Below are 72,089 nucleotides of genomic sequence, written 5' to 3' on the forward strand. Positions count from 1 at the left end.
AGATGGTGGTCAGGGCATCCCACATCTTCTTTACAGTATTGTAGCCTTTGATATAATCAAATTAAGCATAGGTTAGAGTAGAGGCAATCCACAACTTCACCTGATTGTGTTTCATTTTTTTCTTCATATATTCAGTAGTTAAGGCTCCTACTGGATCAACATGTTCCACTTTAATGGTAGATTGTGCATGATCTCCAAGTCCTTCAAGGTATAGCTTCATCAAACTTTTCCATACAAGAAATTTATCTCTTTTGAGCTTGGGTACTTCTCTTTTAGACATCTTGATCTTTGTGCTTCTAATAAATTAAAACTAGGCCTCTTAAGTAGATGGATTTGGTACCAATTATTAGAATTCTTTTATAATAATTGAGAAGGCAGGGGGGGGGGGGGGGGGGGTGGGTGGTGAATTAGTTATTCAAGGTCTAGATGTACAAATAAAAATTTTCTTATCTTAGTGAACCCATAAAACATTAATATTCATGCATATATCCAAATGAATATGTGAATACTTAAAACTTGCAAATTAGTGTCTATTCAAATTTCAAAAATGTAAATCATGAAGCACAACACATTCATCAGCACATTTGACACAATGATTTAACATGAGAACCCAATTTGGGAAAAACCAAGAGTAACATGCTACTCCTTTTTACTCTTCTAAAGTGATGCTCTATGAAAGGCCAACCCTATTAAAGATTACAATAAAAACTATTAAATGTGACCCAGTTAAGGGATTTCAATCACCTTATTAAAAGTGAGCCTTATTAGAAGACTTTAGGCCATTCACTTAGAATGCCACCCTGTTAAAGAATTTTTCAATGATTTTTAGGTGAACCTTAATCCAAAGGATTTACCATAGACTGATACAATTGTTAGAGAGTAATAGTAGAGCTTTGATCTAATCCAACTTACAACTTCACTTGTAGATTACAAATCTCTATTTAGTCCTCAATTCTACTTGGCTTTCATACTTTGCATCTCTAACAACTTATTTACCCTTCAAGCATTCATCTCCTTAAGCCTTCTTGTTTGGTATGCCATTGCAAACACTTCCCTTGGGTCACTTGATTGAAGCAAGACCCTTAATTGCTTCTCCTCCTTAGGTTCTTACACATGACACCAACCTCTTTAACCTTTTTTTTTACTTCATGACCAAACATTTCTATATAAAGAAAATTAGAATATTTTTCCACTCATTATCTATCATCTAAATTAGAGTTTTAGATGAATTAAGTACGATACAATGTATCTACCCCATATCTTGTCTTTTCTAGAAACTTCTCTTAGAATCCATTTGAATTCACCTAAAAATGGTTTATATAAAATCTTGTGCCACCATCTCATCAATCTAATCTTCCTCCTAGTTCACAAGTTCCAAGAAAATAAACTTGTCAGCTTATATTTGATGAATCTTTCATCTTTGTCATAATGTAGTAGCTGGGAATTATCAGACTTCTAATGCTTGACATATACTATGTCACTTGACATCAACTGTAAAATCACTCAGCATCAACTAGATTTTACTAGTGCTTGGCATCAATTGAATTTTACTCAAGATCAACTATCTTTCTTGGAATCTACTTGAATTTTATTTCACTCAGCTCCAACTGACTTTCTGCTTGGCTTGCACTAACTTTGCTCAACATCTACTATCCACTTGGTCAAGCTTGGTAGACAAACTTTATTTAACTTATTCTTCTAAACTTTGTAAGTGTAGCTAACCATTTTGAAACCTTAAGTAGATCATCAATACATCATGTGATCAGTCTGCTTTTGTTACATCTTATTTATCAAAACCTCATCATCAATCAACCAAGTGATAGTACTTGAATCTTATAAAAAATTGTCTTACCAAAAAATAGTATGTTTGAGATTAGTGACAAAATAATGATTGAAACACATAGTCTTCTTCAACAATCTCCCTTTTAATAATACTCTTTTCAAATGATCAGATATCAACATTTTCTCAGTTACCCTTTGATCAACAATAGTCGCTAAATCCATCTCTTCTAATACTTCCTCTATCTTAACCAATTTAGGTGCATCATAGTCATTCAAGAATCTAACCATACTTTCTTTAAATTCTTCATCATCATTAGAAAGAAAAACCTTTTTAGATTTTCTTACTCTCTTAGGACATCTAGGAAAAAACTAACTAAACTCTTTATATGTCCAACAAACAAAAAAATTCATATCTCCTGGCTCTCTTTTCATAAGAAGATCAATACCTTCTTTGATCTCCTTATCTTCTTTGGATTCGGATCTCTCTTTCCTTGTTCTTAAATTCTTTTGTATTAAACAAAAGGATTCTAGATCTAAAAACTTGATTCCCAGTTCTTTACACATTTTTGATTTCTCACAAAGAAGCTCCATCTTTTTGGTATAAAAATTTCCTCTATCAAACTTAGGACTATCATTTCTAAAATAACTCACCATTGATCTCCCAAAAAATTTAAGCTCTCTCTTCAAGGACCTAATTCTCTAATAAAAATTGTTAGAATATATAGTCCACCAATATAACTAAGAGGGTGGGGGGGCAGGGGTGGCGGGTGTATGCACCCTAAAATAGTCACCTAGACTATGGGCCCCCATTATTTAATTTATCAAAATTTATCAAATTTCTTGAATCAATGGTTTGCATTATTTTATTAAATCAATTTAAATCAATTTCCTTGATCAAATTCAATTATTCTATTTTTCTAAGGTTGATCATTTTATCCTAAGTCTTATTTAATTAAAAAAAAATCTCATCTTTTAATTAAATAAAATAAGTCCCCATTTAATTAAAAGAAAACCTCTCTTTTAATTAAATAATTCATCCACATTTAATTAATTAAGAAAAAACCCTTTTTTAATTTAATTAAATATCTCCTATTTAATTAAAAGACCTTGCTCCCTTTTAATTAAATGAAATTCTCACTTAAATATCTCTTTTTGATGAAAAAAGAAATAAAATAAATTTTTTTATTTAATTTCTCTACACTTAAATACACATATTTTTAAGTGGGACTTATCTTTCCACTTTCTTCTCAACCACTCCTCTTTTTTTATTGGTGGATCCTTATTTTCACATGGATCATTATTTCTCCACCCTTGATTAAATCTTTTTCCTCTCAATCTAGATCGTCCAATTTTCTTTATAAGGGAGAGCCCTCTCCTCATTTTGGAGACACCCATTATTATGGTATTGTTATGTTGCAGATTTGGAGAGTGATTTTTGAAGGAGTTTTGAATATTAAAGCTTTTTTGGAGAACTTCTATCTTCTTGTCTCATTCTCTCTTGCATGCATGGCTTCCATCATCATGATCCATACTTTGATTTTCATGTTAGCTTAGATCTTGCATTGATAGATTAGATCTTGCTTTCATAGATTAGATCTGCATTGTTATTTCTTTTCATAGATTAGATTTTATTTCTTGCATTGTTATCATTTAGATTAGTTTATCATTTCTATTTGCATGCATATTAGATCATTGAATCTCTTATTTTGTGGTGTACTTGTATGGGCACAAACTAGGTCAGACTAAGGGCCTCCATTACAAACCCCTGCACTCCAGGAATAGGGAGCTATGAGTCACCATTTGAGACCTCATTTTTGAGAAATATTGAATATAATGACTCATAGAAGTTTTCTCACATTTTAGGCATACATTTTTGGCACCCACCATGGGGCAACCCACCTTTGCTTGCTAGTTTTTAGGCAGATCTATCTATAAACTCAAAGAAACCCTAGATTTAAAAGATTCAATCATATCTTTCAAATGGTTATGTATTTTGATCTGAAATTTGGTTTGAAAGGTGGTGATATATTAAAATTGTGTTGGTCCAATTTTCAAATTTTTTTGAAACATTTTCGATTTTTTATGATTTTTCTTTGATTTTTCATAAAAAATCATTTTTGGGAGTAAATTAGCATATTTTTTAGAAATATTTATATATTAAGAAATATATTTTAATTTTAAATAGAGTTGGTTCTTTGTGTTTTGATTTTAGAGGTCATATTAGGGGTCAATAATTTAATTTGCAAAAACTAGTCTGTTTTGACAAAATGGCTCCCTAGGGCACAAATTAAAAGATCTTTTCAAAATTTAGACATTTTTAGAAAGCTCTCAAATTTTTGGTAGGGGTCACTATTTTGTATTTTGAGTTTTGGATCCGAATTCATATCATATAGTTCCAATCTTTATGACTAGGTCGAAAATCAATTGAAAAAAAGGGCATTTAATGAATAGCTTGCATTTAATTTTTACGATGAGTCAATGCATGATGTGAACTTTCATTTGGGTCACTTACTGATTATTATCACTCTTAAAAAATAGATTTTCAAATATAACCCTAGTTTTGCATGAGTTGACATATATTGCATATCTTGTGTTTGCTTATTTTGTTTGTTACTTTGTTCGTTGCGTGCGAGCGTTCAAGCATAAACAAAAGGTACAACAAAGAAAAGATGCATTGAAAGGATTACTAGGTATTTTGTTCAATCTCTAAAATATTTAGATTTGGAATTAAAATGAACATCTCATGTGTTTGGCTTGAGTGCTTTTACATGCTTTCATAGATTCACACTTCATTTGGTGCTCTAAAATTGAATCTAGATTTGCTTTCATGCATTTGTGTTTCACATATTAATTAGACCCTATGAACACTATTTGAGATATCTTGAGAGACTGAGCTTCATTTGCTTGCTTTACATGCAAAGCTCCTCTTGAAGACAGATCCTCTTGTAGGTAGGGAAAGATATTTGTTATTATCTTACTATTTGACTTGGGTTTTTCCTCAACATCCATTAGTCTTGTCTCTTTTGAGATTGGTGGTTTTTGTTGTTGGATTTTTAAAAAAAATTGGTGAGGTAATTTCAAATTAGTGTGTCAAAGAATCTTGTTTGCTATGTTTGGGTAAGGTAAAGAAGCTAGAGGAGTATGCTCCGTTCTCTTTTGGGCACATCAGAAACTTGGAACCTTTAAATCTAAACCAAGTCCCCATGTGGTACAACTTTTTGAGTCTACCTTGATTAGAGAGGGTTAAACCAAAGTGGACATTCTTTTTATTAGGTGAATCACGTTGATGGTACCTCAAGTGGTAATAGCCATTTTTGATGTGGTAGTAGCAACCGCTATATAAATGTCCTTGTGAGAAAAATCCTCATAGGTGTAGTCTTTTGTTGGGTTGTAAGATCTCCTCAGTATCTTCGATTGATTAAATTCTCAGAATATGTCAAAACTTTGGTGCACCAGGATTAGATTTCACCCACTCTAGATTGCAAAAGCTACATAGTTGAACATGACTAAGAACCATAGTGCTACCAAATTTTCTTTTCTAGGACTATGTCCATGATTGAAAAATATTTTGAGAATATATATCATAGTGGTTCTAGGGATTAGATTGATACTACGACATTATTCTTGCTCATGTGCAAGGTTGCTTTGTCCCTTGCTCATTGTTTGAAGATATTTTCTTGAAATCCTTGGTTGCTATCTTGCGTGCTTGGTTCATGATTAAAAATCTATCGATACATCTAGTTGGACATTTAAAATGAACAAAATCTGAGTTCCTGAGTCAAGAATTTATGATCAAACTACTTTGTTGTCCTATTATTTCTAGTCTCCCTAGGTTGATCATATTTGGATTAGGCTACTTACCCCATTGTTAAAAGCCTTTTTGAACCATAGGTTATTGTGCTTTGACCTCTTGAATTAGTAGTCATTGATTTCACAAGAGACCTTGTTTGGAGTTGGTGAGTTAGAAACTGTCCTTGTTGAGAAAGATATACACTTGGATCCTTTGATATTACACTTGGAGAGTCTTAGTAATCTCTTGTCCATTCACTTTCATAAAAAAATAATTTTAATTATTTATAATTTGAGTAAATCATCCTCCTGGTCCATATGTGCTAGGGTATTCACCCAAAGTTGTGGGCACCTCTGTGGTAGTGTTGGTTTATGCCTATTGCAATATTTTATCTTATCATTTCTTTTTTGGACAAGTTAATACTTTTACTATCCTAGTTTGGTACCAACATTTTTTAGGATTATCCTATCAACTAGTACCTTTTCTTTCATGTTGGTTACAAGTGCTATTACATGTTGCTCAACATTCAAATGAACTCAAATGGTATCAAATTTCACAAAATGACTCTTGGTTTTCTTTCTTTTTCATCTTTCATGTCTTTCTAATCTCCCATTTCCATTCCTCCTCTTCTTCATGTCTTCTTGATTCTTTTCCTCCTATTATCATATAGTCTATCTGTAGACACCTAAATCCTTTAGAAAATAAAGTATTTTTATTTTTTAAAAGACTTTCTAATGACATCATCATTAATTAATTAATTAATTATTTAATTAATTTATTTATTTTATGCCATTAAATCCTTTTATCTTAATTAAAAATATTTAATTAAGGAATCCCTCCCAAAAATGTTTAAATCTTATTTAAACATTATTTCCTTATTTATTAATTATTTAATTAATAAATTGACCAAAAATCTCAAAATAAATAATTAATTTATTTTTTGCCCAAAACTTGGCCAATTTTCTTAAGACCACTAACCTCTTCCAAAATCTTCTAATCCTTCTTTAATTTTGATTAAAGACTAATCTCATCATTTCCTACCACTAATCGCAACTCAAAATATTTAATTAAAATTAAATAATCCTCATGTTTATTAAAAATATTTTAATAAATATCTCCTCAACCCAAACCCTTGAAATAAATAAAACTTTATTTATTTCCTAAAAACCTTATTTATCCTCATCCTAGGAAGTTCTAGACTCTTCTAGAAAGTCTTCATCCTCATCCAAAGCCTAGACTCTTCTAGAAGATGTCAATCCTTATCTTTGACCCTAATCATAATCCCTCCCCCCCAACCTTGTCACATTCTCTAAACATGGGTTAAGACTTGCTAACCCAAGCCAAAGCCAACAAATATCTCCTCCTTCACCCGCCCTTATTAAATGCCATCCACTTGCCCATCTCTAACAAGCCTAATCTAATCTTAACCCAAGCCTAATCCAAGCCTTAATCATTTGCACATTCCTAAGTCAAGCTTAAGACTTTTTTAATCCAACCCAAGTCAAAATATCTCAACTCTCTCACAAATATCCCAACCATAAAACTTTATGAAGCCCACAAAGTCATAAATGACTCTTACAAGCCCATTCATTACTCTTACAAGCCATTATGAGGGTCTTTATGAGCTTTGAGCTTCATTTGTTGACCCCTCATCACCTCTTGCTCTAACCAATGATCCTGTGACATGCGTCACTCCCTGATTGGATGTAAGGAAGCATAATCCATGTGCTCTCCTCTCATTCAATCTAAACCTTCCGTAAGCTTTCTCCCATCCTTGCATCCTAGCCCTTGATCCCTCAAGCCCTTTGCCTATTTAAGTAATCCTCTCCCAAGCCATTTTAACACAATCACCCATAGTAACAAAGTAATGCCATTTTGATCATGAAGTAAAGCCATAATACCATTTTTGAGAAGCCATTTTACATCAAATCCATTCACCCAAGCAGAAATCCATCAAGAACACCATTGAAGCCTTTGGAGAATTGAGCATACATCCTATCTAATTAGACAAAGCTACTCAACAAGAGAGCTTCTCATTGAGAGAGCCTATTAATGGCTCATATTCTCAATTGAGAGCTCATCTTAGTCTATCTTGAAGTTACATCTATTTAGTTTTGTGAATACTTTTGATTTGATATTTAGTGTTCTTTGCATTACTAATCTTTGTATACATTCTGGCACGCCCGGTGGGACCTCGCATGGGTCATGCTTGTTATCATTCGTAGTCAAAATTGCATGTTTTGTACTAACTTTGGCTAATTTTCATGTTTTGGTGATTTACAGGGGCATTTAATTAGGTTTTTCAGGTCCAAGGAAGCAACAAGAAGATGAAGCAAGAGTTCTTTGCAAACATTCTGATGGGATTTAGAGTGTTTTCAGATTTTTCAAGCTTATAGGTGGACAAAGCACTTCGAATTCTTCTTCCTCTTCTTGTCTATATTCTTCTTGTATTTTGTCTACTTCTTCTTCTTCTTCTTCTTGTGGGATCTTGGCCAAAAAAAATTTTAAGGGAGAAAAATCATACACACCTTGTTTTAGTGCTTAAAATGAACCCCCAAATCATACTTAAATCCATTAAAAAACTAAAAGTTTGCAAAAAATCTTTTAACAAACAAAACTAAATCAATCTAATCATTTTCATCCTTGCAACATCAAGGTTTTAGATTCATTCATGCAAAGTTAGGAACACTTCATTTTTGGAAACTTAAAAATAACTTCAAGTTTCCATTTCAAAAGGTTCAAAATCAACACTAAGTGCACACAAAAATCTAAATCAAACTAAAAGCATCAATCAGGGATAAAATTAACTTCATTTGCAAATATTTTAAAGTTCTTTTACAATCTCATGAAAACTAAGAGTCCTAAATGGTTTCCAAAATTGTCCTAAAAGCTTTTTTATTTGTTCCAAAAAAAATGTCTTGTTGCAAAATCTTGAATGTTTCCTAGGTTTTTCATGCATCAAAACAATCTAGGAATATCATTTTTGGGCTTAAAACATGCAAACTAGAACACAAAATTTTGAATAAAAAACAAAGTCCAAAGAGTCATTTTTTTGAGTAAAAAACAATCTTGAATGATCTAAATGAGAAAGTAAATCATCCCTATTCCTTCCTCTTTGAATTTCAGTTCAAACAAACTCAATCTTGAATGATCTAAGGTTAAAACAAAGCACTTCAAAGTTCTTAAAACAACACACAAAATCTCAATCTTGAATGCTCAAAGGAAAGAACTTGAATATTTAAACACTCGTATTTGAATGCATGTTGCTAAAATCACTCTTGAGTGCCATGGATTAAAATCAAGTTTTATTTTATTTTATTGGAATGCATAGCAAATCCAATTTTGAATGCCACAAATCAAATAATCATTATCATACATCACACTTCATCTTTTGTGGCATAAAAAGAATCCACATTTTAGAAACTTTCTAAGTTATAAAAATAAATAAAGACACTTTGAGTGAGTTTTTTGTTGGATTCACCCTCTTTAATCACTCATCATTCTAACTATTAGTTTCAATATCAGCACCATATATGGGGATGGGTCTATCTAAGAAGGTGTTAAATGCTTCACAAAAATCAAATTCCACTCACTTGAGTTTTTATTAGTTTTTCTAAAATAGAAAATTTCTTGAATGCACATTAGTCTCACTAACACTTCATTTGGGCATAAAAATTAAACAAATCTTGATGTGGAGGGCCTCCGGGTGTGTGCTTGAAATTGAGCTTTACACACATCTTTTTTTTGGCTTTAAAACAAACAAACACCAACTCTTGAATGCCTTAAAGAAAATTAATCGATACTTGACATGGAGGGCCTCTGAGCGCAAGGGTTTACTTACTTGTTGACCCTAACTCTCCTTTGTGTATCCATTCTTCGATCACTTCTCTTTTGTTGGCACATTTCAAATTGGAATTGAACCTTTGCATCTTAATCATGTGTGTTTTCAAAAAGTTTAGATCAAAAAATGTAAGTGTCAATTGGAAAAGAACTATGTCTTTTAGCCCAAGATCATCCAAGTTTTCTCTCCCCTTGTCATCTTTCGAGGCCATCTTGGGTGCATAAGATTAGGATCCAAAATCTTGTTTAAGTTTTAGGAGGCCTGCTTAGGGATTTTATCACCCCTTGGGATGACCTCAACTCCAGCATTCTGACGAAGTATAAAGATCGGGAGGTGAATCCAAAGACACCTCTCTTGGGATCAAAATTCTGTCACTCAAGCTAAGTCTCAAGAAACTTTATACCCTTGAGAAGTGAAAGAGGAGAAGTGGGTTACCACTCCTCTCGGCTGTGTGACATCTTTTTGATTTCATCTATAGATTTGGGCCTCACGTACATTGTGTATATCGAGGATTCCCTAGCTAAACCAAATTTTATCCTTGTAGAAAGCTTCCTAGGATGTTGGTGTGTTTGACATGCTTGCTCCAAACTTTTTTCTGTTTGTTTGTTCATAGCTTTTGAATGAATGTTTTCCAACTTTGGTCAAAATCCTAGAAAAGCATAATCTCCCAGCTTAGGGCATACTTAGCATAGTCACTACCTCATCAAAAAATCATCCAACCTCCCCTGTCACAACCGAATTTATCTAGTTCTTTGCTTTAGAACAATCTCAAATCCAAAGTCCATCCAAATCATCCCCCTAGCTAGCTAGCAACCCAATCCAAAATCACCCAAGCCTTTAAGGATTTTTTGTTACTCTACCAGAGTTTTCTATCCAATAAATCTATCCAAATCACTCAATCTCCCCAAGGTTATCCCTTTGATAGAGCTTTGTCTAGGGTAATCTAGCCTTGTCACTTGTCATCCCTCACCACCTTAAGCTAAATGTTGGGATCCACAAGTGGTCAATCTCGTGTCATGCCCATAGGATCATTTGTCTATCCTCAAGTTGACACCAAAAGCCACCAATCTTGCACATAGGAAAGAAAAACTCTCACTTTTTGATAGCACACCCTTGAAGTCTTCTATCCACAGGAAAGCCAAAAATCTCCAGCCAATCCTCCTTAGGTCTATCATGTAGCTTTGACTCTCCCTAGGAAATCTTTTATCAGCCAATCCAAAATTTGCGCTTAATCCAAATCCAACCATGAGCTTCCATGTTCATCCATATGCAAGACCCCATCCCCATCCAACTCATCATCAAAACATGAAATCCCAACCCTATCATGATGAGTTTGGTCACATTGTCCTTTCTCCTGCTACATCCTATTCCAATGATGATGAAAATCTTGTTGACTATGATGGGTATCTTGAGAGCCTTATATGCCTTCTGCCAACCATCCCCCAAAATCCAAGCATTCCTCCAAACTATCTAGTCATGCCATCTCATATCCCAGCTTCTCCTCCATAACCCAATCAACCAAACTTCCAATCTTCCACCCCCATCATGCTAGCTATTCCTATCAATCCACACCTCCACCTCTGACACACGAGTCTCCTAGGAATCTCTTAGAGGAAATACAAGAAAAGTTGCCTACAACAGTCAATAAGCCATGTCATCTAATCCAACCATGTGAAGTAGTCAGTGATGAAGCTTCCCCATCTATAATATCACCTCCATCTTCCATAGCTATCATCCCCATACCATCCATCAAATTGCTTAAAATCCTTCCACTTCTCGCAAGCATCAAAATTCCACCACCTATCAAATCCCTCCAAATCCTATTCACATCACCTCCAATCATTTCTCAAATCTCCCGTAATGACCTTTATGCATCCATCTTCTACTCACCCATCTCCACTACTGAATCTCCCATCTATCCATCCGCTACCTTTGAAGAATCCATCCCTTCACCTCCTATCGCACCATCCACTCCAATCCAATCCTATCAAGATCTTTCCCAAAATCATGTTGACATCCCCCAAAGCATAAATGAAGATATCATCGTACCATGTCTTCCATCCATAGTGCAGTCACCATCCCCTCCATCTCCAAAACCTCAAGCCATACCTCCTCTACTGCAGGATATCTTTTCATCTCATCAGCTAAATCAAGATCCTATCCTACCATCTCCTCTGCTCCATGCTTCCATCTTACCACCTATCCAAGCTATTACACCATCTATAATCTACCCTCTTGGTTCACTTACATTCATCCATGGTGGCCCCCTCTTAGCAGAAGAATTAAGAATAGTATCTCCCCATTGCAGTAAATCTAATAAAGCACTTCTACCAATTTCTACAATCAAAAAGTTTTCTCAGCTTGTTCAAATGCTCAATCGATGGCATTATCAAGGTCAAGGTTTAGGACCACAAGAGCAAGGAATCAGAAAGCCTATTATTGCACAAAAGAATCTAGGATTTCATGGTCTTGGATATGTATCCAAAGGCTTACCATCAAAAAGTGTTGGTACACGCCATCCCCAAACCAAGCCTATCTCCAAGCCCACCATGCCAGCCTCCCATCACTCCTTCAAAAAATCTTATGTCATCCCCCTTCCACCATCTTTGCAACCCAAAACAACCTACCATATCCCCCCTTCATCCGCTAAATCCATTTTGGGTCCCCATGTCCCAAAATCTACCATCCTCCATCCTCCTATTAGCCATCATAAAAATCCTATTCCCTCCATTCCTATGCAAGATCAACAAAGGAACATATCAGGGCACATCATCCATCATCATCCCCTTACACGCTCTTCCATATCCTCTCCATCTCACAAAGCTTCTCGTAACCATTTTCCCAAAGCTTACCATAGCAATGTGAATGCCAACATCAAAATGTATAAAGGTAAAAATCCACATCCTAGGCAATCATATGTCTATTCTAAAAGACAGACTCCGAAAAGGAAAAATCCAATCAAAGAATGCAAAACAATGCAAAAGCCTATGAAAAGAAAATCCAAAACCATGTGGATCCCAAAGAAAAAAGTTGAAACCCAATGCATAATGGCATCCACCATTGCTAATCCCCCATCCAGTGATTCATGTCCCCCATCTCCTAACTCCATCTTGGGTGCCTATATCTCAAAGTGTGCTTCCACAAATCCTCCATCAAGCCCTCATCTACCATCTATCCCCCATATGCTCTTTTCACACCTGTCCCAACATGTGCCAATGTTGATCCTACAGGCATTCCCATCTCATGCTCCTTTCCAGCCTTTCCATCCCTCCATCTCCTACCATCAATCCCATCTAATCCAATCTATTGCATAAATCACACATCTAGTGTACCAATAGCTAGCAACAAAATTGAACATTCCAACAACCAGTGAAAATCCCAAAAAAGTCAAAAATAGCTGAAGAAAACCAAAATCATTCCAGCTAAGTCCAAAGTCAAAAAGTCAAAAAAATAAAGAAAAATAAAGCATCCACTAGTGAAAACTTGGCAATTCAAGTGCCTTGGACAAGTACCATGATGAAAACTTGGCAAACAAGTGTCATGCATAATCTAGCCATCCCCAGTTTAGCCTATCATCCTCATACTTTTGGTCACATCTTGCCATCCAGCTCCATCTTCCAATTTATCCACCTATCTTTCATCCTCTAGCTTTTATCTATCACTATCCACTTATCTTCTACAGCCTCACCCCATCATCCCAGCTATCATCCATCTCCCTAGCACCTTCAGCTTTTCCATCCTAGCTTCAATCCTATCACATCCATCATAAGACCTCCTTCTGCATGTCATCTTCTAACTGGGGGCATTGTATTCCTTGGAGATTTTGTCTTGTCCATCGTTCCTTGTCATTGGTATCTCACTCTAGGCTATCCCCATGCAAATCCAATGTCATCCTCTCATTAGTCATTCACTCTAGCACCATCTATCAGCTTAGCTACCACCAACCTTAGCATTATCTCCATCCTTGGTCGCACATCTATCATCATCATTGGATGCATCCTGCAAAATCCATATCTTCTGCCATCACCTCGTCCTTAGCTTTTGCATCTTGCACCAACTTGAGCCATCCTGCTATCTTATCATTTGGAGCTCCTGTACAGCTTGTAAATAATCTTGTATCCAATGCTTGTATCATAGCTTGTATATCCAATCTTGTCCAAAACAACTTGTACATTTGTACCATATCTTGGTCCATCAGCTTGTACATCCTCTTTAGCTCAGTACCATTGTATGTATCCAGCTTTTGTGTCAGTTCATCCTTGATCAACATCTTTCACACATCGCACAAATCTTAGTTAGCTTTTCCAATGCATCTTTTAGCTAGATCTCCTATCACCATAGTGTTATTTTTCTTAGTTCAGCTTGCCAAGTGCATCACTAATCCAAATCCACTAGCTTAGGTGCTCTCTGACAGATCCTTGTAGGATATAGCTTTCCTCACGTCTTCTCTTGGTCCGTTAGTACCTCGTCCTACCCATCTCATTTGGCAAATGATTCTCTTTTAGATTTTCGCTTTCTTTTGATTTGGAATCTTCCCTTTTGGGTCTTTAAGTATCTTTTCCAAGCAATATTTTTGTTCCCTCCTCAAGGTTGCCACAATCTTCCATATCATGATATGCTATGAATGGGGCACTTTGAGCATATGGTTTTGATCAAGTCTTTCGTTTGTTTCTTTTTTGCTTGTGGGTTACCCAGTGTCAGTTCCACACTATTTCCTTTGGGTTTCATGTGTGATGCTAGGGAAATCCTTGTGTATTTTTTTCAAGACAGTTTGTTAGTCCTCTGGATGGTTGGTGAAAAGGACTTGATGTTCTTGGTACCCTTGGCAATTAACCGATAGTCCTATAGCAAATCCAGTGCTCAACTACATGGTAGTACTTCTCTTTAAAGTATCCCCCTGCTTAAAAAGCTTCAATGGATTCCCTTCATCTCCATTATCCCCCATCCATATCTAGCATATGTCTCTCCTACCCCAACTTATGCATCAGTATCTCTTTGAATCAATCTTCACTTTTAGCTTTAGGGATCCACAATCCTAGTCTTAGGGATCCACTAATCCAATCAATCCACCAAGCCTCATCTTTTAAGATTCACAATCCTAGTCCTAGGGATCTCTGAAACTCATCTTCTGCCAATCCGACTCTTTGAAATCCTATTGCATCAACTTTATAATCCCCTCATCCTTCTCCCTATCTTGGATTCTCTTTTATAGTGCTCCACTCCTTCATCCTCCACCTTCCCTAAAGTCTTAAGCTTACTTCCTCTTGTGCATTTGATTCTCCTTTATCATTCTCCCATAGTGAGAGTTTGAGCTAATTCAGCCCCTTCTCTTTTCCAATCTGAGTCTCCTTGCTTATCCCAGATTCTTGTATTTTTCAAGAAGCCATCAATCCTCATTTTCTCTCCCCACCACCTTCTTGAGGGGGCATCTCTTAGTCTAGTCTCTCCTTCTTATCCAAGACTGGGGCAACTTTGTTGCTAAAACATCTTCCTTGTGCTGTTTATATTCAAACTTCTTTGAAATAGTGTTATCTCAACACTATGCCAAAGAGGGGCAAAATGTAGACACCTAAATCCTTTAGAAAATAAAGTATTTTTATTTTCTGAAAAAGTTTCTGATGACATCATCATTTATTAATTAATTAATTATTTAATTTATTTATTTATTTTTATGCCATTAAATCCCTTTATCTTAATTAAAAATATTTAATTAAGGAATCCCTCCCAAAAATGTTTAAATCTTATTTAAACATTATTTTCTTATTTATTAATTATTTAATTAATAAATTGACAAAAAATTCCAAAATAAATTATTTATTTATTTTTTCCCAAAACTTGGCCGATTTCCTTAAGACCACTAACCTCTTCCAAAATCTTCTAATCCTTCTTTAATTTCGATTAAAGGCTGATCCCATCATTTTCTACCCCTAATCTTAACTCAAAATATTTAATTAAGATTAAATATTAATCCTCATGTTTATTAAAAATATTTTAATAAATATCTCCTCAACCCAAACCCTTGAAATAAATAAAACTTTATTTATTTCCTAGAAACCTTATTTATCCTCATCTTAGGAAGTTCTAGACTCTTTTAGAAAGTCTTCATGCTCATCCAAAGCCTAGACTCTTCTAGAAGATGTCAATCCTTATTTTTGACCCTAATCCTAATCCCCCCCTAACCTTGTCACATTCCCTAAACATGGGTTAAGACTTGCTAACCCAAGCCAAAGCCAACAAATATCTCCTCCTTCACCCACCCTCATTAAATGCCATCCACTTGCCCATCTCTAACAAGCTTAATCTAATCTTAACCCAAGCCTAATCCAAACCTTAATCATTTTCACATTCCTAAGTCAAGCTTAAGACTTTCTTAATCCAACCCAAGTCAAAATATCTCAACTCTCTCACAAATATTTCAACCATAAAACTTTATGAAGCCCACAAAGCCATAAATAATTCTTACAAGCTCATTCATTGCTCTTACAAGACATTATGAGGGTCTTTATGAGCTTCGAGCCTCATTTGTTGACCCCTCAACCCCTCTTTCTCTAACCAATGATCCTGTGACATGTGTCAATCCCTAATTGGTTGTAAGGAAGCACAATCCATGTGCTCTCCTCTCATTCAATCTAAACCTTCCATAAGCTTTCTCCCATCCTTGCATCCTAGCCCTTGAACCCTCAAGCCCTTTGCCTATTTAAGAAATCCTCTCCCAAGCCATTTTAACCCAATCACCCATAGTAACAAAGCAATGCCATTTTGATCATGAAGTAAAGCCATAATGCCATTTTTGCGAAGCCATTTTACATCAAATCCATTCACCCAAGCCAAAATCCATCAAGAACACCATTGAATCCTTTGGAGAATCGAGCATACATCCTATCTAATTAGACAAAGCTACTCAACAAGAAAGCTTCTCATTGAGAGAGCCCATTAATAGCTCATATTCTCATTTGAGAGCTCATCTTAGTCTATCTTTAAGTTACGTTTATTTAGTTTTGTGAATAATTTTGATTTGATATTTAGTGTTCTTTGCATTACTAATCCTCGTATACACTACCTTCTTCTATTCATCCTTTCTCTTCTTTCATGCTTGATTCTTCTTCTTCTAGAACCATGGATCTCGACTATCTTGCTATGGACCCTCACTTGAGAGAAGATGATCTTGAACTTCTTGCTGAATTTGAAAATTGTTGTCGCTCTAATAGATACATGGATGCTAACATTGCAACAAAAATGATTAAAAAAATGGCTAAATCAGACACCTTTGCTAGGATCATGTGCAAGATCAAATCACAATATCCTTCTTCCAAATATTCCTTATCTTCCAAGTATCACTATGATTCTTCTAAATATTATTCAAATTATTCATCTTCTAAGGCTTATCATGATTCTTCTAAATATCTTTCACATTCTTCATCTTCTAAGTCTTATCTTGATTCTTCTAAATATCATTCAAATTCTTCATCTTCTAAGGCTTATCATGATTCTTCTAAATATCATTCAAATTCTTCATCTTCTAAGTCTTATTATGATTCTTCTAAATATCATTCACATTCTTCATCTTCTAAGTCTTATTATGATTCTTCTAAATATCATTCTCATTCTTCATATTCCAAGTCTTATGATGATTCTTCTAAATATCATTCATGTAGGTCTTCACATACCTCTTCTTCATGATATCATTCTTCTTCTACTTCTACCAAGAGTCTTATTCCTCTTATTGAGATAGACCATAATGAACAACATGAAAAGTCTTGTGATATGCCTATCTATAATGACTATAGTGACAATGATTATGATTATGATGACTATTATATTCCTATGCATCATAAAAGTCCTTCCAATCCTATGTTTTTGCTTAAAAGGGATGAGTCACAAAAAGATACTAATGGGAATCCATATGACTCGAATCTTGAAAACAACATTGATATATTTTGTGAACAATGCCTAAATGAAAAATCTACATTTTTTGAAGAAGAGAAAGCATTTTTTTCAGCTGAAATAAAACATCAATGTCATAAGAGTTTCTCTTCTCAAAACCTTCATGCTAAAAATAAAGATTACACTCTTGAGCAAGATCATGTTAATGTTTAACCTTTGTCTCATGATGGTTTTCTTCCATCTTCTACTTCCTCCCCTATCCATACATCCCCTAAAGATTTTAAGTCTCTCAAATCTTCTACCAATCCTTCATCCAATAAAGATCCTAATGCTTTTAATCTAGTTCCCTATAGTTATCCTCAAGGGCTACCTCTTAAAGAAACTCAAGCTAACCTTCACTTGGCTACAAATACTTCCAATAATTCTAAACCTAAAGAGCCTAAGCCTTCATGCACTATAATGCCTACTTCAGCTAGTCCTTCATCATCTATTCCAAAGTCTTCCATACAATTCCAACATGCTTCATTCTTCTTAGGAGTGGTTTCATGTCAAGAGGACTCTAAAAATGATAAAGAATAGTATATAAAGAAAGATCAAGATCAAGAGCTCTCCATGTCATCCAATTATTTTTATGATGTCTCTAATACGTTTCATGGTTCTTTTGATCCCTTACACCCTTTCTCATTTAGTCCACCATGTCTTAAGTCTTCTCGTAAGCAAGATCAAGATACTGCTTGCACCACTGAGCTTATTGACAATAAAAATGACCTTAGTACACTTGCTCCTTCAAAAGATGATACTCCCATTAAGGTTATTAAAAATGATGTTGTTACTTCCAATGTTGAGCCTATTGAAAATCAAGAGAACAATTCTATGCTTATGTTATCCAAAGATCCTTGTCAAGATCAAAATCTTCCATCTTCTTGTTCTACCACACCATGTTCCCTTCCACTTTCTACTCTTCTTAAGTCTACTCAAGCTTCAAGTAATCCTATCAAAGAAGTTGCTCCTATTCAAGATATTCATGATCCTACTGGAAATCCTAATGCTCACTCTAAAGATGCTAATGTCCTTGATTGTCATATAGATGTTAATGAACTTATTGATTACCCTTTTGCATCTTCCACATCCATCCTTGGACCTCCCCCACCAATACTAAATCCTTCACATTTTCTTTCCATCTTGGGTCCTTATGTCCCTTCACTTTCCCCTCTCGACTCTCCTAATTCATCATCCATCTTGGGTCCTTATGTCCCTCCCTCTCCTATCTTTCCTCAAGATCAACATAGATGCATATCCTTGAATCCTTTCCATTCACCCACTCACCTAAATCAGTCATATTATCCTTCTCCTTCCACAAGTCCCAATTCTTTTGAAAGTAACCTAAATGTTCAATACAAGAAAATGAAGCAATTTAAGAATCCACATAAAAAAGAAGACCACCATGTCTCCTCTAATCGACATGGGGGCATAAAATCAAAAGAGATATCTAAGAAAAAAATTATAAGACAAGTATGGGTTCCAAAATCCATCATTGAAGATATTATCTCTAAATCATCAAAAAGAAATGAAAAGAGACCTATGGCTATATGGATTCCAAAGTCTCTCTTGAGAGAGTCTAATGTTGAACAACAATTAAAGTTGATGTTCAAATTTGCAAAGGATTCCACTTCATCTTCTTCCAAAAGAAATCTTCCATTCCATGCCCCTAAACTGCTACCTCTTCTATCCACTCACCATATTCCCTCAGGTATTCCTTCATTCACATTTTCTCCATCATCTCACCACCCTTCAAGGTGTGTGTTGATGTTGATCTTTTTTTTCATTTCCATCTTCCAATCTTACTCACTTTCCATAAAGCTATATCCTCCATTTTTGTCTTCCCTCTTCCTTACCCTATTAGCATCTTTGAGCATATCATTTCAACTCCTTTGCATGTCATGGTTTAAAATTTCAAGGAGCATTATCTCAAAAGCTTGAATTCTTCCAAACAACTTCAAAAAAATTGAAAAAAAAAAAGAAAAAAAAGAAAAAAATTTGAAAATGTGCCTTGGTGAAAATCTGGTAATTAGGCACCTTGGTAGCAAAAGTAAATAGAAATAAATTCATCCTATAGTGAAAACCACTCCCTTATGGCACCTTGGATAAGTACCATGATGAAAACCTAAAAATCAAGCATCGTGTATAGTTCTTCTACATCTTTTATCCATTCCATCTTCTCTTTTTGATCTTGACAATGTTGACCTATACACAAATATTTGGCTATCTTGTGAGTGATCTTATGATTATCTTGTTTTCATTCCTTTCATGTTTAGCCTTCACATCTATTTCCCTCCATTCATTCTAGTCTTTTGCTACCCTTTTCCCATTTACCCCTTTGGTCTTGATCTAATAAAAAAGAGTAAAGTATGATGCTATGAAGCCTCTTAACATGTCTACTCCTTTAGATTACATCTTTCCCACTTTTATATTATTCTTTCATGAACTATCTAATGTTGGCCTTTCATTTCTTGTCCAAATGTTCTTTACATGATAATTTTTCCCTAGCTTGAGTACTCTTGAGGAGCCAGTCCTTGAAGATCACTTTCACTTGCTTCATACACTCCTTCCTTATCCATCATATTTATCAGCTTGTTGCTCCATCATGTCCTCTACCTTGCTAAACATTGAGACTGCATGATGTGATCATGCTTGAGAGTTTGGTCCTTGCTTTTGTTTGGGGGCATTGTATATTATTTGTACATATTTATTAATCTTGAAAAACTAGTAAAAAATGATATATTCCAAAAATTCAAAAAAATGATATATTGTGAAAAATCTAAAAAATTAAAAAATGTCTTGAAAAAAATACAAAAAAATAATATATTCCAAAAATACAAAAAAAAATTAAAAATAAAAAAAAGAAAAAAGAAAAAGAAAAAGTGCCTTGGTGAAAATCTAGAAACAAGTGCCTTGGAAGCAAAAAATACAAAAAAATTTATAAAAAGTCCTGAAAAAAATAAAAATAAAAAAATCCAAGTGGTGAAAACTTGGAAATGGGTGCTACTTGAGGCCTTTGCACCCCTATTTCTTAGCGCATGTCCTCGACACTTAGCCTTTCTCCATCGTGCCTTGTCCTTGTTGCCTTGGTTTGGAATTGGTCTTTGTCTAAGGGGCATAACTATGTTAGCTTTGGTCTCTTGGATGCATTAATCTTTAGGATACCTCACAAACAGTGTTTTTCAACACCACCCCGATTGTATTTTTCAAAACAATCATTGACATCGAGTGTTTTTCAACACTTATTGGTTTAATCTTACCCAGTATCATCATGTGATCTTCCCTTCCTGCAAGCATTTGATCCTTATCCTTAGAGCTCAGTATCAGTTAACACACTTAAATTTTAAACACAACACTTAATGCTTGACTTATGTCATATTTTTTCTGTGTGCTAACTATTATTGATTTTTGTTAAGTGTCCTTGTCTGATAAGTCTCTCCATGATGCATTGCCAGACGAATTGGGGCATGGGACATGTTTTTATTTGTTTTTTGCTTGCAGGTGTGGTCTTGAAACTCTAGAGTATCTCTTGTTGTCCCCTTGAAACAATTAGGAGATTTGAGGCATCATCCTTGATTTTTTTTGCACAACCGTTCTTATGGTCATCCAAGCATCTATGCCTTGATGCAAGCATGTTTTTGTTACATTAAATTGGGTAAGCTAATATCAAAGTCATCTTGACCTTTATGTCTTTGATGCTTATGTTAGAATCTTTCCACATTCCAATCCGATACTAATCACATTCATATCTTCATAGTTGCACTTGTGACTAGTGAAGATTGTGTGATTTTTTGATGTCCGTTAATAATGTCCCAATGATGAAAATAAGTTCTTTTACATTCTCTAATGAATGATGAACACAAAAATCCTATGTTATAGTTGCTCTTTTGCAAGTACACCTTTGCATTTTTATGTAGCTTGCATTATTAGACTTCATGTTAGTTTGCATTTTTAGGCTGCATTATGAGTTTGAGAGGGTTTTCCCTTCATCTTTCTTGTGGAATTTTAATCAATTGTGGTCACATTTTGATCTTTATTTCCTTATCTTCTTTCATGATCTCAATCAAAATTTCTATCATAAATAGTTGATTAATTTTGGAGCATTTTCTTTTCTTCTTTCTATTTCTTTCTATATCTTTCAAACTTCTATCTTCCATTTTATTTTTCCCCACTTCTTTTCTTCTAAATCACCTTTGGGGCATAATATTTCATTCTTGATTATCTACCTTGGTTCTATGATTCTTATATCTTTCATCTTACATCAAGAACCTTATCTTTTGTTTGATCTGATCAAACTTATCAATTTTTTGTTTCTCCTCTATCTCATTTCAATTTTGATCATGAGGGGGCAATAATTATCAAATTCAATCTTTGATTCAGTTTTATCAATTTTATCCTTGACTTTTTCAAGTCAAAATTTATTTGTATTCTTTGTCCTGATGTGTTCCCGATTGAACCACACATCTAGGTTGTTTTGTGATCCCAAATCGACCTCACACTTCAATTTCTTTCTTTGACTACATGTGTTCCCAAATCGATCACACATTAGTCAAAGAGGGGCAAATGTATGCACCCTAAAATGGTCACCTAGACTATGGGCCCCCATTATTTAATTTATCAATTTATCAAATTTTCTGAATCAATGATTTGCAATATTTTATTAAATCAATTTAAATCAATTTTCTTGATCAAATTCAATTATTCTATTTTTTTAAAGTTGATCATTTTATCCTAAGTCTTATTTAATTAAAAGAAAACCTCTCTTTTAATTAAATAATTCATCCAAATTTAATTAATTAAGAGAAAAACCCCTCTTTTAATTTAATTAAATATCTCCTATTTAATTAAAAGACCTTGCTCCCTTTTAATTAAATGAAAGTCTCACTTAAATATCTCTTTTTGATGAAAAATGAAATAAAATAAATTCTTTTATTCAATTTCTCTACACTTAAATGGACATATTTCCAAGTGGGACTTATCTTTCCACTTTCTTCTCAACCACTCCTCTTTTCTCATTGGTGGATCCTTATTTCATATGGATCATTATCTCTCCACCATTGATTAAATATTTTTCCTCTCAATCTAGATCATCCAATCTTCTTTATAAGGGAGAGCCCTCTCCTCATTTTGGAGACACCCATTATTATGGTATTGTTATGTTGTAGGTTTGGAGAGTGATTTTTGAAGAAGGAGTTTTGAATATTAAAGCTTTTTTGGAGAACTTCTATCTTCTTGTCTCATTCTCTCTTGCATGCATGGCTTCCATCATCATGATCCATACTTTGATATTAATGTTAGCTTATATCTTGCATTGATAGATTAGATCTTTCTTTCATAGATTATATCTGCATTGTTATTTCTTTTCATAGATTAGATTTCATTTCTTGCATTGTTTCGCATTTTTATCATTTATATTAGTTTTTTATTTCTATTTTCATGCATATTAGATCATTAAATCTCTTGTTTTGTGGTGTACTTGCATGGGCACAAACTAGTTCAGACTGAGGACCTCCATTATAAACTCCTACACTCCATGAATAGGGAGCTATGAGTCGCCATTCAAGACCTCATTTTTGAGAAATCTTAAATATAATGACTCATAGAAGTGTGCCAACATTTTAGGCATACAGGGGGGTGGCAGGCAAATTAGTTATCTAATTAATATTAAAATTATCAAATTTATTAAACATTAACCATATGAGCAATATAATCGGGTAAAAGCACAAACTTGTGTCACCTTTTATAAAGGAGAAGTGATATCAGAATTTAAAGTCTTCAAATTTAATGACATAAAAGTGGCATTTGTGCTTAAAATTTGAAGATGATGTAAACTAATGAAATGTGTAAAATTGGATGAAGTTTATGTTTGTAATTTTTTTGAAAAAAATTGAGTGAAAATTTTATCTATTTTTCAATGTTTAAAGTCTATTTTTTAATTCTTTTAAAATGCTAAAAATATAGAGTTTTTTTCCCATCAAACAAATATATGAAAATGTTCATATTTTGGTTTGATTTTGGAATATGTTAGAGTCAACATTTATACCTAGTGCACCAAAAAAGAAAAATTGAAATTCGGCTAATATTTTATAAGTTATAACTGGTCAAAGTCAAAGTTATCAGAAATTGATAATTTTTTTCTCCTTTCAAACTTTTTCCATCAAACCTACATATTTTTTAAATCAAATTACATATTCTTGAAGAAGACTCTCTCCTCTAGTGCAGCATTTAAAAATAATAATTTTTGAACATGATTTACTATTTTTTTCTTATTTTTGAATAGACATCTTCTTGAATCTTAAAATACCTACTTGTACTATTTTCAAATTATAACATATTATCCATAATGAAAATTTAAAAAAAATTATATAATCATAATCTTGACTCCGAGACCTACAAAACTATATTTTTAGTTTTAAAAAAAATTTAATTTAGTAAGTTAAATTGGCCTTCAAAGTGAGAAGTTTACAAAAGTTATTATTTTTGCTTGTGTGGCTGCCACCTAGGATGCCACATATGTAGTTCCAGCCGAAAGGGTTTTGACCATAACTGTTTCGACCGAAAGGGTTTCGGTCGAAAGGGTTTCGGCCGTAACCCCCTAGTGTATAAAATTATCATCAATCACTTTTTGGCTATTTTTATGATATTTTGAGTGATTTGAAACATGGGGGTTATGGCCAGAACCATTTCGACCGAATGTGTTTCGGTCGTAACTATGCATGCCACATCGACGAGGAAACTTGCCACGTATGTATGATCGAAACTTGTTTGGCCATAACCGTTAGGGCCAAAACTATTTCGACCGTAACCCCTCCAAATATCACAAATGGTGACACAAGTTTGAGCTTTCACCCAATCAGAAAGCACAAAAAGATATTCATGCACAATAACACTAGATATATTAACTAGGGAAACCCTTGATCAAAGGGAAAACCCCAGTGGGGATGGTTGCCACAAGATGATCTACTAATATAAATATTTCTTTTTAGAGGATGGACCCTATCACAAGTCTATAACAAAATTCAATAAAAACTAGTCCCTATTAGGAGACTTTGAATCCCTATTAGGAGATTCCAACCCTATTAAGAGAGTTGGAATATAGTTGAACCCACTTCTCAAATAACTTCAAGGGAAAGGTCAATGAACCCATTGTCCAAACAATCTTTTTATTTTTCCATGTAGAATAATAGAAATGAGTAGTACTACTCCTTCCTCTTCATGTCCTATCAACCAAACTTCTGCTGCTTTTGATCTTCTAACCAGATCACAAATATCACATCTAATAATCCCTTGGGTTGATTACTCAAATTTAGTAAATACTTGGCTCCTTTTTGCACTTTTCACTTCATACAATGATCAATACATCAATTCTCATGTTACAAACAAGGAAAACATCTTTTCTTTATACCATATCTTCAAAATAATTCCTTGATTCAACATTGAGGCTTTCCTAATTTATTATAATAAGATAATTAATTAATTTATAATTATAATAGCACTGTCAGCTCATAGTCTATACAAATTCTCACACACGATACACCAAGACTTGCACATCCCCTAATGTCATCACCTGACTATCACTAGTTACTAACTGACTATGCATCAATAGATTATATCACTGCTAAAAGATATAATGTAAGCATCAGAAACTACTTCTCAGGTATTTTATCTTTGTATTGCTCTCTGTAAATCATGTACAAATTCCAAAAATCTTTGACTTACATCCTATGCATTGAAACTTCACCCCAAGAAACTGTACTAAACATGTCCATGAACTGACATCTCTAGAAAATCAAAACATTTTTCATACAACTAAGATCTTTGTCTTCTACTTTTCCCTTCATAGACTTATTGCTATGTTGACACTAATGACAAACACAGCCATGAATGCAACATGTCAATACTTTCCAATACTTAAGATACTCCCCCAATATAGTATCATCAACATTCATTATGACATCAAAGACATATATTTCAAGTTGACTAATGCAGTTAGGTTCCCTAAGTTTAACATAGAAATATTTATCTCCAGGATAAAACCTAGCTGCGGTTTTGTAGAAATAGACAAGGATGATATGTTGTAGATTCAAAATTTTAAGTAAAACAAGCATGAATGCTCACAACACTTTAGATCAACAAAGTATTCCTAGAAGAAAAAAACAAGTAAAACATACCCAATGCCCCTAATCTTCTAGTCTATAACTATTGGAAATATTATGACAAGCTAAGTTACTGAGAGGGGAGGGGTGAATCAACAAATTATAAAACTTTATAAAACTTTATCCTTGATTAGCAATTAATCCTTTATGTGAATTTTGATCTAACTACATGCATGAGAAACTAAAAACATGAAAGCATATAGAACACTTTAACACAAGATTTGGTGACCCAAAAATCTTCCAAATAGAAAGTAAAATTGGGGTGGGGATGATACCCAGAAGATTTAGTACTATAGTATAAAGTTGGCCTATTAAGGCTTACAATGATCACTTTTGATGATCTACCCTATTAGGAGCAATAAGGACTACTAGGTCTACCTTGCAAAAGGATTTACAAACATACAATAAAGTATTCACTCAGTAAATAGATTTACATAAGACTTTTAGGTCTACCTTATTAAGGGATTTGACTGATTCACCTGTTAGGATGAAGCAATAGTTAATCTTTGATCTTACAAGTTGGTTTGCTAAATGAGATTCCTCTGAGTGTACAAATCACCTTGTTGTGACTAATAAATATTTATTGCTCCTTATACTATTGTAGCCTTTGTATTTCACTCTTTTTCTCTTCTATGATGATTACATTGCTTTTCTCCAATCAACCACAATACAAGTTTACACAAAAAGTGTAGAAAGTCAGGTTCTGAAGATTAATTCAGTGAGGTTCTAATACTTGGCATCCACTATCAATGCTCAAAATCATCATGCACTCAGTAAACATAGAAACTCGATCCATACTAATCACTTCCAAGTATTCTTGGACTCAGTTTGCACTGGTGACTTGATGGATACTACAAAACTTGGAATATAAACTAAATCATTTGATTCACACTACATAGCTCACTTAATGCTATCACTTCAAGTTTGGTATAAACTAAATCTCTTGGTTAACATTGAGTAGCTTGGTTACCACTAGACTCATATCACCTCAACTAGAAACTTAGTAAGAACTGCACAACTCAATTTGTACTAGTAAACTCAAAATACACTAAGATGCTCTGTTGACACTACTGATCATCACCATAGTAGTAATTGCTCGGTGCAAACTGAAATCTGTCCAAAGGACTCAGTAGTAATTGTAGAACTTGGTAACAACTGAAACACTTGGTTAACACTTTTAACTATACAATATGCTTGGTATAAGCTTACAATCTAAATAAGTGTATGTCACTAATAACAAACATGACTAGAATGTCAACAATCTCCCCCTTTGGCATTAGTGACAAAAATACTTATTGGTCAAAATTGAATTTTAAGAATGTTCAAAAACATCTTTAACCATCACCTTATGTCTCCAACTTGGTAGAATATAAAACTTTTCAGATTTTTCAAAATTGGTTTTGAAAAGAATACATTTTTGTACATGGTAATGCTCCCCCATACACAATATATAGTATACTATACATATAATATGCATTCTTTTCTAAAATCTACAATTTTCTATCAATTTTATTTCCCTTTACATCTTATCCAATTTTCTCCCCCTTTTATATCTTCTTATAACTTCTCCCCTTTTTTGACATTAATGCCAAAGATTTATGTTATATGTATTTACATAGTAATGCCAAAATGTGACAAGAAATCTAAATGTACCTTTAGTATAAGTGCTAAATTCTTGTCCTAGTTCTTCTGTAAGACCCTACATGTGTGAAATGCAATCTACACTTCTAGTGACAATTCAATCATGTGGTTTGAAATAGAGAAATTATTGTCATTGATGAGGGTTTTTGAATGGGAAATATGCTTCTACAATGCATCCATATCAGGGAGAATCATATTCTAGATATCTATCAATGTAGATCTAATTCTTGCTTCTTCTCTTAGTAGTTCTGCCTACATATCTATCAAAAATCTAATTTTGTTGAAGTGAGCAAAGCTAGAACACAGGTCAAGCTATAACTGTTGTACATTTGCCTTTAGATCTCCATCAATTTAGTAATTTATCTTTTATTTCTTTTGTGAAAATTGATGTGTCACAATTTACCAAAAAGTAAAGATACATTAATGCAAGAGGTTTCTAGAGAGCCCAAAATAGTAGATAACTCTACTTGATGAATGACAATCTATTGAGTAATAAGTTCTAAAACTTTATTGTCAAAATTTTTCTTGGCATTCTGCAATAGTTTATCCTATCCATCCAAATCTTCATTGTATTTCTGGACTACCTCTACCAATTGATACAAAATTGGTTGAGAAGTATCAACCTCTATAGCTAGAGCCTCTGTTAGAATGTTCTTTGCATCCTCAACGATCTTGAACTCCTTGTTTCTTTCTTCTCTTAGCCTTTTTTGTTTGGCTTTCTATTGAATAAGTTCACCAAAAATTTGCATCTGATCTAGAGTTAGATTTTGGATGTCCTATTTTGGAATGAGAATCTCCTCATCAAGATCTATATCCTCCTCTTTTTCTTTGAATTTGTCTAAAAATTTTGTGCTTAGTTGACGCTTGATCTCAATTGTCCTTACACTTATTGCACGTGTACTAGGAATGGAAAAAATTGTTGAAATAGTAGGACTTGCTACAAAAAATGGATACTACACTCATTGAAATACTAGTGGTAGGAATACCTATTGTAGCCAAAATTGATTTAGAGGGTATAAATTATAGCTTAGCAGATGAAGTGATAGGCACTTTAGTCAATGATGTGTTGAGCTGGACTAGTGCAAAGATTGATTGAATGCTTGTGTTGGTCACAATTAATCCTACTCAGATTGTCTCTATACTTGATGTTATCATTTTTTTTCTTGGAGAATGAGGAAGTGAGGCTATAACCACTAGAACAATCTTGAGTAGGTTGGTTTCCTCAATATCTTGTCTATCTTCCTTGGTAGCCTCTTGCTCCTATTCCTCTTCATCATCTACATTATTAAAATGAGTTACTTCTTCATCATCTTTCTATTCATCTTTTTCTTCATGATCATCTTCATCTTTATTACTTACACTTACAAAAAAGTTGCTTGGTTTGTGAAGAAGATAGACATTCTTCCATGTATTTGTGGCATTCTTTACAACATGCTCTATTTCATTCAACAAAATAAGACAAGTATTGAATCTTAAAGTTAACTTTTCTTCATTTTTCATTAAAGATTCTTTCACCTCCTTAAGGTTTTTTTATAAATATCTTTTGTAGTTTACATTGCTTGTTCCCATCTTGGCTTGATTTTGATAATCAATGCATCAGGAATCTACTAAGTAAGTTGGTCAGGTGAGTATTTCCACTTACCCATCTTGGATATTAGTAAATCTTGAATCTACTTCTACTCATTAGTAGTTTTAGTTTCATATTTTAGTGCTTTGAAGTTTTTAATTCTAGAACTTGATTCTAATTCTTTCATTCTTTCTTCAAATGTGGGTGGAGACCTCTTAAAAATTATGTCCCCTCCTTCTTTATCTACTTTCTTCTTGGAGGACCCCCTGGTGAATATGGAAGTGGATTTTTTGGTAAGCTTGGTAATGATTACCTTTCCCTTCTTCTTTTGTGGCTCCTCTTCCTCTGATTTTTCTTCATCCTTACCATTTCCTTTAGTTAACAAGAGAGTAGAACTAGTTTTTAGTTTTGCAATCCTCTTCTTGCCCTTGTTAACTACCCGAGAGAGATCATCATAGGTTCCAAAGTAAGTAGCCTTAGGGTCAATTGGCTTATTTATCAATGCCTCAATTATTTCTTTTGTTTCATCAATATTAACCTCATATCCTAGAGGTTTCCACCATGCAATTCTAGGCCTAACCACCTAAATATATACCTTCTCACTATTTACCATATAAAAAAATCATCTTTATAATCCTTAACTCATTTCCTAGGGATTTAGAATCTATTATTCATTTTCTCCTTAAATGCATCAAAATAATTGTCCATGATACTTGTATAATTCTCCCCCATTTCAGCAATGTATTCATTAATCTGATAGAGTACTAGCACATCTTTCCTCCAAACAATAATAACTTTTGATGGAAAGAATTTTTGAACATAGAAAACAAACATGTCAATAGTGAGCCCAACTTACATGGATTGTTCTTTGATGTCCTAAAGCTCTCCATGTTTTTGTTAAACTGATTCAATAGTAACTTAGCAAGGTCAATAGAAAGGTTATTCTTGACTACCTTGTAAGCCAAGTCCACAACTTCACATGACACACTATTCAACCTTCTAGAGTTGCATGTCTTATGTGCAATGATGTGAATGCAAAACTTTAGTTCCATGTTGCTCACACTACTTATTTTCATTCCCCTTCCATACCACTCGGCAAGGGTTTTCTTCTCTAGTTCAACTCAACTTAGGGTTTTCGTTGTTTTGGCTTTTGATAACATGGGGAGACTAGCGATCCTATGGATCATCTTCTTTGTGATCAAAATTGGTTACTCCAACCATAAATAACCATTATGCACATGACTAAGGATGTATCTATCCATTTTATTTAAAATTCTTATGGCATATGAGGAATATGTGTTAAGCCTTTAGCTTCTAGATGTTGTCGTTCTAGTTTCAACACACCATTAACATATAGTTTTTTTAGGGTTTCATCCATCTCTAATGTACCAATATCCTGAATTGCACATTCAAAATGAGAGTGGATATCATTAATCAATAGTACCTTATGAGGGATTTGAGACTGAGCTCCACTCAGATCTATGATTTCTACTATTGTAGGAGCTAACTTGAAATTTGGTGCCTTCCATTCTACACCATAAATCAACAAGTCTAAACCTCTTTTCACTTTGTTGTTGGTAGCTGACATCTTCACTTGATAGGGTTTGAGAGAATTCAAAAAATTTTGGTAGCAATTCACTTGAATACTTTTGATGATCACTCTGTGCAAATAGCTCAAAAATTCATGGTGAGAAATGACTTTGATTACATTCCTTTTATCAAATTTTGACATAAATTCTTGGTATGAATGTTAGATCAAATTGACAAACTATCATCCACTTCACTAGCATTAAATACTTGGTGGATTCTTTGATGACTTAGTAACCACATAAGACTTAGTCACTCCTGACTTTGTGTGGTAGAGTCTATAACTTGACCTCACTCAGTAAGGAAGGTAACTCAGTAATAACAAGTACTTCTTACTCGGTGATCCTTTTGCATCTTAAATGTTGATATGGTTCTTTTTTCCTATCAACTAAAACTGATCTATATGTCTTCTTTAGTAGCCTAGTTCCAGTCTTCTTTTGAGAAATCAAGTGGAAATAGTTGAGTCACCCAATTCTTGAGTGACTTGATCATCATTGTTCAAACTTGGATTCTCGATAGACTTTGGGACCCCTTGTTGTCTCATTTATTTTTTGATGTTATCAACTTTTGCCTTCTTTTCATCTTCTATTCTTCCACTATTCATATAGTTCTTAGCGAGATGACCAAGTTCTATACAAATGAAACATCTTTTGGTAGTATCTCTTTTCCTCATGTGATGCTTTACATAATTCATTCTAATGTGTCCAAATTCTCCATAGTAATGACATCCATACCAAGTTTTATAGTCCCAACCAAATATAGCTTTTACAATTTGTTCTATTGGATTCAATATTTTGGTTTTTCATTCTGATGACTTATGCCCATACTTCTTACATTTGTGACATTTTCCTTCAAATTTTGGTTTTTTCTTACATTCATTTACTCTATGACCATGATGATTACAATTGTAGCCTTTTCTATTGAATTTTTCTTTCCCATTGCTCCAACATTTGTTTGAAGTATGACCTATCTTACCACAATGATTGAAAGTAGGCTTTTGATTCCATCAAACAACTTGCTTGGATGATTCACCTTCTTCTATGTATCCAATTCTTGCTTTTTTCCTTTTTGTCTGTAATGACATTGCCCATTCAACTGATTCATGTCTGCTTGGGATTTCATCATTATTTCATTGGTTTTTCTTTCAATGTTTAGATCATTCTACAATCTTTAATTCTCTGATCTTAGGTTCATGATTTCTTCATTTTCATTGGTGAGTTGATCAATGAAGTCTGCTTGCTGAAGGGATAGGTGTTGAATTTCATTGTTCTTTCCTTTTATCTCTTCTCTTATCTTGTTTTTCTCATCCATGACTTTACACAATCTTACTGATTGAATTTCTTGCTCTCTTCTTAGTTTTCTTACTTTTCTATTCTTTTCCAATAGTTCTTTGACTACTTCATAAACTTCATTTGAACTGCTTGAATAGATGTCTTCAATTCTTTCTTCAATGTAGAGTGAATCATTCATCTAGATTGCAAGGTATTTTCTTCTTTTCAGGGATTGAGAGAGTTGCTCTTTTACTTTCTTGAGTTGTCCAATGGCCAATTCCAAATCTAGCCTCTCATTGTCAATAGCCTTGTCAAATCTAAATACCTCCATTCCCTTTGATCTTTGCTTGGGCTTGTTAAACTTTATTCTAAGAACCATAGTGCTCTAATACCAATTGTTGGAAATATTATGATAGGCTAAGTTACTGAGAGGGGAGGGGTGAATCAGTAGCTTATAAAACTTTATAAAAATGTATCCTTAATTAGAAATTAATCCTTTATGTGAATTTTTATCTAACTACATGCATGAGAAACTAAAAACATGAAAGCAAACACAACACTTTAACACAAGATTTGGTGACCTAAAAACCTTCCAAATAGAAAGTAAAACTAGGGTGGGGATGATACCCACAAGCTTTAGTACTTCAATATAAAGTTGGCCTTCTAAGGTTTACAATGATCACTTTTGATGATCTACCTTATTAGGAACAATAAGGACTACTAGGTCCACCTTGCAAAAGGATTTACAAACATACAATGAAGTATGCACTTGGTAAGGAGATTTACATAAGAGTGTTAGGTCTACCTTGTTAAAGGATTTGACTGATCCACTTGTTAGGATGAAGTAGTAGCTAATCTTTGATCTTGCAACATGGTTTGTTGAATATTTGAGTGTACAAATCACCTTGCTGTGACTGATAAATCCTTGCTACTCCTTATACTATTGTAGCCTTTGTAATTCACTCTTCTACTCTTCTCTGATGATTACATTACTTTTCTTCAATGATTTTGATGTGATACAATACATTACATATATATCAATCCAATTACATAATTACAAATTCAGCCACAATACAAGTTTACATAAATATTACAAAGTCGGCCAAAGTATACAAACTTAGGTTCTGAAGACTAACTTAGTGAGGTTTTGATACTGAGCATCCACTATCAATGATTGACATTTTCATGCACTCATTTGATGTAGAAGCTCAATCCATACTGATCACTTCCAAGTAGTCTTGAACTTGGTCTGCACTGATGACTCGACAAATACTACAAAACTCAACATATAAATTGAGTCATTTGATTCATGTTGCATAACTCAATTAATTCCATCACTTTGAGCTCAACATAAATTGAGTCTCTTGGTTAACACTAAGTAGCTTGATTAACACTAGACTCGTATCACCTCAATTATGAATTTGGTAAGCACTGTACAACTCAAGTTGCACTGGTAAACTCAGCATATGTTGTGATGCTCAGTTTACACTATTGATCATCACCATACTAGTAACTACTTGGTGTGAATTGAAAATTGTCTAGTGGACTTGATAGCAACTATAGAACTCAATGAAAACTAAAATTCTTGGTTAACATTATTAATTGTACAATATGTTTAGTATAAGCTTACAATCTAAATAAGTGTATGTCACTAATGACAAACATGACTAGAATGTTAACAATAACATCCTTGAAAGACTACTAGGGAGGGAACACTTAGCAAAGAAATCATCATAGACAATACACAAAGAAAATAAATTCATTCAAATCTCAACAAGTTTTATCTTCAAGTGCATGTATGTAAGTCTCGTGTCCATTTCTTTAGGACTCAAATTGGGCAGTGAGAAATATCACAACATCCTAGACTGTGGCTAAGGTAACCAAAAAAGTGTTGAGAAACACTCAATGTCAAGGGAAGTGTTGAGAAATATTGTTTGAGAGTCACCAACGAAACACCTATGTATAAAGAAACCCTAATTGATGCAGGGGTACCTAGGTAGTCTTGTAAAAAACCTAGGGCTCCTAGGATATTTTGGCTTATAGTGGTGCTAGCTGCACCGCTAGGTGAATAATAGGGCTAGCCTAGTTCTAAGGTGAAGTTGTTTAGGGTAAGTTGCTCATAGTTTCTCCTAGTTGCTCAATGAGGTCAAATAAAGCATTTTTTTGATTAATAGGGTAGGATCACTAAAATGAGGATTTAAGGACCTTTTTTCTTTTATTTCATCTATTTAAGGTCTTTGGAAAAGTTTAGTGACCATTGGATCAAGTTTGAAGGTAAAACTCCAAAAGATGTAAAAGTTGCTCAAAAGTTGTCAATATTGTCAAGCAAATTTCTAGTTAGAGTCTTGTAACTATCTAAAATAATTAGCGAGTGACTTGGGATGTCTTGTAACTTTTTTCAAGGCTGGAAGTTTGTGAAGATTACATGTGTATGGATTGAAAAGCCAATTCATTATCACAGTTTTATGTTTTTTGAAATTTTGGAATTTTAATTGATTAGTTTGAGAACTAATATTGCTTGAAGTGATAGAGGAGTTTAATGTTTGATTATTTACAGTGCTAGTTTCTATTTTTGTTGAGTTTTAGTTGTTTCTATAAATTTCTTTGGTTTTTGTTATCCTCTTGTTCTAAACCAAGTGATTGAACACAATAGAGTCATAACTCCCTCCTCTCGCACCACAGGATTTCTATGAGCTCTTGGTATTTGGGAGATGACTCCTTGTACATACTATATATGAAAGGAGGGCCCTTTGAAAATAGAATAAAAATTTCTATAGTGATGGCCTAGGTGAGCCAAAGATGCATGGCTAGGGATCACAGTCAAGTGCAGAGGTGTTAGAGTGATTGAATGTTCTTGATACTTCAATCAAAGCTTGGTAAATGTTAGGTGGGTGTGTAATGAATCTCCTATCTCAATGGGAGGCATTGAAGAATTTCCTAAGGAAGGAAAAAACACCTTTTCATTAGACAAAACCATCTTTTCATCAAACAACCCGCTAAACCCTTAAAACCCTTATTTTGAGGATAAAATTATGTCTATATTGTAGGACAAGCTGAGAAACCTAGACCCAAAAAAATCCTTAATTTATCTAAAAAGGGTGTTTGGATCAGTGGTTTTTTTACCCCTTGTTAATTATTTTTGAAAGATATTTTGGATTTTCTTCATTTGGGGGGCTAATTGTTTGTAGCCTTAAATCAAGCAATTTTGTGAAATCTTGCATGATTTTTGGAATTCAACTAGGGTTTCAATTTTTTTATGATTGTGAACCATGAAGGGAATCCAAGTTCCTTTCTAGATTTCCATCCATCCATTTGGAGTGTCAAATGAGCATTTTGGGGTTGGTTACAACAAGGAAGAGTAGAACATGTTCTACATTGGTGTGCACCATTTGAAAAGTCTAGGATCTCTTTGTTAGGACCCTAAGGAGCATAGGGTGACTAATAAACATACTAGGTGAAGAGAAAGACTTAAGATATCCCTAGGAGTAGCTAGGGTGGGAGCAATAATGGTTTGGGAAAAATCCTTAGCATGTCAACTCCTATGCTCCATTCCTCCAAGATTCCTCAATTCACACACACCCTTGGGATGCATATTATATACACTTTGAAAGATATTTTTATGTGTGGTTTTGTGTCTACTATCATTGTAGTGTTGGAAATATTCAAGAAAAGATATGTTACTGAAAGGGGAGGGGTGAATTAGTAACTTATAAAACTTTTAAGCAATTCAACATTTTAACCATTCATCATTCATTCAGCTAATCTACTGCATAAATGAAAGATTAGTCATTCATAACACATGAACACAATGATTTGGTGACCCAAAAACCTTCCAATTAGAAAGTAAAACTGGGGTGGGAATGATGCCCACAAAATTTCATTACTGCAGTATGAAGTTGGCTGGTTAAGGCTTACAATGATCACTTCTGGTGGTCTGCCCTGTTAGGAGCAAGTAGGACTGCTAGATCCACCTTGTTAGAGGATTTACAAACATACAGTGAAGTATGCACTCTGTTAGGAGATTTACAAAAAGACTATTAAGTCTACCCTATTAAAGGATTTATAAACTGATTCACCTATTAGGATGAAGTAGTGGATCTACTTACAACTATTTGCTGATAAGATCCTTTTTGCGTTGATCACCTGCTGTGATAGGTATAACTTTTCTTCTCCTGTGTTGAACTTTTTGTATTCCTTTTACTTTGCTGCTAATAGCAATACCTTCTTCACATGTGAACATCACTATTCTTTTATCTTATCTTACATGCTATACTTTTTTTTTGCAAATGATATCATACATTACATATATACCATTCCAATATTTACAATTACAAGGTCAGCCAAAACACAAGTGAACAAAACATTACTGAGTCGGCCAAATAGTAAATAACTCGGGTTCAGTGACCTTCTGATACTCGGCATCCACTACATTACTCGACATCATCATGCACTCAGTAAGAGTAGAGGCTCGGTTCATACTAGCCACACATCATTGCTTGGAACTCAATAACCATTGGTGACTCGATAGATATAGTATCACTCGGTAGAAACTAACTTCTTCATTTACCTTGCTTTACTTGGTAAAAATTGAGTCCTTTGTTTACCTTTTTCACTCAATAAACACTGCTGAACTTTGTTTTACCTTTTTCACTCAGTAAACATTGCTGAACTTCTCATTCACTCAGTATCTTCTGGAAAGCTCGGTGAGAACTATTTACCTACTGAACTTATAAGGTAACCACTAAATGCTCGGTATATACTTGAGACTAAGTGATGAGCTAGATAAGCATTTAGAATTGAATAAGTATTTGCACTAATGAAAAATATATCATAATTCCAACAATCTCCCCCTTTGGCATTAGTGACAAAAACACTTATGTGCAAAATTTGACGAACTAATTTACACATATCTCCCCCATACAATATGTTCAGAGTATTTAAAAATATCTCTATCTCTTCTCTAGTCTTCTCTATCTCCAAATATCTCTATCTTCCCCTTTTTGACAATAATGCCAAATTAAGAAATATGTATTTACATAGAGACACCAAAATAAGAGATAATCTCAGAGTGTACCTTGAGAATAAGAGCCAAAGTCTTATCCCAATTTTCTTGTAAAATTTTACAGGTGGAGAATGCTATTTGAACTTCAGCTAAAAGTTCAACCATTTGATTTGCAACTAAGAAATTGTTGTCATGGATCAATGCTTTGGAGTAGACAATGTGTTTCTGTATTGTGTCCATATTAGGAAGGATCGTGTTTTGAATGTCAATTAAGGTAGACCTAATCCTTGCTTCCTCTCTCAACAATTCTACCTACTTTTTTGACAAAAAATTGATTCTAAGATGATGGGATGAACTTGAATTGGGGTCAAGTTGCAGCATTTGGGCACTGCCCTTCATAACCTTATCAATTTTATTCAATTTTTCTTTAATCTCCTTAGTGTACTCGGTAACATCACAAATTTTGGCAAAAAGTGAAGTTATAGTATTAAAAGAATTTTCAAGATTAGGCAAAATTGTGGACAATTCTACCTATTTTATTGCAATGTGCTCAAGCACCTTATTATCAAATTTCCTTTCAGCCTTCTCAATCAATTTTTCTTGACCAGAGGTGTCCTCATTGAATTTATTTATAGCCTCTTCTAACTGAATCAAAATGTGTTGCGTAGAGTCTACTTCAACACCTATAGCATTTGTAATTATGTTCTTGGCGTTCTCAATTATTCTGTATTCCTTATCCCTTTTAGATGTTAACTGCTTCTGCGTAGCTTTCATCTTTATTAATTGACTAGTATACCTCATATCTTCAATGGTAGCATTTTCATAGTCAATTTTTGGAATTACTATTTCTATGTCTAAGTCAATATCTTCTAGAATTTCCTTTCCAGTGATCATAAGTCCTAATGGATGCTTTTGTTCGACTTCTGTGATCACTAGTTTGATCTTAGGAATAAACACAATAGTAGAGATGGAAGGACTAGCAGCAAAAACTGGGATAGGACTTGAGGATTGAATGCCAATAGAGGTATTTACCAGATCAAAAATTGGAATACTTCCCAAAAATGATGATACACTCGTTATAGAAGTATCTGAACTAATTGAATTTGAAGTAGATGTAGATAATGCTGAAAAATTTGTAAAATAGGCTAGAACTGACAAAATTGTAGAACTTACTATTATACCGACTGATGATGATGGAGCTGAGGAGGCTGGCTCGATAGCTAAAGAAGAGGTTGTAGCTTGGTAGATGAAGTGGTAGACACTTCCATTGACGATACCTAGAGCTATGATGTGGCAGGTGCAGATGATAAATATAATGTAGATGCTATCAAACCTACTAAAGCTGACTCCAACTTTGATGATGTGATGGTTTTAGGTGGAGAGTGAGGAAGGGATGCAATAACTGCTATTGCAATTTTTACTGGATCATCTTCCTCCTTATTTTCCTCTTCAATTTCTTCCCCCATTTCTTTTTCTTCCTTTTCTTCTTCCATTAATGCATGTAGCTCTCCTAGTGAGACTGTGATGGATGGAGTGTCATTAATATCATCACTGTCACTACTGTCATCATCCTTGATTTCTACTAGGTCTTCACTAGGCTTATACAAATGATAGATGTTTTTCCACATGTTTTTTGCATCATTTAAAACATGCTTAATGTCTTTGATTAAAATCAAATAGGTGTGAAATCTGATCATCATTTTACCTTCATGATTTTTCATTACAGTTTTTATTTCTGCTCCAGTGAGACTTGGTTGAAGATTCTTCAGAGATTTCTTATAGATATCTTTTACCATTTGGGTGGCTATCTCCCATCTTGATTGCAATATTTCCAGTAGTTCCTTGGAGATTTGAGAGGCAAGTTGGTTCGGGGAGTATTTCTATTTTCCCATCTTGGAGAGTACCAATTCCTCAATCTGCATTTTCTTAGCATCTGTTCTTGTTTCAAATTTCAATGCCTTGAAATTTGTGATGCCTGATCCTTCTTCCAATTGTTTGAGCCTTTCCTCAAATGTGGGTGGAGGCCTGACCAGTACAGGTTCCTATTTGCCTTTTCTGGTTCTCCTTGAGAATACTGTGATAGGCTTCTTCTTAGGTTTGGTAATAATTGCCTTACCTTTCTTCTTTGGAAGTTATTCTTTAGACTCTTGTTCTTCTTTTTCTTCTTCTCCTCCTTATTCTTCATCATCTTCTTTGCCCTTGACTTTTCCTTTTGTTAGCATGAGAGGACTGGTTGCAGTTTTCATTTTGGCTATCTTCCTCTTGCCTTTGCTTATGGCCTGTGGTAGCTTGATTTCAAGCTCAATTTTGGCCTTTGCTTCATCATAATTTCCAAAGGCAGGGATGTTAGGGATAGCTGGTTCATTCACTAGTGCCTCAATGATGTCTCTTGCTTCATCAATATTTAATTCATAAGGTAATGTTTTACCCATTCCACTCAGGGTATGACTACCTGTATGTACACATGATCATAGTCAACCATGAAACATATATCATTTTATAATTCTCAACAAGCTTAGGAGGAATTATAAACATGTTATTCATCCTTTCTTTAAAATCTTCAAAATAGTTATCCATGACTTTGTCAAAAATTTCACCCATTTTTGCTATAAACTCATTAATCTAATATAGAATTGGAGTCTCTTTTCTCCATACTACAGATCCTTTGGATGGAAAAAACTTTTGTACATAAAAGAATAAGCAAATTAACAAAGAACCAAATTTACAATGGTTATTCTTTGAAGTCCTTATGCTTTCCATATTTTTATTCAGTTGTCTTAATAGTAATTTTGATAGATCAAATTCAAGATTTTTCTTTACAATCTTAAATGCTAAATCCACAGCCTCACATGGTACACTATTTAATCTACTGGAATTGTATAGTTTATATGCAATTACATAAATGCCAAATCTGAGTTCCATGTCAGATATATTATTAAGTTTTATTCCTCTACCATCCCATTCTACTAGGGTTTTCTTCTACAACTCATCTTTACCTAGGGTTTTAGTGGTTTTGGCTTTACTAAGCATAGGCAAACCCGTGATCTTATGAATCATCTTTTTGGTTATCAATACAGGTTGCTCCAACCAAAACTGACCATTGTGTATACAGCTCAAAACATATCTTACCCATTTAACTTGGAAATTCCTTGGTAGGTGCAGAATATGGGTCAAGCCTTTTTCTTCTAAGTGCTTATGCTCAGGTTTTAGGGCTCCATCATCACATAATTGTCCTAGGGCATTATCTATATCTAATGTACTGATTTCTTGAACAGTGCATTTGAAATGAGCACGGATATCATTAACAAGAAGTACCTTAGGTGGAATTTTTGATTGAGATCCGTGTGGGTCAAGAGATTCAACAATTGTGGGCACCAATTTAAATCTTGGGGCTTTCCATTCGACTGCTTTCACTAGCATTTCAGAACCCCTCTTTGCCTTGCTGCTGCTGGTGCTTGAGGATGCCATTATTGCTCGGTGGATGATAAATTCTTCAAACAAATTCTTTGCAAGAATTTTGCTTCAAATCTCTTGGTGTGCAACTGTAAATATTTTGGCTCTAAGTATTTCTTAAGTCGTGGTGAAAAATGAAATCAAATTCTCCCCTTTTTGATGAAATACTATCATTAAAGCTCAGTACGAAGGTAGCTAAGATGACATAGTGCATGCCAGTCTATCATTGATTTACTTAGTAAAACCTTGCAACTCAATGGTCTAACAAAATCTTTGATACTCCTAACCTAGCTCGATAAAGTCTTTAGCCAACCTTGCTCGGTAAATGCAACACGGTGAATGATAACTTTTCTTTGATCCTTGTATTTGAAATACTAATTTGATCATTTGCACTCTTTCATTCTAGAACTGTTTAAGGTGTGGCTAGAAGATCCAGTTCCTAAATCTTCTTAAATCTTAATTGCAAATGGTGGAGTCACCCACTTCTTGAGTGACATGACCATTATTTGAACTGTCTTGCTTGGTAGATTTAGGAATCCATTGTTGTCTCATCTGTTTCCAAATGTTATCATCTTTAACTTTCTTTTCATCTTCAACTCTTCTAATAGTCATGCAATTCTTAGCTATATGACCAAGTTCAGTACATGTATAACATCTTGTGGTTGTATCCTTCTTTCTTAGGTGATGTCTTGCATAGTTTATCCCAATGTGTCCATATTCTCCACAATAGTGACATCGGCACCAAGTATTGTAGTCCCAAACCTTTTCTCTTGCATTTGTGACATTTGCCATCAAATTTTGGTTTTTATTTGCATTCATTAGCTTTGTGACCATGCTAATTGTAGTTGAAGCATTTACCATCTAATTTTACCTTTCCATTACTCCAACATTTGTTTGATGTATGACCTATCTTGCCACAGTGATTACAAGTAGGCCTTTGATTTCTTTGTGCACCTTGTTTGAAAGTTTCACCTTCTTCCTTGTAACCAAGTCAAACTTTGCCTTTTTTTCTATGAAGATTTTGCTCACCTAGCTGATTTAATTGAGTTATGTCTGCTTGTGATTTCATCATTCTCTCATTGATTTTCTTTTCAGTGTTTAGGTCATTTTCCAAACTTTCATTGATTTTTCTTTCAGATCTCAAGTCACTTTTTAAGCTTTCATTGATTTGTCTTTCAATGATCAGATCATTCCTCAGATCTTCATTTTTCAGATCTCAGATTCAAAATTGCTTCATTTGCATTGGATAGTTGATTTATAAGATCTTGACGCTATAGGGATTGACTATTTATTACATCTAAGTCTTCATTTGCCTTGTTTCTTTGTTCCAAGACTTCACATAGCCTGATTGATTAGATTTCTTGTTCTCTTTTAATTTTTCTTACTTCTTCCTATAGGAAACCATTCTTTGCTAGGAGTTCCTTGATTTCCTCATTAGCTTCATTTGAACTGCTTGATGGTAAAAGGTCTTCAATCTTTTCTTCAACATACTAATGATCATTCATTTTTTTGCAAGTTCCTTCCTTCTCTTCAGGGATTGAGAAAGATGCTCCTTAGATTCTTTGAGTTGAGTCATGACCATTTCCAGATCTAGCTTTTCATTTTCAATAGCTTTGTCAAGTTTGAATAACTCCATTGTCCTTGATCTTTTCTCAAGCTGTCAAACTTTGTCCTGAGAACCACAAAGCTCTGATACCACTTGTTGGAAATATTAAGGAAAAGATATGTTACTAAAAGGGGAGGGGCGAATCAGTAACTTATAAAACTTTTAAGTAATTTAGCATTTAAACCATTCATCATTCATTCATCTAATCTACTGCATAAATGAAAGATTAATCATTCATAACACATGAACACAATGATTTGGTGACCCAAAAACTTTCTAATTAGAAAGTAAAACTAGGGTGGGGATGATTCCAACAAAACTTTGTTACTGTAGTATGAAGTTGGCCAGTTAAGGCTTACAATAATCACTTCTAGTGATCTAACCTATTTAGAGCAAGTAGGACTGCTAGATCCACCTTGTTAGAGAATTTACAAACATACAGTGAAGTATGCACTCTGTTAGGAGATTTACAAAAAGACTGTTAAGTCTACCCTGTTAAAGGATTTATAAACTAATTCACCTATTAGGATGAAGTAGTGGATCTACTTACAACTATTTGCTAATAAGATCCTTTTTGCATTGATCACCTATTGTGATAGGTATAACTTTTCTGCTCTTGTGCTGACCTTGCTGTATTCCTTTTGCTCTACTACTGATAGCAATACCTTCTTCACATGCGAACATCACTATTCTTTCATTTGATCATACATGCCATACTTTTTTTTTGCAAATGATATCATACATTACATATATACCATTCCAATATTTACAATTACAAGGTTATCCAAAACACAAGTGAACAAAACATTACTTAACCGACCAAATAGTAAATAAATCAAGTTTAGTGACCTTCTGATACTCGACATCCACTACATTACTCAACATCATCATGCACTTGGTAGGAGCAGAGGCTCAGTTCATACTAGCCACACAACATTGCTTGGAACTCGATAAGCATTGGTGACTCGGTAGATATAGCGTCCCTCGATAGAAACTAACTTCTTCATTTACCTTGCTTTACTCGGTAAACACCGAGTCCTTTGTTTACCTTTTTCACTTGATAAACACTGCTGAACTTTGTTTTACCTTTTTCACTCAATAAACATTGCTAAACTTCTCATTCACTCAGTATCTTTTGGAATGCTCGCTAAGAACTATTTACTTGCTAAACTTATAAGGTAACCACTGAATGCTCGGTATATACTTGAGACCAAGTGATGGGCTAGATAAGCATTCAGAATTGAATAAGTGTTTGCACTAATGAATAATATATCATAATTCCAACATGTAGGTATACTCTGCTTAGGGAATGATGACATATCAATTTTGTCCATAATTCTTAGGTAGTCATCTCAAGAGATTACCTAGCACACTATTGACCACTTTAGTCTAACCATCAATTTGAGGATGGTATGCTAAACCAAATGACAAGTTTGTACCAAGTCTATTGTCATGTCCCCTTTTCAAATATTTAAAAATAATAATCTTTGCTAACGCAGACAGACCCAAAAAAGGTGAAGTTTCGGCAAAAGGGGTTAATATTTGGAAACCAATGGACTAATAAATAAAAATTATTATTAAAATATGTTTTATTAACCCCTCTTGGACATGAGTTAGGGTTATGCCCTCTTTTAAGGGATTTGGAGGCATTTTGGGCTCATTCCAGAACTTGATTTTCGCTTATTGCTGTGTTGTTCTTCAGAGGCTGCCAAACCTGTGGAGAAGAAGACCCAAGGACGGGAGTTTTTAGGTTTCCAAAAAGGCTAAGGATAGGATTTTGAAGCCATTCCATGTGCAAGCTCATGCAGAGTTTTCCCTTGTGCTGAACAGTGCAAATTTGTGAGTTTTCGGGTGTGTTTTTTGTAAGAGTTTGGTGTTTTCGTTTGAGTATTTCATATCAGTTTGGGTTGCTTCTGTATTTCAGACTTTAAGATGTTAAAATAGAGCTGAATATATGTATTGGGATGTGGTTAAACTTTTGGGATAGATTATTAGTATTTTTGTGGTGTTTTCGAGCATTTTTGTGTTAATTTCGAGAGCTCGATGAGCATAGTTTTTGTCCTACGTTTGTGAGCTGTTGTGTAAATATTATAAAGATCTAGAAATGTCATTTTGTAGACTGTTATGCTGCTTAAATTTTTGTAAAAATTTTTATTTTTAGATTTATTAATAATATCTGAAGTTGTGAAGTTTTTGGCACTATTTCAGACATACCCGATTTGGGGTTTATTGAGAAATTGGTGGATCTTTGTAATATTGGTTGTTTGATTTTGAAAATCTTATTAGAGGCTTGAAATATCATAAAAAATTAGAAAAAGGGACATTTCAATGGTATCAAAGCTATGATCTTGCTAGCTTGATTGTTTGTAGAAGTTTGCATGCAATCAAGTGAAAGAGAAAAGAGATATTTGCAGTGAGAAAAGAATAAAAAAATTTTGATCAAACCTCTAGTTAAAAGTAAAAGTACAAAATACAAGGAAGGAAAAATCATGGCTGATCAAGATGAGATGACAAAGAAATTTTTTCAAGAGATCCAAAATACTCAAAAGAAAATAGTGGATAGTTTGGCAGAAACTAGAGAGGCTTTGCAGATATTGACAGAAAAACTGCAAGGAGTTGCATCAGTTAATGAGAAAGGGAGCACTTTAGAGGAGCCAAGAAATTTGAAACCCACACCCTCTAAATCAATAAAAACTATTTTCCTACCTGCAGATGAGCCACGAGTACCAAATCTAGCCCTTAATCCTGTGGAAGAGGTTACAAGTAACTTGATCGCATTAAGAGCTACTTACAATGCCTTAGATGATGACTTTCGCAGTTCGATTCCTTTTAGAGAATATGTGGATATGATGAACACTTTGATGCCAAAGAAAGAGAATAGGAGGGAGCATGACATAAGTGGAAGAGAGCTCAAAAATAAAATAAGCAAGTTTACAACACCTACTTTTGATGGAACAAATAAAATTTCAGCTAGAGCATGGCTACAAAAATTACAGACTTTCTTCACACTTAACCCCATGAAGGAGAGTGATGTTGTTCAATTTGCAAGTCTACATTTGGAAGATGCAACCTATGATTGGTGGTATCATGGAATGACTACTCAAGGTCATGATCAGGTAACTACATTTGATAATTTTAGTCAAAGAGTGATAGATAGATTTGACCTCAAGGATGATGAAGAGTACTGTAAAGAATTGTCAAAGTTGAAGCAAACCAAATCAGTTAATGAGTATATAGAAGAGTTTCAAAAAGTTACTGTTATGGTTCCTGATATGAGTGAAAAGAGGATTGTTTATCTTTTTCTTGATGGTTTAGAAGATTCTCTTAAGGGTTTGGTTAAGGCTTTCTCACCCTCAACTTTCCAGGAAGCTATCAAAAGAAGCTTGCAACTTGAAACTTGCATGCCTATGAAACCAGTCACTAATCAAAAACTCCCAAATCTTTGGCAACATAAGGGGAATTTTCAAAAAAAGACTTTCCCAAAACTACCACCAAAAGATGTGATAAATGTGGCAAAAAAGAAGGTAGATGAAGAGACTAGGAGTGAATTACGAAGGAAAAAGCTTTGTTTTACTTGTAGAGAACCATGGGTTCTAGGACACAGATGTTTGGGGAAAGGTCAAGTGCACTATATTGAAGTTGCTTCAGAATCTGATTCAGATGAGCATGAGGAATTTCATGACACTAAGGAGGAGGTAGAAGAAAAGAAAGAAAAAGAAATCAGCATGGATGGCACTTTAGCAGCATTATCAGGAGTCCCAAGATACCATCCCTTTCAAATTCGAGCGGTACTAGTAGGGCAAAGGTTGATAGTTCTTCTTGATAGTGGGGCAACTCACAATTTTATTGATGAGGGATTTATCATGAAAAGAGGGCTTAAAGCAGAAGATTTTGATGGATTCAATGTTACTGTAGCTGATGGATTCACTATGCCTTGCACACGAGTGGTGAAACAACTCAAGATGACCTTAGGAGATTATGAGTTATGTGATGACTTCTATGTTTTCGGCATTGGGGAGATAGATATTGTATTGGGTGTTCAATGGTTGCACTCTATTGGAGGCTATTACATGAACCATCAAACTATGGAGTTTAAATTTCATTCCAATGGGAAAGAAGTCTTATTGAGAGGCTTATCAAATGGAGCACTTAAGGTGGTCTCTATAAAGAGGATGGAGAGGACTTTTCGAAGAGGACAAGTAGCATGGGCAGCAAGAGTCATAATCCATCCAAAAAGCTCTCCAAAGAATCAAGGTAATTTCCATTTTGAAATTCAAAATATTCTTGATAAGCATAGTATAGTTTTCAATGACTTACCTCCAGGATTACCACCAGATAGAGGTTTTGATCATGTTATAGAGTTAGAAGAGGGTGTCAAACCAGTTATAACAACCCCATACCACCATCCAAGAGGTTATAAGGAAGAAATTGAAAAAACTATTAAGGAACTCCTGGACATGGGATTCATAAGGCCTAGCTCTAGTCCATTTGCATCATCTGTGGTACTTGTCAAGAAAAAGGATGGTACAATGAGAATGTGTATAAACTATAGGGCTCTAAAAAAGAAGATCATAAAAAATAGGTATCCCATACCATGCATAGATGAACTCATTGATGAGTTACATGGTGTTGTATACTTCTCAAAAATTGACTTAAGATCAGGGTACCATCAAATCCGAATGAGGGGTGAAGATGTGGAAAAGACTGCTTTCAGATGTCACTATGGGCACTTTGAATTTCTTGTTATGCCATTTGGCCTCACTAATGCACCTGCAACATTCCAATCTTGTATGAATAAGGCATTCAGCTAGCATCTTCAAAAATTTGTTTTGGTATTTTTTGATGATATTTTGATTTACAGTAAAATATGGGAAGAGCATCTAAAGCACATAGACACTATTTTGGGAATCTTGGAGCAACAATCTTTCTATGCTAAGCTATCTAAATGTGAGTTTAGTTTGATAGAGATCCTATATTTGGGACATATTATAAGTTCTAAAGGAGTACAAGTTGATCAACAAAAAATTCAGGCAATTTTGGATTGGCCTCCACCCACTAATCTTACATAGTTGAGAGGTTTCTTTGGGTTGTGTAGCTACTATAGGAGATTTTCCAAGGGATTTTCTCAGCTTGCTGCCCCCTTGACTGATTTGACAAAGAAATGAGCTTTTGTTTGGACAGAAGAGGCACAAAAAACATTTGATAAGCTTAAGAAGGTAATGAGTTCATGCCCTGTGCTTACAATTCCAGATTTCTCTTTACCTTTTGTTGTTGAATGTGATGCTTCTGTAGAAGGTATAAAGGCTGTCCTAACTCAAAGGGGACATCCAATAGCATTTGAGAGTTGAAAACTAAATCAATCAGAGAAAGGTTACTCCATCTATGATAAGGAAATGTTGGCAATCATGCATGCACTTCATAAGTATAGACAATATTTGGTATGTGGGAGATTCATTGTAAAGATAGACCATAATAGCCTTAGGTTCTTCTTGAACCAAAGGGATTTGAATGATCATCAACAAAAATGGTTAAGAAAATTGCAAGCTTATGATTTTGATATTGAATACATGAAAGGAAATAATAATGTGGTTGTTGATGCTCTCTCAAGAAAGCCCACTCTATGTCCGTTAACATCTATCTCTGTTGATTGAAAAGTCTCCATAATTTTAGAGTATGCTAAAGATTTCTTTGCCACCAAGATTTTGGATAAGTTAGTGGATGATAAAAAGTACAAGGTTGTTGATGAATTGATTTATTACAAGAATAGGATCTTCTCAGTGCCAGGATCAAAAACTAAGGAGAGGGTATTGAGGGCCTTTCATGACACACCTTTGGCTGGTCACCAGGGATACTTCAAGACATATAGAAAAATTTGAGAGCAGTTTTCATGGAAGGGTATGAAGGAGGATATCCTTAAACACATTAAGGAATGTATGGTATGCCAACAAAGAAAAAGTGAGCAAAATTTTCCTGCAGGGTTGTTGTAGCCACTTCCTATTCCTAAACAAAAATGGGAAAATATTTCCATGGACTTCATCACTAGGTTGCACAAGGTTCAAGGTAAGGATTGCATTTATGTGATGATAGATAGACTAACCAAGTATGCACATTTCTTTCCTATCACATCTGATTTCAAGGCATCACAAGTGGTTGAATTGTTCTTCAAGGAGATTTTTAGATTACATGGCTTGCCTAGAAACATTGTTAGTGACCGAGACAATAGATTCCTTAGCTCTTTTTGGAAGGAGCTCTTTCATTTGGTAGGAACTAAACTCACTCCTAGTACTAGCTATCACCCTCAAACAGATGGACAAATAGAGATAGTTAATAAATGGATAGAGGGATATTTGAGGAACTATGTTTCAAATCAACAACATGCTTGGGTGAAATGGTTGCACCTAGGGGAGTATTGTTACAATACATCTCATCACATGTCTATTGGTATGCCTCCTTTTCATGCTCTTTATGTTTATGATGCCCTTTCTTTTGTTGATTTAGTACTTTCAGATACCGGAGTACCTGCAGCAAGTGATTTCATCAAGCAAAGCCAAGACATAATAAGGTCCCTCAAGGATAATCTACAACATGCACAGAACTAACAAAAGTTGTATGCTGATAGGAAAAGGACTGAAAGATCTTTTGAGGTGGGAGATTTGGTATTTGTTAGGTTTCGACCATATAAGCAAAGCACCTTGAAGAGGAGTGGGGCAGAGAAACTCAAGCCAAGGTTCTATGGGCCTTATAAGATCACCAAGAAGGTATGAGAGGTAGCTTATGAATTGGAGCTCCCACCAAATAGAAAAATACATAATGTTTTCCATGTATCTTGCTTGAAGAAGATTCTAGGCTAGCAGACCATAGTATCTATAGAATTACCACCTCTTGATGATGAAGGAAAATTAGTTTTGATACCAGAAGAGATTTTGGATACGAGAGAGAAAAGATTGAGAAACAAAAGCATCATAGAGCATTTGGTCAAATGGAAAGGATTACCACTGGAGGATGCAACTTGGGAAGGAGAAAATATTATTGAACATTCCAATCTTCATTGCTTGAGGACAAGCAATATTTGGGAGGGGAGGACTTGTCACGTCCCCTTTTCAAATATTTAAAAATAATAATCTTTGCTAACGCAGGCAAGCCCAAAAAAGGTGAAGTTTTTGCAAAAGGGGCTAATATTTGGAAAAAAATGGACTAATAAATAAAAATTATTATTAAAATATTTTTTATTAACCCCTCTTGGACGTGAGTTAGGGTTATGCCCTCTTTTAAGGGATTTGGAGGCATTTTGGGCTCATTCCAAAACTTGATTTTCGCTGATTGCTTTGTTGTTCTTCAGAGGCTGCCAAACCTGTGGAGAAGGAGACCCAAGGATGGGAGTTTGTAGGTTTTTAGGAAGGCTAAGGATGAGAGTTTGAAGCCATTCCATGTGCAAGCTCATGCAGAGTTTTCCCTTGTGCTGAACAGTGCAAATTTGTGGGTTTTCGGTTGTGTTTTTTTGTAAGAGTTTGGTGTTTTCGATTGAGTATTTCATATCAGTTTGGGTTGCTGCTGTATTTTAGAATTTAAGATGTTAAAATAGATCTGAATATATGTATTGGGATGTGGTTAAACTTTTGATATATATTATTAGTGTTTTTGTGGTGTTTTTAGGCATTTTTGTGTTAATTTCGGGAGCCCGATGAGCATAGTTTTTTCCTACGTTTGTGAGTTGTTGTGTAAATTCTATATAGATCTGGAAATTTAATTTTGTAGGCCATTATGCTGCTTAAATTTCTGTAAAAATTTTCATTTTTAGATTTATTAATAATATGTGAAGTTGTGAAGTTTTTGGCACTATTTTGGTCATACCCGATTTGGGGTTTATTGAGAAATTGGTAGATCTTTGTAATATTGGTTGTTTGATTTTGAAAATCTGATTAGAGGCTTGAAATATTATAAAAAATTAGAAAAAGGGACATTTCATCTACTCCACAAGGTCTTCCAAAAGTGATTCATGAATTTTACATCCCTTTTTGACCCTATACTCAATGGAAAGCCATGAATCCTCATAACCTCTTTGAAGAACATATGTGCAATCTGGCTTGCATCATTGGTAGTTTTGCATGGAATGAAGTGCCCCATCTTGCCAAACCTATCAACAACTACATAGGCACTATCATAACCCTATTTTGACTTAGGAAAACCTACTATGAATTCCATGATCACACACTCCCATGTCCTATTTGGAATCATTAGGGGCTAATAGAGACCTACATTACTCATTCCCCCTTACCTTTGATATGCACCATACATTGCTCCATATACTTAGTCAAATCCTTGACTAGTTTTGGCTAATAATAGAACCTTTAGACTAGTTCCAAGATCTCACCCATGCCAAAGTGTCCACTTAGACTTCCATTGTAGTTCTCCTAAATTAGATTCTCCCTTATTTATTTTCTTGGTACACATAAATTATTACCCTTAAATAGTAATCTATTCTGCAATGTGAAGTTTGAGAAATTTCTACGAAAATGATTTTCAATGTCAAGACATAACTTGTATGCCTGTGAAAAATTTTCATCCTCCTTATAGAGACTCTTGAAGCTCTCTATCCCAATTCTATGCAACTAAACCTCTTGAATTGTCAACAACCTTTTGCTTAATGCATTTGTCACTTTATTCATCTGCCCTTTTTTACGCTTGATTGTGAAGGTGAAAGCTTGCAAGTACTCCATCCAATTCAAATGTTTGTTACTCAATTTTTATTGGGTGTTAGTATAGCTAAGAGATTGATTATCTGTAAAGACAACAAATTTCTTGAGTACTAGGTAGTGTCTTCACTTCCTAAGAGACTAGACTAGGGTATGTAGTTCTAGGTAATAGGATGAATCCTTCTTTTTGGCTTCATTAAGTTTTTCACTAAAAAAGGCTACTAACCTACCTTCTTGACTTATCACTCCTTGTATTTATAAGCCATTTGCATCACACTCTATGGTGAAAATTTTCTCAAAGATAGGAAATTAAAAAATAGGTTGGGTAGCTACTTTTTTCTTGAGCATCTCAAATGATTTTTCAGCTTCTAGTGTCCACCTTAACTTGGAATTGACCCCACCCTTTATGGTGTCCAGAAAAGTTGCACATATGCCACTAAAATTCCTAATGAATTTACTATAGAATTGAGCTAGACCATAAAAAATCTTTTCCTTAGTAGATGTAGTAGGTGGTGGCCAGTTGAGGATAGCAATAACCTTTTCTTGATCCATCTTCAAGGATCCCTTAGACATCACAAAACCCAAGTACACTAGCTCTTGCTTGAAGAAGTCAAACTTCTCAAGGTTTATAGCAAGCTTCTCCTCATGAAGTCTCTTCAATACTTCCTCCACATGCTTGATATGTTCCTCCTTAGTATTGCTAAAGATGAGGATATCATCTAAATACACCACCACAAACCTTCTAGTGAAGTTCTTAAGCACTTCATTCATTAGCCTCATGAACATGCTAGGAGAATTAGAGAGACCAAATGACATCACAAGCCATTCATAAAGACCATCTATTGTCTTAAATGATATTTTCCACTCATCTCCCTTCTTAATCATAATTTGGTGGTATCCACTCTTCAAGTCTAGTTTGTTGAAGTACATGGCCCCTCCAAGACAATCCATGAGAACCTCAATTTTTGGTGTGGGAAACCTATACCAAATTTTTTGCCTATTTATGGCCCTTGATTCCATACAATCTCCATTTCCCCCCTTCTTGAATGCTAGTACAATAGGGACTACACATGGGTTTATGTTCTTCTTGATCAAACCTCTGTCCATTAGTTCTTGCACTTGTCTAGGCACTTCTAGATTTTGGTCTAGAGTAAGCTTGTATGCTACTTTTTTTGGTAAGGATAATTCGAGGGCACACTACCTTAGAGTACTCAAGGAATTGATACTGATCTAGAACCTATAGTAGCACCTATATCAAGAAAGTTGGAAGTTGAGTAAGTGTTGGATTCCAGAGTGAAGAAGGCCACAAACATTAGGTGTATATGGAGCACCTCATCAAATGGAAGGGTAAACTTGACCCAAAAGAAACTTGGGTTACTAAGGAATATTTCAATAAGGCAAGTTTTCCTCAAGACCTCTTGTCCTCAAGAGTGACATAGTTTTCTTTTGTGAGAGAGTATGGTGTAGGGGCACCTAGCTAGGCTTGTGAAAAACCTAGGGCTTCTAAGGTATTTTAGCTTATAGTGGTGCTAGCCACACCACTAAGTGAATAATAGGGCTAGCATATTCCTAAGGTGAATTTGTTTAGGGTAAGTTGCTCATAGTTGCTCCTAGTTTCTCAATGAGGAAAAATTAGCCAAAATGAGGATTTAAGGACATTTGTAGTTGTATTTCATCCATTTAAGGTCTTTTACAAAGTTTAGTAACCATTAGATTAAGTTTGAAGGTCAAACTCCAAAAGATGTAAAAGTTGCTCAAAAGTTGTCAATGTTGACATTGACAACATTGACAAATTTTTGTTGCTCTTAGGAGACTTTGAGTTAGAGCCTTGTAACTATCTGAAACAATTAGGGAGTGACTTGGGATGTGTTTATAAGGCCATCCTCAGCCTTTGGTTAAGGATAACTTATGGGTAAAGGTGAAACCCTAATACATTTTTGGTTTTTAAATGGTCTATCCAACCATTTAAGAAATAAGGACTAGCAATAAAGTCCCAAGGTAAGTTTAGTTGGTTTGAATAGGTAGGATTTGGGATGTGAGTCAAGTTTTGTCAATTAGGCCTTGATAGGAAAAAAATACTTAGAAATACTAAATAGGGAAAAGTTTAGAAAAAAAGCGTAAAAGAGAGAAATATGTGTTAAAAAGTCACACTTAGGTGTTTTGAGTTCATTTACTAGGGTTTGGAAACAAACTAGTCAAGTTTAAAGGCTCCACTTGCAAAATTGCAAAATTTGTCAAAAAGTTGCATTGATAACTTCGCAATTTTTGCAAAATTGTATAGAAACTTTTTGCATAGTTTTGAATATTGAACTACATGGGTAGTTATGGATCTAACCAATGGCCAAGATAAAGGAGGGATCCTACTTAAACACCTTCCAACTCATTTCCAAGGGTTGGATGTTAAGTTGAATGAATAACACATTCTAAAGAAGAGTTTTATGTGACAAAAAACATGGTTAGAAGGACTGAATAAAATTTTGGATCGATTAGCTTACTATTTTTGGAGTAGTGTCTTTTTACCATGTGCTAAACCTATGCATAGTTATTTTGGTTCAGAGAATTCATTTTACAAGGTTTAGAAAATTAATTAGTTTGTGTGTTCCAACTATCAAGTTTTGAGTTGCCAACATTAAAATGGCTATGGATTGAACTTCCCTATTCAAAACACCATGGCTCTTGTAAATCAAGAAATTTCCCCTATAAATAATTTTTATAGTGATTTTGGGGTTTGTACAAGGTAAGTTGTTAATTTTTCAAGAGAGCCCTAGGCAAATAGTGAAGGCCTTGCAAGGAGCAATGCAAGCTTGAATTAAAGTTTAGATGAGAATATTAGATTGGCATGTGCCAATCTTGTTTAGAAAATTAAGTATTAGGTTGTTAAGGATTCATAACTCAAAGGAGGAGGTTGGAAGTGGAGTTTGAAACCATTGGTGAAAGATTCATTGTCATTGCCTTTGAAACCCTTAAAATGAGTTTTTTCTAAAGTCGTATTGTATTGTCATCACAGGAGCCTAAGACTTGAAAAAAATGCAATCTTAGGTCATTAGGAATCAGAGTAATAAAGACACAAAGTGGTCTTGTTAATATTTTTGTGAGTTATAGGTTGTTCCTTATTTTTAGGAGGGCTAATAGGTGTTCTTAGGGCTACAAGGGTAAACATGGCAATTTGGGGTTTTGGGTGTGTGAAACTCAAAAGAATGATGTAGAATGGCAGGAAAGGTTTCAAAAACCTCATAAGGGTAGTTTCAAACTTGATTTTGACCCTGTTGGTTTATTTGGTGAAGTTTTGGCACTCTAGGCCAAATAGTGCATAGTTGGTGAACTAAAGGTAGAGGATGGAACCTTGAATTTTTGGGTGAGTTTCTTGCTCAAAGGGGACTGGGAAGGAGTCCCAACCCTAAGTAGGATGGGAGTAGCCTTGGAGGAGAAAGAAAGCTCTAAAGTGAATAAACTCACCATCAAAGTCGTATTAGAGCCATAAGATTGTAGCTTATGGTGGTATGTTGTATTCCATTGAGTCAAGTAGATCTTCAAGGATGGTTACCAATTTAGAGTAGAAAAAGGAGGTAGATGAGAAAAATAATCTCAAAGAAAAGAAGACCAAGCTTCTTGATTAGGCCTACAAGAGGTGAGAGATCAGATAAAGGAGATGGAAGATGCAGCCCAAGCTAAGGAAGTTGAAGACTTTAGTAGGGGCAAAGAGAAGGTGAGTTTGGAGGATGAGATACTTGATTGGTCAGTTTAATACCTTAGTAATAAAGGATTATACATCCTTTCATAGTGATTATATGGTTAAAAAAAATCATGTTTCTTACTTAAAATAATATACTAAATTAATTTGATTTATCAATCTGAAAGCATAAAGTTAAAATGGTGACTATAATTTATATGCTCTAGTTCACCTTTAATTAAACTAAAGAAAATAAACTGTTGAAGGAAATCTACATTAGAGATAGAAATGACAACTTAACTTAAAGCTTAAGATAATGCTCTGAATGGTAAACCTATCAATCCACCTATGCTATAGGAAACAACCAATGGTTTTGCTACTGTGTGGATACAAGAGCAATAGAGCATAAATTAATTCAAGAAAGATTAATCTAATTCCTAATTAGTCACAAAATAAGTTCACCTTCTATGTGGGCCCCCACAGAAGAGTGATAGAATTGAAAACTCAAAGACTAAGGTTTGAAAGTATCATTTATTCATTCATGAAATCATAAGTACAAGATGAAAAATAACTGAGTAGTATTCACTACTTTCTAGATTACAAAATGGATTTCCTAAACATCCAACTACTGAAATCATGAACTCTAGCTTATTTATATACAACTAGAAAAACAAACTACTAAGAACTAGGATTCTTCCATTCAAGGATGCAACTATTTAAGATACAAGAAAAACAATAACATTTAATATAGCAATAAACCACATTCAAATATACTAAACTATAGGAACGCATGACTATTGGATTTCCTTCAAAATAATCATTGAATCAATTGACTTAGCCTATAATAGAAACCACAACTTAACTAGAAATGATGAAGCCATTATGTATATTAAAGTAGCTCATTGTCTTGACTTTAATGCTGAGTCTTCTTTTGTCCACTGACTTATCCTTTCCTATAAGAGATTAGCACACACAAAATCTGCAACACATACCAAAGATAAATATTCATAATAAGTTTTCTTACTTTAGAATTTTCCTCATCACATGGCTACAAGAATGATACCCCATAATGTATAATGGAAAGAATACCATATGTCATCATACATAATCATATAATTTTTATATATTCATCATATTTGTTTAGTCTTAAAAGTAGTAAAGACACAAATAAGCATAGCAAGAAACATGGAAAGTCTAAATATTGTTTATGAGAACCTCATGAAATACCAAGTGTTAAACTAGAAAATCATATACAAAGTAACCATAAATTGGGCTCATCAATACCTGAACTAGATACTCCACTTGGTGAGCAATAACCATTCCTCAAATCTCTCAAGGCTTTTGGGGGGGAGAATCTTAAAAATTTGTTAGTATTCCATGGTAAGATGGATGCAAAGGTGGTCCTAGAATGGATTGAAAGTATTCAAAACTACTTTGAGTGTGAGGGCAAAACAGAGACCCAAAGGTGAAATTTACAAAATCCAGGTTGAAAGTTCAAGTATTGACATGGTGGAAGTTTGTGCAAAGGAAAAGTGACAGCAAATGGAAGAAACCTATAGCTAGTTGGATGGATATGGATCAAAGATAAAATAAACATGTTTGCTAGAAGAAGAGGCATAATCTCAACAAGAAATATCTTGCTATGGCTACCTATACTAAGGAGTTCCAAAAGTTGTCTCTAAGGTCAAGGGTACAAGAGGTAGAAAAAAAAAAGGTGGTTAGGTATCTAAATGGCCTTAAGCGATCTATTCAAGATGAGATGAGCTTGTTTAGTCTCACTACACTACAAAGCTATTTTCAAATGGCTAGGAAACTGGAAGATAAACTAAGGATGAAATAGGAATCAAGCTCCAAGAATAGAGGTAGAGGTAAAGACTTCAAAGGTGGCTCAAAGGAGTCTCTAGTGGAAGGACTAATGAGTAGAGAAGATATGGGGATTCCAAGTGGAATGAGCAGGCCTATGAGACCAATTAGATGGGAGGCTCTAGTAGAGGTAGAGCATCCAACAATTATGGTAGAGGAAATTATGGGAACAATAATAGAGGCTCACATTTCAGCAATATGAAGTACTATAATCATGAAAAGTTGGGGCACCCTACGTACAGATGTCTAGAGAAGGCATCACCATCCTATGGAGAGAATAAAATCACATACATATGAATGAAAGATAATTAGATGGTAGGTGAAGTGGATCTTGACATAGAGAAGGGTGAAAGCCTCATGTTGAGGAGAGTCTTGGTTAAGGAACCAAGAAAGGAGGAACCCAAGCACAAAAGAGAACTATTTAGAACTACTTGCAAGATACTAGGTAAGGTATGCAAAGTCATCATAGACTTAGGGTCTTCTGGTAATGTACTATCAAAGGAAGTAGTACAAAATCTTAGTTTAAGAAAGATTCCCCATGTGTGTCCTTATAGGGTGAGTCAATTGAATAAGAAGCAGAGTATCCTAGTAAATGAACAAGTATGGGCAGACATCACTATTGGGAATTATCAAGACAAGATCCTATGTGATGTGTTTCCCATGAATTATTTCTACCTACTATGAGGAAGGCCTTAGTAGTATGATAGGGAGGTAGTGCATCATGGGAAGGAAAATAAGTATTCTTTCAAGAAAGACTAGGTCACCTATAAGATATAGTCCATAGTGGAAGAAGATAAGGTGAAGAAGGCTACTACAAAGACTTTGTTGATGACTGGGAAAGAGTTCCTCAAAGACATGAAGGAAAGTGAAGGATTAGGGCATGTCATCATGGTAAAGCCTAAGGAGGAGAGGTCATCTTCACAAGCACCTATACATGCAAAGGTACAAAACTTATTGGATTAGTTCAAAGATATAATTTGTGAGGAACACCACCAACATTATCTCCTAAGAGAGCTATAAGTCATGAAATTTACTTCATATGAAGAGCATCATTTCCAAACAAAGCTGCATAAAAGATGACTCCAGAGTAGAACAAGGATATTGTAAGGCAAGTCTAAGATTTGCTTGATTAGGGAATGATTAGGAAGAGCATCAATTCATGTTTCGTACTAGTTGTCCTAGCACCTAAAAAATATAATAAGTAGGGAATGTACATTGATTCTAGAGAAATCAATAGAATCACAATTAGGTACAAATTTTCCATTCCTAGGATAGAGGATTTAGTAGACTATCTAGGTGGGGTTAGGTACTTTTCCAAAAATGATCTCAAAAGTCAATATTATCATATTAGGATGTGATGCAAAGAGCACACCAAAAGTGTGCTATATGGGCCTTCCAAAAAAATTTGAAATTATAGGTATGGATTCACATTTATAATCTTTTCCAACCATTGAAATGAATGCAAGAATGTTGCATCTTTTAAGAATAATTTCTCAACTAGGGCAGAATTTAAAACCCTTAATCAATCATTAATAACTTCCATAAATGAAAGAATGAAAAAAATCCTTTTTGTGAGGCTCAATAATAGTGAGTTACCAACATTTTATCCAAGTTATAGCCGAATCCATAAAAGAAAATAAAATTTATTGCAATTTCCTCAAAGTTGTCCATATTATGACAGAATCTAACTAGTCTTCACCGAAATAAGCATAACTTCTTCTAAACATAATGAAAATAAGAAAAGCCAAAAAAAAATGAAAGATAACTCATATACCTTTTTGAAAATATAAGTTTCAGGTCTTTAACATTTACAATGAGTTTGAACCAACCAAAACATCAGAGAAATTCTAGGAAAAAATAACTAGAAAACTAAAACTACCAATTAACATCTTTAAACCAACCTAAAACTACCCATGAACATCTTTAAACCAAATTATAAAAAGCTGTCACCAAGTTGTAAAAGTTGTCATTACAATTTTGGCAACTTTTGAACAACTTTTACAATTATTATCCAAATGAATTCAAACTCTTCCTAAACACTTTAAAATTATTTAAATGACTTTAAGACTTAGATAATATAATTTCTACTCTATTTTTGTACAATTGAGTGGTTTTACCATACTTAACTTTTTAAGGACCTCATAGATCACTATGATTTTAATGGATTTTATAGCCTTACAAAATAATTTGAATGAACTCCAAATGATGTTTAGGAATTTACATAATATTGAAACCATATTAAAGATAATGTAAAATATGAATTTATTCATGAGACATAGAATGAATAGGTGCTCTTGCACTAGGATGAAAGAGGGTGATGAGTAGAAGTCTACATTTAAGACTACTGAAGGTCTCTATGAGTGGTTGGTAATGATATTTGGTCTTAGCAATGCACCAAGTATCTTCATGAGAGTCATGAATGAGGTTTTGAATGACTAGATAGGAGTATTTTTTGTTGTGTACCTAGATGACATCCTCATCTTTAGAAAGAGAAATGAGGAGCATATGAAACACCAAGAACTAGTGTTGAAGAAACTCTAAGAGGAAAAGTTGATAGTAAACCTAGAGAAGAGTGAGTTCATGAAATAAGAGCTAGTGTATTCGGAGATTTTAGTATCCCAAGGGAATCTAAAAATGAGAAAGAACAAGATGGAGACAAAACTAAGTTGGCCTACCCCTAGATCTACTACTAAGGTTAGAAGCTTCCATGGCCTAGCATAGTTCTATAGGGATTTTGTGAGGAGATTAAGTGAGATTTGTGCACCCATGAATGCCACCATCAAAGGAGGAATGAGGACTAAGCTCATATGGACCAAGTAGAAGAAGCAAGTTTTAAGAGGTTGAAGAAATAAGTGTTAAAATAACTAGTATTGGTTCTCCCTAGTTTTGAGTAGCGATTTTTGGTGGAGTGTCATGCTAGTGACATAGTAGTTGGGATAGTTTTGAGCCAAGAATGAAAACTAGTAGCATTTGTCAGTGAGAGGCTAAATGAAGCTAGGACAAGGTATTCAACATATGAAATAGAGCCCTATGCATTTGTCCAAGCCCACAAGAAGTGGAGGCATTAACTATTTCCTAAGGATTTTTTTGTATTTACATATAACCAAGCCCTAAGCTTTATCAACTAATAGCAGAAGCTAAGTTTGAGGCACATCAAATGGATTGAGTTATTATATTCCTACACTTTCCCAATCAAGCAAAATAAGGGGACAAACAACAAGGTGGAAGATTCTTTGAGTAGGAGAATGTTGATAGTACAAGAGGTTAGGTTGCAAAGCATAGAATTGAATGGATTCAAGTACCTATATGAGTAGAACACTAATTTTTTAGAGGCCTACAAGGTATGTACTAACTTTGCTAATAATTTTCATAAAGACTTTGCTAAATACAGCTTGCAAAATGGTTTATTGTTCAGAGGTCTATAGTTGTGAATCCCAAGGGGATCTATGAGAGAAAATCTCATACAAGAGAGGCACAATGGGAACATGAGTGGGCACTTTGGTCTTAACAAGACTTTAGACTTTCTAGAGAGGTTTTATTATTGGTCCAAGGTGGAAAGGGATGTAAGGATGTATGTGGACTAGTGTGGCATATGTCAAAAGGAAAGGGCACTTTATCAAATGCAAGACTCTATGAACCTCTACCCATTCCTAATAGGCCTTGGGAATGCATCAACATTAATTTCATAGTGGGATTACCATGGAAAAGGATAGGATTAGATATTTTGTTTGTGGTAGTGGATAAGTTCAGCAAGATGAGAAATTTCATCCCCGGTAAGACAACACATGGTGCAAGCAATATTGCCAACCTATTCTTCAAGGAGGTGGCTAGGATACATGGCTTACCAAGGAGCACAATTTATAATAGAGATGTCAAGTTTATGGGGCACTTTTGGAAGACCCTATAGAAGAGGCTTGGAAAATTTCTAGCTCATAGTTCTGCCTACCATCCTCAAATAGATGGGTAGATAGAGGTCATCGACAAGGTCCTAGGAAACCTATTAAGGTGTATAACCAAGAAGTTATTGGAAGATTGGAGAGATTAGTTTGGTGATGATATGTTACATTCATGACTAAGTTTTTAATTGATGTCAATATAGCATGTTTGATGTCTTCTGTGGTATCTAATAGAAGAATAACAGAAAGATCTAGTTGATACGAATGACTAGTTAAGCATGATAACCACCTAAGGTTATGGGAGATATGTTTGAGTATCCAACATATGTAGTTAATGTCAGAACAAGAAAGGATAAGTCTAGAAGAAGTTACGTAAGTTTTGATAATATCTATTCTAAGATAGAGTTTATAGAGGCATGTTCTAGTAAACTTGTTATATCTCTTAGTAGAGTTGATATCTTGAGGATTGAGGTTGAGGACCTATAGAAGACATGTTGAGGATGATGTGGCTAAGCTCTCTCATCATAATTCTGTGTGTATAGAGAGTTCTTTGGGTTGCAAGGTGGAATATTTGTGTAAATGCTAAGTGTAACATGTTCTTAATGAGGTCCTATAATAGTTAATTGAGAAGGACTAACAACTAAATCAAGGAATTGTTTAATGGAATTGATATAAAGGAAGGATATTTTCCTTTATCATGGTATGGACATATGAGAATTTGAATGTTTAGAATGTAGCAAAGAGTATAGAATGCAAATTTAAGTAGAGTAGTATAGGAGTGAAGGAAACTTCATTGCCAAGGTTTTGCTGAGTGGTCTAAGGTTTGGTATTTGGATCTGAGATTTATGACCTAATCTACAAGGTTTGATAGTGATTGGTATAGTCTATAGGATAGAGGAAAGAATAAGGAAAGAAGAAAATAATAGTAAACTATTTGTTTGAGTAGTGAGTTCTTCTTGTAGTTGAAATTGCATGTTTGGGTAGTGGGCTCTTCTTGCATACATTGAACTAAAATTCCTAATAGGGTTAGCAAATCTCCTAATAGGACTGAAATATCCTAATAGGGATTCAAATTCTCCTAACATGGACTCATTGTACTAAATATTGTAATAGATTCCTAATAAGGTCCATCCTCTAACAAGGAATATTCATATTAGTACATTATCTTGTGGGCATCATTCCCACTGGGGTTTTCCCTCTAATCAAGGGTTTCCCTATTCAACATATTTGGTGTAATTGTTTATGTGCATCTTTGTATGGTTTCTATTTACTTTGGTTGAATGGTTAAGTTTATTTAAATAAGATAAGTGTTTTAATTATTGGATAACTAATTCAAACCCCCACCCTCTCAGTTATCTTGGTGGACTATTGTTTCTAACAATTGGTATCAAAGCATCAGGTCCTGGAAGATAAATTATAACAACTTTGGGAGGTAATGGCATTAGAAGATTGTCCTAAGTCAGATAGTAGAAATTTTGACATAGAAGCTAGAAAATCTTGGTGAGTTATTCAAAGAAGACATGAAGATCAGGGAAGGTATTGATCTTGTTATGAAAAGAGAAGGTATATAAATTTTTCCTTGTTGGATATGCAATGAGTTTGGTCATTATGCATCTACATTCCCTAAAAGAATAAGGAAATCTAGAAAGAATTTGATTTTTGACGAAGATGAAGAATTTAAAGCTAGTATGGAAAGATTCTTGGATGAATGTTATAATGAGCCTAAATTGGTTAAAGAAAAGCAAGTAGTAGCCTTGGTAACTATTGTTAATCTAGAGGCTAACCATGAAAATATGGAAGTTATCAATGATTTGCAAAATAGGAATCAGATTGAAGGACAAAGATTTGATCCTAGACTAGAAGAAAGAGTTAAGTTGAAGACTCTTGAACAAAATGGCATTTCAGAGAGAAGGAATAAGTCTATGACAAAAGTTGTAAGAGCTATGTTAGCAAAGAATGATGTATCCAAGACATTTTGGAGAGAATCTATAAATACAATAATTTACACTATGAACAAAGTATGTTAGGAAAGACACAAACAAGACACTTTATGAACTATGGTTTGATCACTAACTTATAGTTAAATATTTCAGAATATTTGGAAGTAAGTGTTACATAAAGAGAGATGATGATATTGGTAAGTTTGATGCTAGAAGTGATGAAGGTATGTTTCTTAGTTATTTATTGAAAGGTAAGGCTTATAGATGTTATAATCAAAGAACTATGACTATTATGGAAAGTGAAAATGTGAGAATTGATGAGAAGTTCAAAATATAAGAGAGAATAGTTAATTACAATTCAGATGATGATTATGTTACTTAGCCAAGGAATGATGAGATATTTCTTGAGACTAACAATTATTTGTAGAATGAAGGAGAACCAAGGTAGGAACAAAGATCAAAACCTTTAGTAGAACCAAGAGTTGAGATAAGAACTCCTACTTTAAGAAAGGATATGATAAAGAATCACCCATCCAAATAGATCATCACAAGCAAAGAAAAAGATGTGATGACAAGAAGCAGAGTAAATGAAGAACTATGCTTGATATCTCAAGTTGAACCAGAAAATGTAGATGAAGCATGCAAAGATGATTACTAGAAATAAGCCATGAAAGAGGAATTGGATTAGATAGAAAAGAATGGAACATGGGAATTGGTCCCTAGACCAATAGACAAGAATGTGATAGGAACCAAATGGGTATTCAGGAACAAGATGAATGAAAAAGTTGCAAGAAATAAAGAAAGATTGGTATGTAAAAGTTACTCACAACACAAAGGAATAGATTATGAGGAGACTTATGCTTCAGTGGCTAGAATAGAAGTAGTAAGATTATTTTTACCCTATGCAACATAGAAGAAATTCAAAGTAGATCACATGGATGTAAAGTTAGCATTTCTAAATGGTGAACTTGAAGAAGAGGTATACATTGAGTAGCTTGAAGGATATCCTTTGATAGATGAAAAGGATATTGTATGCAAACTGAGGAAAGCATTACATGGATTAAAGAAAGCACTTAGAACCTAGTATCCAAGGTTAGACAAGCATTTGACAAAGCTCAAATATAGAAAAGGTATGGCAGATAGCAATTTGTATTGGAGAGATACTCATGATGGTTTGATTATTTTGGTAATATTTGTTATTGTTATTATATTTGGAGGCAATGATGAAGAAAGAATTTGAAATGAGTATGATAGGAGAAATAAAATATTTCCTAGGATTGCAGATAGTATAGAATAAAGAAGGAATCTTTATCTCTCAGACTAAGTACTTAAAGGATTTACAAAAAAGGTTTAGTTTGGAAACATGTAAACCTATTGGAACACCTATGGTAATTGGACACAAGTTATCTACAAAGGATGAGACACCTACTATTGAGCAGAAGAAGTATAGATCTATGATCGAAGGATTGCAATATCTGACTCACACAAAGCCAAATATAGAAAATGCAATTGGAATTATTGCAAGATTTTTGGTTGATCCTAGAGAAGCACATTATGCAACAGTAAAAAGGATATTTAGATATCCTAAAAGGAACTTCAAAATTTGGATTATGGTATGACAAAGCTAATGACTTTACTCTAAGTGCTTATACTAATGTAGATTGGGTTGTTAGTAGGTAGTAGGATTCTACATCTCAAAGTAAAGTAGAAACAAAGTATGTTGCAACAAAAAATAATTGCAATCAAGTTATTTGGATTAAACAGATGCTGAAGGATATAAGAATAGCAATCAATGAACCTATTGTTATACATTGTGACAACAAAAGCATGATAAATATGTCTAAGAATCTAGTGTTGTATTTGAAGACTAAGCACATTTATATTAAGTATCATATGTTGAGAGAAAAAGTTTCAAAAAAAGAAATTGGATTGGAGTATGTAAGCAAAAAAGAGTAGAGTGTAGATATATTCACTAATCCTCTTCCCAAAGAGAATTTTGAGTATTTGTGAGGTATGCTTGGGGTTATGCCCCTTCCTACATCATAGTAGAAGATATAAGAATGCATTATTCTAGGGTAATAGAGCACAATTATTTGTCTGGACTGGATGTTGATGCTTCCTATATGGAGGAGTATTTATGATGGACAAAGTCATCTAGGACACTTGATTGATATTGTTCTAAATAGTGTCATTTGACACTTGAGCTAAATAAGTATTAGTTGATTGTAGAGTTTTGATGTAGAGATATTGGTTGCAGAAACCTTTGACATTGATGTCAATGGAGGAGAAGCTTGGCATGAAAAAAATTATGCTAAATGGGGAGAATTATTATAGGAAAAAATTATGATAAGAAGAAAGTTTGGTAGCATGTTGAGGAAGATGTTTAGCATAAACACAATATACTGAATAATAGTTTGGTATAGAGCACATTGAGGTATATCAATGGGGGAGTAAGATGAATGAAAAGGATTTGAAGATGGATAGTCTTTTGCTGGTATTCTTGGAACTATATGTTTTTCATCCATGTTGCCATCAATGCCAAAGGGGGAGATTGTTGTCAGATTGGAGAGATTGGTTTGATGATGATATGTTACATTCATGACTACTTTTGTTATTGATGTCAACATATCATGTTTGATGTCTTCTGTGGTATCTAACAAAAGAACAACCAAAAGATCAAGTTGATACAAATGGCTAGTTCAGCATGATAACCACTTGAGGTTATGGGAGATACATCTAAGTATCTGGAATTTTTAGTTAATTTCAAAAGCATAAAGGATAAGTCTAGAAGAAGTTATGTAAGTTTTGGTGGTATATGTTTTGAGCTAATTTTACAGAGGCATGTTCTAGTAAAATCATTATATCTCTTAGTAGAGTTGATATCTTGAGGATCGAGGTTGAGAACATGGAGAAGACATGTTGAGGATGACATGGCTAAGCTCACTCATAATAATTTTGCATGTATAAAAAGTTATTCAAGTTGCAAGGTGGAAGATTTGTGTTATTGCTAAGTGTAACATATTCTTAATGAGGTCCTATAATAATTAATTGAGAAGGACTAATAGCTAACTCAAGGAATTGTTTAATTGACTTGGTATAAATGAAGGATATTTTCCTTTATCATGGTATGAACATATGTGAATTGTGAATGTTTGAAAAGTAGCAGAGAGTACAAAATGCAAAGTTGAGCAAAGTAGTGCAGAAGTGAAAGAAACTTCATTGAAGAGGTTTTGCCAAGGGATCCAAGGTTTGACATTTGGATACGAGGTTTTTGATCTAATCTACAAGGTTTGACAGTGATTGGTCTATTTGACATGATAGGGGAAAGAAAAGGAAAGAAGAAAATAATAGTAAACTATTTGTTTGAGTAGTGAGTTCTTCTTGTAGTTGAAATTGCATGTTTAGGTAGTGGACTCTTCTTGCATACATTGTACGACAACTCCTAATAGGGTTAGCACAAATCCTAACAAGATTGGAATATCCCAACAAGGATTCAAAGTTTCCTAATAGGGACTTATTATAATAAATATTTTAATAGAATCCTAATAGGGTCAATCCTCTAACAAGGATTATTCATATCAGTACATTATCTTGTGGGCATAATTCCCACTGGGGTTTTCCCTTTGATCAAGGGTTTCCTTAGTCAACATATCTAGTGGAATTGTTTATGTGCATCGTTGTATGGTTTCTAATTACTTTGGTTGAATGGTTAAGTTTTTTTATAGAAGATAAGTTTTTTAATTGTTGGATAACTGATTCACCCTCCCCCTCCTAGTTATCTTGGTTGACTTTTGTTTCTAACATGAGTATGGGAAAAGTTGGGAACAAGTCATCCCTCAAAATGGAATGCTAGTAAGAATAGAGAAACAAGGTTAAGCCCTTTCTAAATAGTGTATGGGACTCATCCAAGGGGCATCATGGAGCTAAGAGACTTACCAAGCCAAGCCAAGCCAACATCAATGGGCATACTAATGAATTTTTTCAATCTATGAAGGAGGTGCATGACAAGGTGAAACAAACCTTGGTGGAGGTGAATCAAAAATTGAATGAGAAGAAGGATGAGGGGAGAAGAGAGTTGCAATTTCAAGTGGGAGAATTGGTGATGATTTATCTAAAAAAATTTAGGTTTCAAAAGGGCATCCCAAGTAAGTTGTAGATGAAGAGGATTGGGCCATGCAAGGTACCATAGAAGAATGGGCCCAATTCCTACAAAGTAGACTTACCTAAGGACATGTCTATCTCTCCCATTTTTAATGGAAAAGACCTAATACCTTGTAAGGGTCCTAAGATGGATGAAGTAGAATATTAGGAAGAGGTAAGAAAGGATATCTTAGACCTACAAGTACCTAAAAAGAAGCAACAATGGGTGGAGAGGATATTGGATTCTAGGGTAAAGAAGAGAACAAGGGACAAGGTTTATAAATAACATCTAGTGAATTTTTTGGATACACTAGAAGATGAGGCCACTTGGATAGCTAAGAGTGACTTCAAGAAGCATGGAATCAACAAGGAATTCCTTTATCTAGTAGTACCTTATTCTTCTTCTTGCAGGGGGAGATTGGTGCAGGAGTACCTAGGCGTAAAGTTGAAACCCTAATGCATTTTTGGTATGAAAATGGTATAAGTAACCTTTTAAGAAATAAGGACTATGAATAAAGTCCTAAGGTAAGCTTAGGTGGTTTGAATAGGTAGGATTTTGCTGGAATCATGAATGCTAATGATATTCCTATGGGAGAGTGTTTTAGAAACATGATTAGATTATTATCATGATGATATGTTACATTCATGATTGTGTTGTCATTAATGTCAACATGGTATTTTTATATGGTATTTGATAGAAGAAAAGTGGAAAGATCAAGTTGGTACACATAGATTGTTGAGTACTTTCAGTAGTGAGGTTAAAGGGAGATACTACTAAGTTTCTAGTATATGCAAATAACCTCAAAATCATAAGATATTAAGTCTAGAAGAAGTTATGCAAGTTTTGGTGAGGACTATTTTGAGATAGAGTTTATAGAGGCATGATCTAGTAAACTTTTTATATCTCTTAGCAGAGTTGTTATTCTAAGAAGTCAAAGTTAAAGATGTGAAGAAAAAATTCTAAGGATGACATAGCTAAGCTTTCTCATTATAAATATATGTGTACAAAAGATATTTAAGTTACAAGGTGAAAGATTAATGTTATCACTAAGTGTAATGTGTTCTTAATGTGGTCCTATAATAATTAATTGAGAAGGTGTAATAGCCAACTCAAGGAATAGTTTTATTGATTTGGTATAAGGGAAGGACATTTTCCTTTATCATGTATGAGATGTGTGAATGATTGTAAGAAGCACAAAGAGTAGAATGCAAAGATAAGTAGAGTAGAGCAAAGGTGAAGGAAACTATGTTGCCAAGGTTTTATTGTGTGATCTAAAGTTTGATGATTGGATTTGAGGTTCATGACCTAGTCTACAAGGTTACACAGTGATTGGTTTGGTTAATAGGATAGAGGAAAGAAGTTAAAGTATAGTACATAAAATTATTCTACAAGGAATAGTTGATAGATTAGTTGGATAGTGAGTTCAACGATCTTGCGCTAGAATTTATTTGGGCAATGGGTCCTTCTGTCTTCTACAACTCTTAACAAGATTGGCACAACTCCTAATAGGGTTAGAATCTTCTAACAATGATTCAAACTCCCCTAATAGGGACTCGTGTGCACTAAATGTTGTAATAGACTCCTAATAGGGTCCATCCTCTAACAAGAAATATTTATATTAGTACATCATCTTGTGGGCATCATTCCCACTAGGGTTTTCCCTCTAATCAAGGGTTTCCCTAGTTAACATATCTAGTGTAATTGTGTATGTGCATCTCTGTATGGTTGTTTTTTACTTTGGTTGAATGGTTAAGATTATTTAAAGTGGAAAAATGTTTTAATTATAGGATAAATGATTCAAACCCCCAAGTTATTTTAGTGGACTATTGTTTCTAATAGTTAGTATCAAATAATTAGGTCCTTGAAGATAAATTTTAATAACCTTGGGAGATCAATGGAGAGTTACTTTAGTAAAGATAGTCCTAAATCTGATGGAGGAAATTTTGACACCTATGAGATGGAGCTTCTTGGTGAGAGATCATAATTGTGTATAGAATTGAGCATTGAGTTTCTGGATAGAAGCATAAGTAAAGATAGATATAGATCCAAAGAAGAAATAAAGATAAAGGAATGTCTTGATCTACTTATGAAAATAGAACAAGAAGGTATGGAAATTTTTGCTTGTTGGAAAAGTAATAAGTTTGGTCATTTTTAATCTACATGACCTAAGAGAATAAGGAAAAGTAGAAAGAATTCACTTTCTAATGAAGATGAAGAATTTAAAGCAAGTATAGAAAGACTCTTGAATGATTCTGATGATTATGATAATGAAACATAATTAGTTAAGATCGAGGAAGTATTAGAAGAGATAGCTTTGGTAACTATTGTTGATCCAACTGCTAACCATGAAAATGTGGAAGTTATCATCAACAATAACTTGTAGAATGAGAATTAGATTAAAGAGAAAATATCTAATCCTAGAGCAAAAGAAAGAGTTGAGTTAACAACTCCTGAATAAAATGGTATTGCATAGAGAAGAAATAGATCAATTATAGAAGTTGCAAGAGATATTTTAGTTGAGAATGATGTATCCAAGATGTTTTGAAGAGACATTGTGAATACAATAGTCTACACTATGAATAGAGTACAAGTTAGGAAAGACACAAATAAGATCCCTTATGAACTATGGTTTGGTCACTCACCTATAGTCAAGTATTTCATAATTTTTAGTAGTAAGTGCTATATCAAAAGAGATGATGATATTGGTAAGTTTGATGCTAGAAGTGATGAATGTATGTTTCTTGGTTATTCATTGAAAAGAAAGGCTTATAAATGTTATAATCTAAGAACTAAGACTATTATGGAAAGTGCAAATGTGAGAGTTGATGAGAAATTTAGAATACATGAAAGAATAGTTGATTACAATTCATATGATGGGAATGTTGTTACTAAACCTAGGAATGATGAAGAACTCTTTGAGACTAACAATGATTTACAAAATGAAGGAGAGACAAGACAAGAACAAAGCTTAGAACCTTCAAAAAAGATAAGAATTGAGTTAACAAGTCCTACTTCAAGTAAGAATATGAAAAAGAATAATCCACTCAAGAAGATCATCAAAAGAATAGATGAAGGTGTGATGAAAAGAAGTAGAATCAATGAAGAACTATGTTTGATATCTCAAGTTGAACCAAAGAATGCAGATGAACCATGTAAAGATGACTATTGGAAATAAGATATGAAAGAGGAATTAGATCATATAGTAAAGAATGAGACATGGGAATTGGTCTTGAGACTAGCAAACAAGAATGTGATAGGATCAAAATGGGTATTTAGAAACAAGATGAATGAACAAGGAGAAGTTGTAAGGAACAAAGTAAGACTAGTATGTAAAGGTTACTCACAATAAGAAGAAATAGGCTATGATGAGACCTATGCTCCTATGGAAAGAATAGTAGTAAGGTTATTCTTAGAATATGCAACATATAAGAAATTCAAAGTACATCAAAGGGATGTCAAGTCAGCATTTTTTAATGGAGGACTTGAAGAAGAGGTATACATAGAACAACTTGAAGGTTGTCCTTTGACAGATGACAAGAACATAGTATTTAGATTGAAGAAAGCACTATATGGCTTGAAGTAAGCACTCGAAACCTAGTATGCAAGATTGGACAAGAACTTGATAAATCTTGGATATAACAAAGGTATAGCAGATAGTAATCTATATTGGAAATAAATTGATGATGGATTGATAGTCTTGGTAATATTTTTTGATGATATCATATTTGGAGGAAATGATGATGAAAGTGACAAGTTTGCAAAAGAAATAAAGAAGGAATTTGAAACTAGCATGATAGGAGAAATGAAATATTTTCTAGGATTACAAATTATGTAGGACAAAGAAAGAATCTTTATTTCTCAGACTAAGTATTTGAAAGGTTTACTAAAAATTTTTAGTTTGGAAACATGTAAACCCATTGGAACACCTATGGTAACTAAACATAAGTTATCTACAAAGGATGAGACACCTACTATTGAACAAAAGAAATACAAATCTATGATCAAAGGATTACAATATCTGACTCACAAAAGGATGGATATAGCAAATACAATTGGAATTGTTGCAAGATTTCAAGCTGATCCCAGAGAGGCACATTATGTAGTAGTCAAAAAGATATTTAAATACCTAAAAGGAACACCATAGTTCAAATTATGGTATTATAGATCTAATGATTTCACTCTATATGCTTATACTAATTCATATTGGGTATGTAGTGTGAATGATAGAAAGAGCACCAGTAGTGGAGCCTTCTTTCTTAGAGGAAGATTGGTTTCTTGGCTAAGAAAGAAGCAAGATTGTACCTCAAAAAGTATAACAAAAGAAAAATATATTTTAGTAGAAAACCATTGTAATGAAGTTGTTTGGATGAAAAAGATGCTAAAGGATATAAGGATAAAATTTAGTGAACTTGTTGTCATACATTGTGACAACACAAGCACAATTAATATATCTAAGAATCTAGTGTTGCATTCTACGACTAAGCACATTTCTATCAAGTATCAAATGTTGAAAGAAAAACTTGTTGAAAAATAAATTGGATTGGAGTATGTAAGCACTAAAGAGAAGATTGCAAATATTTTCACTATGCCTCTTTCCAAAGAGACTTTTGAGTATTTACGAGGTATGCTAGTGGTTATGCCCCTTCCTACATTAGAGTAGATGTTACAAGAGTGCATCAGTCTAGTGTAATAGAGCACTATTATTTGTCTTGGTTGAATGTTAATGCTTCATTTATGGGGGAGTATCTACAATGGACAAATTCATCTAGGAATCTTGTTGGATGTTATTTTAATAGTGTCTTTGGACACTTGAGAATGTTAGAGATAGTTGTTGCAGAGATTTTTGGTTGTTGAAATCTTTGACATTGATGTCAATGGGGGAGAAGTTTAGTACAAAAAATAATTTGGAAATAGTAAAGATAGTTTAGCATGAAAAATAAGTTTGAAAAGAACAACATGGAAGAATGATTGATGAAGAGGAATTGAAAAGATATGTTAACAATCTTTTGTAGTTGGTATTCTTGGAACTAGATGTTTTTCATTTGTGTTGCCATCAATGTCAAAGAGGGAGATTGTTGGAAGCATGAATGATGGTGATATTCCTATGGGGGAGTATTGTAGAAACATGATTAAATAATTATCATGATGATATGTTACATTCATGACTATGTTTTGTCATTGATGTCAACATAGCAATTTTTTGTAGTATTTGACAAAAGGAACAACAGAAATATCAAGTTGGTATAGATAGATTGTTGAGTACTTTTAGTAGTGAGGTTAAAGAGAGATACTACTAAGTGTCTAGTATATGTAGCTAACCTTAGAAGCATAAGATATTAAGTCTAGAAGAATTTATGCAAGTTTCAATGAAGAATATTCTAAGATAGAGTTTACAGAGGCATGTTTTGGTAAACTTATTATATCTCTTAGAAGAGTTGTTATTCTAAGAAGCCAAAGTTAAAAATGTGAACAAGACATTTTGGAGATGACATAGCTAAGCTCACTCATCATAAAGATACATATTTGGAAATATATTCAAGTTACAAGGTAGAAGATTAATGTTATTACTAAGTGTAATGTGTTCTTCATGTGGTCCTATAATAATTAATTGAGAAGGTGTAATAGCCAACTTATGGAATACTTTTATTGATTTAGTATAAAGGAAGGGCATTTTCCTTTATCATGTATGAGATGTGTGAATGATTGTAAGAAGCATAAAGAGATAAATGCAAACATAACTAGAGTATAGTGAAGGTGAATAAAACTTCACTACTGAGATTATATTGTGTGATTGCAGGTTTGATACTTGGATCTGAGATTCATGACATGGTCTACAAGGTTAGATAGTGATTGGTCTAGTTGAAAGAATAGAGGAAAGAAGTTAGAGTATAGTACATACAATTATTCTTCAAGGAATATTTGAGTGATTAGTTGGATAGTAAATTTGGTGATCTTTCCCCAAAAGCTATTTGGACAGTGGGCCCTTCTATCTTCTACAACTCCTAATAGGCTTGGCACAACTCCTAACAAGGTTGGAATCTTCTAACAAGGATTCAAAGTCTCCTAATAGGGACTCATATGCACTAAATGTTATAATAGACTCCTGCTAGGGTCCATCCTCTAAGAAGGAATATTTATATTAGTATATCATCTTGTGGGCATCATTCCCACTTGGGGTTTCCCTTTGATCAAGGGTTTCTGTAATTAACATATCTAGTGTAACTGTGTATGTGCATCTTTGTATGGTAGCTATTTACTTTGCTTGAA

The sequence above is a fragment of the Cupressus sempervirens genome, chromosome 5 (assembly GCF_028749045.1).
Source record: "Cupressus sempervirens isolate cs-2001-9-10 chromosome 5, ASM2874904v1, whole genome shotgun sequence".
In the NCBI taxonomy this organism is placed as follows: Eukaryota; Viridiplantae; Streptophyta; class Pinopsida; order Cupressales; family Cupressaceae; genus Cupressus; species Cupressus sempervirens.